The sequence below is a fragment of the Tuber melanosporum genome, assembly GCF_000151645.1.
Source record: "Tuber melanosporum whole genome shotgun sequence assembly, scaffold_12, strain Mel28".
Classification (NCBI taxonomy): Eukaryota; Fungi; Ascomycota; class Pezizomycetes; order Pezizales; family Tuberaceae; genus Tuber; species Tuber melanosporum.
Window position 1 is genome coordinate 886,758 of NW_003298777.1, and position 68,271 is coordinate 955,028.

Below are 68,271 nucleotides of genomic sequence, written 5' to 3' on the forward strand. Positions count from 1 at the left end.
GAAGAAGAAAAAAAAAAGCAAACCTTCTCAAATTTTTTTTTCCTCCTTTCCTTTTCTTTCACTAAACTTCAGCCGCACCCGATGTCTCCATAGATCACGACATACCTCCGAGCTGTCTACGAGTAGAGTAAAAACGATACAATACACCCCATGTTTCCACGTTCTTTTTTTCCCTTCTTTTCCCGGTAACAACGGGTTGGTCAGGACTGCCCTACCAACTTTGCCATATAATACCATACCATACCGTGCCGGTATGATCCGGCACGGTGGAAGGAAGGAAGATACCAATTAGAACAATTGGGATTCTGTTCTTCTTCTATCTATGAATAGTTACCGTACCGTAAATGCTACCGATGCTGATGCTACCGATGGTGACGATGATGGGGTGATTAAGCATTTAACCAAGCTGGCTAATCTCGGTGGTTTGGTATTGGGAAAGCATTTTTACTCGAGTACGGTAAGGTACGGTACCATAGGGAAGGGTTCCTCTCTATTCACGAAAGGACCCCTCAAAATGATCAGTTAGAGAGGGGTTTAATCGCACCGTGCAAAGTGATGCAGTAAATTTAGTCTAATTGTGCTGTTGCTCCGTACTTGTAAGGGCAACGAGACGATTCATCATGGTACTGTACTAGTACAGTACTGTAACGCTGCTACTGTACGAATACCGTAGTCCAGATGTTTATATCTTGATCGGAGATGCACGATATGAGTAAACCATGCTATAGACTTCTCCTGTTTTTCAATCGACCTTTGTGAAATGCGGCTGCTGCCCTACTGCATACCGCCAAAAATCTAGCTCTTAATGCGATAGATAGCCTTTGTGTTCGCAGACGTCGTTCAATTTTTACCGCTCGATACCTGAACGAGTGCATATTTTCGCCGCATCGTGACAACCCCCTGCTGAGCATACGAGTAATCACCAGCACCATGCACCCCACAAGGGATCCAATTCCCGTCCGCCAACCAGGAGACAACTATCCCCATATTGCCAGCCAACATGATACCGTACTGCGCGATGCATATCCCAAACTCGCACACCTTTTATTCCTTACATATTGATAACGGCATCCTTTTTTAGCCAGGTTCACCTACCGTACCCTACCGGTACCCTGGCCACGCCGATGCTTGAATGTGTTGTCACGGAAGCTAACAGAGATCAGGGTCCAGGGGGGGGGGCGACAACAGCTACGAGTATAATTGTGGACAATCATTTTCCCTCAGGAAATCACCTTTCGATATGGTACGCAAGCTCAGGTCTAACCTTGTAATTTGGAGTTGCTATCATGCAGAACTAAATACCGGTACTGCCATCAATGAAAATGAATGTAATCTAGACCCCCTGAATTGCCCATTCCGTCTCCACTACCGACAGTCAGGAAAGCCATTTTAAGCCAATGACAACGCACACATTTTCCTCGCATGAACCTTTATCCGAGATGTACCTGTAAGAGGGAAAGCCAAATTAAAACAACCATCTACGGTAGCGGTAGGGTTAGCATATTTCTGAGTTGACATGTGGGGCAGTCACTCTCACTCTGACTAGGCAATTAGTAATCTAGCCAACCAGACAAAGATTGCCCCCCACCCCAAACCTTTGCTCAAGTCAGCAAATCCAGCACCGATAGCGGTGCTTGTATCGCTCGGCGACGCAGTTCCAGTCGCACCCACTGTGGTCCCGACCCCAGTAGTGGCAGTGGGAGAACCTTTCGTGCCAGAAAACCGTTTGGTTCCAGAGCTGGTGGTCATGTTGGTACCCGTGGTAGTCGAGAAGGTACCTGATGGGGCGGTAATCAGGCTAGTAGCAGCCGGGGTATGAATTTCCTTTGGGGTCCTTTCTGAGGCGTTCGGAACACTTGTTATAACCTCATTCCCTGAGCTGCTAGCTATATAATTGTCAGAAAAAAAGTGAATGAAAATCTTCAGTACATCATCAGAGGAGCGGCTCTTACTTGGAGTTGCCGTGGCGGTGGTTTGGGACCCGCTTTCTATGGTATTGGGGGTGGAGGAAGCATTTGTAGATTCAGATCTAGATCTGGTGACTGATTGTTGGATACCCTCGGAATCAAGGCAGCCATATCCAAATGAAGGGTCCCAGCGACAGTACGGATAGGCAGCCTTTAATAACCTTAGTCACTATAAATCATAGATTGTTATCCGACTTACGCTACAGCACAAGAATGAGTCGGCTTCTCCAATAGCGCATGCGGTGCTGCCAAAATCGTGACACCTGAAAGGGCCGAGGCATTGCTCCCTAATGTACTGGTTAGCACTGGGAAAGGTCAAGTTTTTCGTAAACATACCCATCTTTGCAACATCCACGACCCCAAACTGCGCATTTCCAACCCTAGTGTCATCAGCATAAATAATTTGATATGTCCCAACGCCGAAACAGAGCATACTTACAATAGGACAACAACCCCCATTACCGCCACCATACTCACAACATTGGAATCCAGCCGAACACCAGGTGCGACCACAACAGCTAGCATCTTCCGGGATACAGAAGGGAGCAGAATTCTCAGGTTCGCAACATTTATCTATTTTAGTCATAAAATGTGGTTAGTGTTTCACACCCAAGGAGTAACTTGGTTTTCCTGGCCAGTATTGTGTGGGGGATATTTGAGTAACACAAACGGACACAGGATGTCTTGGCAATATATAGTAGTCCGTCCTAGACTAGAATGGCACTGAAAAGAAAAGTATTTTTGGGGGATGAGTATGGAATAAGCACTTACGGCCGGGTGCACAGCTTCCGCAATCCACAGAGGCTCTAGCTTCAAGTGCACCTCCAGGAGGTATTGCCTTTTGAACGGAATAGCTCTGGCAAACACCCACCATGGCACTGTTAGGCCATTGGGTCGCAAAAGCCACAATCTTGTCAAAGCAAATGTATAGGGCTAAAAGGCCGACTAGGTTGAAACGCATTATGAAGGGCGATGAATAGAGGGGCTAGGAAAAAGTAATTGTGATTGAGGGAATGTGGGTCGGGTAAAAAGAATGTAGAGCTTTGAGCAGGCAAAGACAAATCGAAGGGAATGGAGAGATGAAGGAGAAGGAAAGGAGGACAAGGAAGAGATGAAGGGAAAGGGTGGTGGATGAGAGTAACAAACAAGGGGTGGGAGAGGTGGAAGGTTCTCGTTTGTGAAGGAAATGACGCGTATACGGGTTCTAAAACCATCTCCAGCTCCAACTACGTGGAATGGTTGCCAATGACCCAAGGCAATATCAGAAGGTATATCTAATGTTCAAACAGCATGTTATACTCCCGAATATTACGATATCTCCTCTTAAAGACGCCATACTGATAACAGGGGTTGTTGAGCTCTCTTTAACCCCACAGTGAAGCCCAAGATCTTCTGAGTTGCTAGTTCGCAAACTACGGTACTGAGGCATTTAAACACCTCAAAGCACTATGCGGATATTGTGGGAATCGGAAAAAGGAGTAGTCGGAAAGCTCTTTGACGATATATGAATTACAATGCCATATGAGCTACAAATAAAAAGTCAGGAAACCTCCGCTGGGCTACATATGATATCATAAGTTATCCGTTTGTGGGGCTGGAGGCCTCACCCTTCCATAGCTCGAGGCTTATCTGGGTATGACATTTGTTACGACTTCCGTAGAAACCTCTTGCCGTTCCCAAGGTTTATATGTCATACATTATATCGTGAGTCCTAGACGTTGGGGTTTATCTAGTGACGGAGGTGAGACGAGGGTTAAAATTCCAAAGAGATTGTCGGATCCATGCACCTGCAACAGGAACTAGAGAAGGAACATCTTCCGCCAACACAGTATAAGGTGGGTGTGAACTCCGTGTCGAATGCGAGATATCCCCAATGCTAGTGTTTCTTGGTCTTGTAGGAAAATCTGGTCAGATATTTACCGCGGGGAGTAAAGCACTATCTATGATTCCAAAGTTTCATATACCCCGACTGGTTTTTTTCACACAGATCTTTTCACACAAATTATCTTGTCCCAGTCTCAGCAGTATTGGCTTGGGGTTCTGAAGTCGGCAATACAGGCAGATACAGCAACCCAATCCCAAACGAAAAGGTGCTTTTATCAATGAACTGAAGGCTTCCCGGGGTGGGCTCACGATTACTTAAGAAACTTTGCAAGACTTATGATACCCTCTAGGAATTATTTATCTACCAAACCTTACCATGAATGAGCATCACGCGCAGGCTTCGGACCTATGATATCGGAGATATGATATTCCAGATAGTCCGACATCACCGTGGAGCGCCAAGGCGTGTTTCAAGTACGGGGAAAACCCGAGATTGTCCTTTTGAGAGGGGTGTGTCTTCTCTTTGGTCCTCTCGAGCTCACCGCCACGAGTTTTTTTTTTTTTGTTTGAAGGGTGTTGGATGGTCCACCCACCTGGTATCATACCTCCTGACACAGCGCTCTAAGCGGCGTACTGTACAGTACTATGGCAATCGTGTGATAGTTAAGCAAGTAGCTTCACCTGCCATGCATATAAGTTCACCTTCGTTGGATGAACTATTTACTATATTTATCACCTGTTCCTTTGTCCCTTTGGTTAGCACCTTATGCTGGCAGTCTTCATGACATTCCAGATTTATCCAAATGAATGAGTGGCTGGTCAAGTAGTGAATCCTTCCTTAAATTCCCGTTGCCCTCACTAAACCGCTCCCGCCCTCACAGAGCAGTAGACAAAAACCCAAATAAGTTTGCTGATATCACGTTCTCGAACATACCCATTTCACAAAAGTTATGCATTAACTAACGAATAATAATCGACCACTTGCACTTGCACTTGCACTTGCAGCGGGATTCCATGGCATTTATTATATCAGCCTCAGAATGGCTCATGAAAAGAAAAAAAAGAGCTTATTGCTGAATTGGAGGGGTGGTTTTCCGGTTCACGCCACTCATGGATGAAATTATGGACTACGGTGCCTAAGTTAAACTCAAGCCAGCACGCAAACCCAGTCAGTCGGTCGGGTCTTCTGGACCGCTCCTATTCGACCACGGCAGCCCAGGGGCTCAAAAACAAAAAACAGAAAACAGTGTGAACAATCAGTTAGTTTGGTCAATTGCACTTTGATGGCTGATTTCTAACAATAGTAACAATGCCTCACTCAGGCGGGGTCTTGGCACCCGAGAAACGGTTATCCGAGCTATTCCACTTATCGTATCGTAATTTTTGAGTTGCAGTATGATAATAGTACTGTTCTGTGTGACATCTGTCCGAATAAAGTTTTCAGCCCTAGGGGAGGCTGCTGTCTACGATATGATCAACAGCCCAGACCACCTTAGTTCAAGCTTCCGCAAAAAAAAAGAAAAAAAAACACAAGTTTTCTAAAATTAGTTTCCCCACGATAGGCACTTGGAATATACCGATCGTACTGCCCATGAAATGGGGTGGCTCTAGCTCCTATGGGTGCAGGATCCCACATCACGGCAGCAGTGCCCCGGAAATGTGATCGTTTTTTTCCCTACATTTGAAAAAGATCTTGGATCGATGTTTCACAACTTTTTGCGCGGGATATCATACGCTTGGGAAAATTCTAAGAATGGCATCCCCCCCCCCTTCGGATCGAAGGGTGAATTGTATGCAGCGCTCTTTGTGGGGATTCGGCGGGGAATCCTTGGGGCGATCAAGCTATGGGGCACACAACACTTAGCAACAGAGGAATTGGCCGTGCTGGGAGGTGTGTTGGTGAAGGTATCAGAGTCATCGAGGCGAAACCTTGGGAAGAAACGCCACAGCACCAGATGGCGTTCGCATTAGCACCTGCAGGTTTGCTTGAAGTTGTGATATAGTTCCACGAGGCCATCATAACCAGGGAAGAGTTAACTGGGATGAGGAACTGGGGGGCTAAGGGGCGAAGGGAAAGCTTCTAAGGAAAAGAAAAGAAAAAAAAAAAAAGGCATACGGTAGTGGATTATTGAGAAGACCGCCAGGCATCATAGGGGGTGCCTGAGACCGCCCTCTCTCCCTCCAAATGCGGCGGGTATGGTATGGTATCAAGGCACTTTGGGTCAATGATTCTTAGCCATCCCAAAAGTTTCTTATCATCCTTCGAACCGCACAGTCTCCCAGGGACGAGCTACGGTAGATCATCTGCATATCACCACCGAGTTAGTTTCCGGCCCTGAACTACCTCTACTTCTCCGCCTATGGCGCGAAATGATTACCGTAATTTGGGTTGGCGTGGCGGGGCGATCTCAAAACTCAATCTTAGGCAAGTGGGATTTAATAGCTTAGCACACGATTCCGAATCACAAGTTAGTAGCGGGGGTGCGCAAAACACTCCTCAAGAGCGCAGTACTGCACCATTTGTTTGAGCTTTGCCATTCCCAATGACTTGCTGATCTTACTCTGTGATCCGGGCAGATATTTCTCGGGGTGGAGATTGAGAGGCGATATAAAACGACCGCGTTATATCCCACTCGACACATTGGATGATAACCCTACTACTCGTACTGTAACTCGTACGAGTGCTCCACAATCCACTATGTCCGACGGGCCTCTGATCTCCGTGTTCTGAGACAAAAACACCCGAAGAAGTATTAGTTGCTTTCCTTACGCGGTGGAGTCTGAGTGTGCTGGGTGCGTTGGATCTTGTTAGTTGATTGGTATTCGCTATTCTGATAATCTGTCGGACTTGGCTCAACCTATCGTGGCTTAATGTGGGGGTTGACGGAGATCAGAGGTCTGGCGGAGATAGTGGATAGAACGAGTACGATTTTAATGCGGTATTGTTTAGCATATTTTTAAGTCATGGAATTTTCATCATACACACACACACGAAGATGGTGATTTTCTCACTCAAGAAGTTTGCCTACTCGAGTATGATACAAGTACAGAGATGTTCTTAGAAGGGCGGGTCGGTTTCCTCTTTTGATTTAGTGTGGTAAATCAAGAAGATTTTTCTTCTATCATCACGTTTCTATCAGCAATATCAGCGGGATGGAAGGAATCAAGTCTTTGTGAGAGGAGAGGAGTTGTCAAGAACCTACCCACGCCTTATCTAACGGCAGAAGAAAGAGGATACGGAAACGGAAGCAGTATACTACTGCTCCACAATTATCCCGCGCTCGTCCACACTGCGAATCCAAAGATCACTCGAAGCGCACTTGTACTATACACCGTACCAGCCGGATAAGCTCCCACGATCTCAAGAAAGTTGCATGCGAATAGTTTGCTACTTTTGTACAATGCGATAGCTGGCCCGACGTCATTCCACCAATAACATCCAGCTCTTGGAAATACGGTGATCCTGCAAGAAGTTTTCTCCTGAATTCTTGACCAATTCGGAGGTATCTTTTGATTCCGTTTTTCTCCTCTTTCTTGCTTTCCATTTCCATCCATCCTTCCCCCATTCCGCCCAGCTCGCTAGACATGCCTTGCTCGGGGCAGAAGCAGGAAAGAGAGAAGAAGAAAAAAGAAAAGCGCAATGTTCGGTCGTAGGAATTGGGCAGCGATATCATTATCCGGACATGCATGCATACATACATACATATACACTTTCGCCTTCTTCGAGAACAGTATGATACGGTATCTCAAGGGAAAGTCCCCTTGAATGGAGAGCGATAAATCCCGGAATAAAAATGTTAGAAGCCTCACTGGATATGAGGGATGGGTGGAAGAGAAGTTGTTGAATGATCGTTATTAAGAGAAAGGATTGAAAGAGAAGCATAAGCAACAGGAACCGGAAGCAGCAAATACGGGTGGGCAACATTGGAGAAGAAATAAGGACATTTTGTGTTGGACGCGCAATCACTTTTTCGAACAAAAAAAATCCAGATACCTGAGTGATGTGCCATGAAGCTGGACTCAGAAACATCATAAATTTTCGCTCGCATGGAACAAACTCCCCCGCATGACCGGTTCGGAAGGGGGCCAAAATGTTTAGGCTATATCGCTACTTGGACGTTAAGGAACTGATGTTCTCCTCCCCTTCCTTTCTTTAAAGATGACCCCGTACATACTTCTGCAGGGGAACTGTTTTACCCGGAAACTATGATACCAAGGTTGCCACCCCCGAAGGCAATGATGTGCGGAAATTTTTCTTCCCCTTTCTTGTCGCCCATGGATGTAGGGATACCCCCTATTGCTCAATCCATCAAACTTGTGAGAGCGGTGAAATGGTTGATTATATATTATCGTGTTAGTTGGGGGTCGATGATGGAGTATGGTGGGGAGGGGAACCTTTTCCGTTTATTTTTCTCGGACTGTACTGTACAGTACGTAGGAGGAGCGAAATGTTTAGCGACCCTCAACGGGGGAGGAAGAACCCGGAACTTGGACTCTGCGGGGGAGCCCGCGTTCTAATACCGTGCGGTATCCACACACAATCTTTTCTTCTCCATCAATTTATTTAGTGGGTTATGGAAGGGTTGGCGACTACGAATAGTTCTTGGGCGAATAAGGTGGCGGGTTCTTAGCTAAATACATCCAACCGGTCGAAAGTGTGCTATTCCGATGAGCGAGGTCAAGCTATATTATATGATGATGGCGATGGCAATGATCTCATGTGAATCGTATACTCGTATATACCGGTGTACGGGAAGGGGTTTGTTTGCATGAGACTTGAAAAGTTGTCGAGCATGAGGGGTGGTGGTAGCGTTAAATATGGGCGGGGGGAAGGATAGATGAGGAGGTTGATTCAGCCGTCGCAGAATATCATATGGTCCTGTAAAGGTTTCGATAACATCCATGGAATGTTTCCGCTACGAGTGTCCACCGCGCGCGGCTACGGATGAGCCCATCCGACTTGGCAGGAGGAGGAGTTCTTCGGTGGAATGATGATGATGTGAAGACTGTTTCGGCGTGAAGCGATGCTGGCATGATGGGCAATAGCGGCAGGCACTGTACGAGTACGAGTACCGGTACTCGTACATATTGCACAAGCATGCAAGTGCGGGTAGTGAAGACTCCATCCTGAAGAGCCCAATGGGAAGAGGGGTGATGAGTGGGTTAGAAGGATGGGGAGGACAGACAGGTTCTTCTTAGGATTCCTGGGTGCCTCAAGTGGAGTGGGCACTGGCAACCCACTCGGGCGCACCCTGCTCGGGCAGGCAGTCGACTCTGGCCAATAGGATACAGTACCGGTAAGCGCAGTGAAGGAAAAGAAACTGGACTGGTATTCAATCGTGGTGCTGTACGGTACTGCACCATACCAGTACCGTGCTCCAGTACTCGGGTACCATCTACACTAGCAAGGCCCAGTTGCCTTTTAACCTGGAGGGCTTTGAGGATGATCGCTGAAGAATGAGTGCTTTGGCTATTGTCAGTGTACGAGTACTCGGGTACCTTGTATGGGGTAAGCGAGATTGTCATAGTCTACCCCATACCGTCATGGCATGAAGACCCTGAGCGAGCACGCTAAACAATCCAACACTGCCCCGTTCCAGAATTCGGGGGTTGCTACTATCATAACCAGGCCCAAACATTAACATGCTGTGTCCTCCAAGAATTTGGGCCATTTCGAATTTATCCACCCAGGAGTCGCTTGTGTGTGACTTTTTGACACAGCGCTGGAGCAAGTTACTGGTACGAGTAGAGTGTCGGGAATCGAAAGCATGGGATAAGGCATTCAATGCGAATAGCTGTCTGTCACACCTCCGCTTTCTGGGATGGATAGATAGATGAAGCTCATTTGTATTCGCTCAGTAAACAAAGCGGTCGCGTCGCACGCGCCCGTAATAGCGATTTTAGGATCGTAGCGTACCTTACCGTGGAAACTGGAATGATTGGACCTCATGCCGGGATGCTAGGAGCAGTATCTCTCCCATTTTACTTGTCTCAGTGAAGAGCCGAAAGCCGGATCCCTTTGCACTGTTTGGCCCCCTCAATCTAGGGAGGGGAATCCTAGACGTCTTGTCGCGAGGTCCAATTACCGGTGTTCCAGTTTCCGCGATATTGTCACTGTTTCAACTCATCAATCGATCAACACAAACAATTCCATTAAACCCACACACACACACTCACTCATACAAGTATGCACACATACCGGTACTGTACGAGTACGAGTACCGGTACACATAAAGACAAGGGCCAATTCCCATCCATGTTTTACCATACAGCCAACCAGGCACGGCGGCATTGTGCCTGGAACTCTGTTTGCCTGATCTTCCAATTGCTTGCAGCCAAGGTACTCTGGGGAGCCAAGCAATGTTTCCTCAGCGTCACAGAGATCCCAACCACCCCTCTATTCGCTCTGATTACCTTCCCCCCCCCCAACCTTTCATTATTTCCTTCCCTCTTTTGCTTTTCACAACCCCTCTCCCATTTGCGGCTCTCCGTGTCGCCACGTACAAGAAAAAAAATATTCGCCTTCTCCCATCAAAAATTGCCTTTCATCTCGGTTTACAACCTCACCACCAACATTGGGTGACGGAACATTGCCGGGCTTCTCTCATCAGCCTTACACGTTCTTTTTTCTATATATATATATATATATGTTCACACACACGCATATATATATATATGTGCTTGAGTGAACGGCATGAGAGAGATGTTCGGCTCCACGAGATGCGCCATAAATCGCGGTGGCTTCTGTTCCATCCCTTTCGCTAATCTCCTCGTTTCCCTCATTGCGATATCGGGTTTTAGTCTTGCCGACCAGATTGTCTCGGCGCAGGACAACGATAACCTCCTCAGCAGATCCGGTCTTGTTCTTGGAACCACAGATGAGGTGCGGCCTATCTCCGTGCCTATTACTCAATGGCTCGGGAGCTCGGGGGAGAATTCGCTCAAGGTTTTTTAGCCCCTTCTCTACCCTTGCGTCCCAAGGCTCTTCTTATGTGCTCATCATACATAATATTATAACTTTCCTCTTTCTACTTTTGCTTTTCCTGTCCTTCTCACGTGATTTGACTTTCCATACTACCGGGCTATGCCTTCATGTCACACCTGTTTCGAGCCTTTTTAGCTTATACCCGCCCGTGTATGATATATAGGATACAGTAAGGACCGCGACCCTCGCTGGAAATCTCAACCTCTACGATTCGAGCTCCAACACAGAGCTGACTGTTGCCGACTTTGCATATATCGACTGTGACAAGGAGAACGCTACCCAAGCTTATCAAAACCTTGTGTCAAACCGAGGCGTGCAGGGTGGAAGCATACCATATGCAGCAATATTCTTCACTACGAAACACGATTACTGCAAGTGGCAGGGTACCGAGAACTTCACATCTCCCTATATATTAACCACCCTGGAACGTCGAAGAGCAGCTGCTTTCCAGAACCTGCTATTGACGACCAAGACGCCTGTGACCGTCAGTGTCTCCTACAACGAATCCGACGACGGAGCGATGCCGGACTCTGGAACCAATGAGCATAGGAACGATCCCCAGAATCCCCTCGGGCCAGCACCTTCCACGGGTGTTGCTTTGATAATCCTATACAGCATCACTGGTGTCATCACAGCCCTTTTCCTTTTGATAATTGTTACCGGAGCCATTCGAGCCCATCGTCACCCGGATAGATATGGACCCAGGTCGACGGCTCGCTTTGGTAGACCAAGGCAATCTAGGGCAAAGGGACTTGCCAGGGCTGTTCTGGATACACTTCCAATCGTGAGATTTGGTGGGGCCAAGGAAGGGGGCGTCAAATCGGATGTTGAATTACAAGAACCGGCAGCACACGCATCGGATGTGGATGGATTGGAGAGGTCGACAACCCAAGTTCTACCGTCCCAGGCTATCCCGGCCGCAGGAACTCTTGCGGCGGTACCACGGTCCGATGCACCGGCATCCGCAGCAACAGCAACAACAGGCGAAGAGGAAGCGACTGGGGAAGTAGGAGTGGGGATAGGGGCAGGAGAATCCCAAGCAGAGCTTGATGTTGACCAAGTGCGCTGTCCAGTTTGCCAGGAGGATTTTGAACAAGGTCAAGACTTGCGTGTGCTGCCTTGCCGCCATAGTTTCCACCCGGACTGTATCGACCCATGGCTCCTAAACGTAGCAGGCTCGTGTCCATTGTGGTGAGTATTTATTCACTAATTCTCCCAAAGAATCTTCCCTCCCCCCAGCTAACCCATCCCGCGCACAACAGCCGCATAGATCTCCGCCCGGATGACCAACGCCAGAGCTTCGAAACTCCCCCACCAGAACCAGACTCCCCACCCCATAACCGGCATTCCCAAGGCTCCAGATCCACCCGCCACATTGACAACGCACGACAAGGACAAACAGGAGAAGAACGCGTGGAAGCCCTCCGCCAGCTCCGTGAGGAGAGCGGGGCCAACGGAGGTAGGCACCGAGGTCTTACCCCGGAGCTTGGTCTAAGCCGGCTAAGACACTTCCTGGGAAGACGCATGGTGTCAAATCGTGGATCTACTATGGAGGGAGATGCTCTTGCTAGGGGTGGTGATTCGCCGCCTGGAGTCCCGGCTTCGGCTACGATTCCGCCCGAAGGCGGCGCAGCAGCCGCGGGTGATACGAGTAATCCGAGTGATGTGGGCGTGAGTGAGAGGAGGAATTAGTGATCTTGTCTTGCACAAGTGCATTGCATCGCGTCACATTCGGATTGGCCCTGTACCAGCCATGCGATGGCTATTTTTAACCTGCACTTGATGATATATCTACACAACAAACGTCCTCCGTTGCTTCCTTTCTCTTCGTTTCTTCCAAGGCTCTCTCCCTGCTTTCTCTCTAAATAACACCTTTTCTCATTTGTCACTGTCGGCGCAAAAATTCGGATTGGTATGGTATTTGCTTTCATTTTTCTTCTTTCTTCGCTCACATATCCATTCATTATTGTACAGCCCCCATCCCGATACATCCCCACCCCTCCCAGCACTGTAATTTCCTCCTCCCTCCTTTCTTTGTATTATAACACCCGCATCTTCCTTTTTTGGTTTTGCCTTCTTGTCTGGTTTGGTTCGGTCTGGTATGGTCTGCATGGGTCCACGGGTTTTGTCAGGTTTAGGGTTATAACATTAGTGAGGTTTTTTTTTTTGTTACCCGGGATTTTTTAGTTCACCTCATTTTATTTTTAACGATAAACTATCTTACAATACAATGGGCTATTTATTTCATTTTTATCTCATCTCCGATATCGCGATACGGACCTTCCTGATGGGCAGAGAGTAGGGCACCATGTCATGCGCTGGCAACCCGAGATTCTGAAGATTTGGGGGGGGGATGGATTGGAGGTGTTTCAAGCTAGCCAGTGAAGGGTCACGGTAGTTGGAGGCACTGTCGGAAGTGTAGGTATGTACAAGTACGGTACAGTACGTGTCATTATGTTGTCAGTTTTTTTAGTTCCAGTCCCACTGGCATGGAGCACGAGTACTGTATGCAACGGTTGGATTTCTCAGGCGGGGGTCGGACTTGAAATTATCATATCATACCTACTATAAATTACCGGGATGGAGGTACTATATACAAGTGCCTGGCATGAACGGACCGAACACCAGAGGGTCCTTGGAGCGAAAATTCCATCGCCAAGGACACTAATTCCCCCCTGTAAATAGCGAAAGTAGCTAGTATAAAAATAAGCAAAATGGATATTCTTTACGTGATATATATATCATGGATTAAAGATATTAAAAATAATGATAAATACAAAAGATTAAAAATTATTTAAAGTTTACCAGCGAGTATGGCCTCCTGAAGTAGCGATAATAGCTTGTATTCTTTCCGGCATTGAATCAACATGGTTAAAAGATGTACCTCTGAGATTGAATTCCACTTTTCCTGTATTGCTTCTCCCATTTGCTCTAACCCTTGTGGCTGTGGATGCTGCTTGTTTAATTTATCCTTCAGGATAAATCAAATATTCTTGATTGGGTTAAGGTCCAGGGAAGAGGGAGGCCAGTCAAGCTTTGGAATGCCATACCGTTCCTGAACCTGCTGGGTATGATATACTCAGTGAGCTGAAGCTGTTAGGAGTACCACAATCCGATATCCAGGAACCACCTTAAGTAGAGTAACCCCACTTAAAATCAGAATCTCTGGTCTCCAACATCCTCCTCTGGCCCCTTTATGGGACCCACACATTGTTATACATATCAATCTTAGTTGCATCCTGTGACTATAATGCTACAGAATTGAAGATGTCAGAATAATACTGAATACATCACTGCTCTCTGTCCGACCAAATCCTGTTCGCAAGATATATGAGGTGAGACATTTGGCTTGGTCTGGGATGTAGAATGGAGTAAATCCGTCAACTACTTGGAGAGTTACTAGGCCTCAAAGATAATATATCTTTTGTATAGCCATAAGTAACAGGATGTTTTCACACAGAGACATGATATTGAATGTTAAAGAATCTCTACGAAGAGCCAATATATTCTTATCTACTCTACGATAAGTAGCAGTATCTAGAACTGTGAGGAACACTATCAAAGAAGCCAATGGACTTCATAGAGTATCACAACTAGATCCAGGAATGTGTTATAGCTGCAGGAATTATCCCCAATACCAAATAACGATGAAAGTCCTGTTACCTAGAGCAACCAGGAGTTGCCAACTAAGGGATTATCTACCAATCTGGTAGAATAGCTTTTTGTGAATTAGTAGGAAGTTATTCAGAGAATATCAATCCATTCAATTAGGAGTTATAGAAGATTAAAGTCAATAACCTAGAAAGATTGCACTTACCACTACTCCTGCTAGCACAACTCATAAATGAAACTAATCATTTTATCAATAGGGGAGACAATTGGAAACAACTCAGTTCAATTTGAAAACTAGGCTATTAGTCTAATAACTCTAAAAGTCAGATAATTACTATAGGAAATAGTACAGTTCCCAATTGGCAAAATAGTAATTATCAAGGGAAATGCAATGGTTTTCAGGGTCTCCTAGTGTTCGCACTTTAGGAGAATACCCGATATTGCAAGTTACAGTTAAAGAGGTACATAAATTTGTATGAGATAGAGATAGATGTAGTCTGCAAACACTCAGACAGGGAATATAAATATTGAAGTGCCTCTTGAGCTTTTAGACATCATCAAGCAAGGGAGCAAACACCTTAACAATATATTATTGTCCTTACAATTCTATTCTACTTTACCTTATTTTACTCTTAGTAGTCATACACAAAATGAATAACCCCTTGAGCCTTACTAGACAAATCTCTATCTACAGAAACAAATCTTGATTGGTTTAGATTCTGAGTCTATACAGATCGTCTCCACCTAACAGAAGCACCATCCTCCAATAAGCCAGAGAGGTTGAATAGCATACTGATTTTCTTACTCACAAAATGGCAGTAGTACTGTGATAAGAACATTGTCAACATAGCATTTAGACATTATAGTAACCAGTTCTTATTCCAAAGAACTGCATCACATTTTTTTCCTCCCAGGATACCATCCCAGAACATGATGCTATTTTGTTTTTGAAACTTGAGGAGGTGACAATTGTCATTATACTTCTTTCCAGGATACCAGGTTAGCCAAATACGACTTGTATGACCTGACAGCTAAACATAATACTTATCAGTCCAGATGACCCAGCACCAGTCCTTCTTAGTCCACACCTGATAGGCTATCGCGAAGAATAACCAGAGTCTTCACTTCTACTCATCTAAGAAGGAGTTTTTGTGTGCTACTTTCTGGCAGTATCCCTCCATCTGGAAAGCTTTTTGGAGAGCTCTTTTACTGGCTTGAACTCTACGAGCCACTGCGACATTAACAAGTCACATTCTTCAATAAGTAGCTGTTAGGCTGAGAAAACCTAATAGACTTCAGAGTTGTCAGAGCTAACCAGGATTCATTTCTGTAGACGGAGATCATCTAGGAAGACTCAAATTCACTTGTTTTATTTACGACTGCTAAGAGCAAAGTAAAATCGGTAAAGTGAAACAGAATCGTCAGAACAATATTATATTGCTAAGGTCTCTTCTCTGTTGCCTGATAATATCTAAAGCTTGAGAGGTACTTCGATATTTATATTTTACATCTGTGTGTTCGCAGACTACATCTATTTATTATACAACTTATGTACCTCTCTGATTATAACTTGTAATGTTGGATATTCTTAAAAGGTGCAAATACCTGAAGAGCCTGGAAATCACCACACTCTCTTCAGTAATTACAATATAACTAGCTAGGAACTATACTGTTCCCAATAGTAGTTATCCAATCATTAGAGTCTTTAAACTTATGGCCTAGTTCTCAAGTCAAACTGAGTTGGCCCCAATTGTCTCCATCATTGATGAAATTATTAGTTTCATTTGTGGGTTGCATCCATGAAGGTTGTTGTAATCACAACCTTTCCAGATTGCCTAACTTCAAACCTTCATAACTCCTTACTCAACCAATTGATATCTTCTGAAAGACTTCCTACTAACTCAGAGGAAGCTATTCTACTGAGTTGATAAATAATCCCTCTGTTGGCAACCCTTGGTTGCTCTGGGCAACAGAGTTTCAATCACTGTTGTAGTATTGGAGGTAATTCCCGCAGCTACAACATATTCTGAAACCTTATTGTAACACTCTGTAAAGTCTATTGGCTTCTATGGTAGTATCTCTTAGAGTTCTAAACTCTACTGGTTATTGTAGGGTAGATATGAATGTATTGGTCTCTTGTCAAGATCTTTTATCATTTGATACTGTCTTTTTGTGCGAAATCGTCTCATTACCTACAGTTTATGACAAAGATATTTCATCTTTGAATCCTAGTAACTCTCTGAGTAGTTGACGGATTTACTCCGTTCCACATCTCAGACTTAGCCAAATGTTCCCTCTTAGATATCCTATGAACAAGATCTAGTCGGATGGATAGCGGCGATGTATAAGGTGTTATTCTAATACTTTCAATTCTGTAGCATTATAGTCACACGATATAATTAAGATTGATATGTATAATAATGTGCGGGCCCCATTAGGGGGCCGGAGGAGAGTGTTAGAGACTATGGATTCTGATCCCGAGAAAGATTACCCTACTTAGTATGGTTTCTAGGTATCAGATCCCGGTATTCCTAACAGCAGCACTCGTAGTAGCAGTTGCTACTGGTCAGTGACAGGTGAGAGTGTCAAGGGAATATTGAGGTCCCTTGAGCTTCTTTGAGATGGAGGGGACTTGACAAATGTCATATACTGTGCTAACACTAAGGTTCTGGTCTTTGGCATTCTGTTAGTATATCCAACCTGTTGAAAATTGCAATACTTTGACTGCTCATTGCTGCTTATAGGATGCTATTAGGAATACTAGGATCTGATATCTAGGAACTACTCTGAGTAGGATAACCCCACTTGGAATTGGAATCTCTGGTCTCCAACACCCCTCTCTGGCCTCCTTACGGGGCTTACACGTTATCATATATATTGATCTTAGTTGCGTCTGGTGACTATAATACCACCGAATTGAAAGTGTAAGAGTAATACTGTATAAGTGACTGTCATCTATCTGACCGGATCTTGTTCGCAGGATATATAATAGGTGATCCTTGGCTAGGTCTGGAAAGTAGAACGGAATATATCTGTCAACTACTCAGAGAGTTACTAGGCTTTAAAGATGTGACATCTTTGGCATAGGCTGTAGGTAATAGGATGTTATTGCATGAAGATATGGTATTGAATGGTAAAGGATTTCAATGAGAAGCCAATACATTTGCACCCACCCTACAATAATCAGAAGTGTCTAGAACTCTGAGAAACACTATCACAGGAGTCAATGGGCTTTACAGAGTATTATAACTGGGTCCAGAAATGCACTGTAATTGTGGGGATAATTCCCAATACTAGAATAGCAATTGAAACTCTGTTATCCAGAGCAAGCAAGAGTTGCCAACTGAGGAATTATCTGTCAATCCGGTAGAATAGCTTCCTGTAAGTTAGTAGAAAGTTCTCTAGATGATATCTGTCTATTGGATATAGAGTTATGGAGATTTGAAGTCAGGCGACCTAGGAAGGTTGCAATTACGACTACTTTCACAGATACAACCTGCAGATGAAACTGATCATTTCATCAATGATGGAGACAATTGGTACCAACACAGTTTAACTTGAGAACTAGACCATAAGTCTAAAGATTCTGATGATCGGATAATTACTATTGGGAACAGCATGGTTCCTAGTTAGCTATATCGTAGTTACCAAAGAGGGTATGGTAATTTTCAGAGTCTCCAGGTGTTCGCACCTTTGAAGAATACCTGACATTGTGAGTTATAATTAAAGAAATATATAATTGTATAATAGATAGATGTAGTCTACGAACACTCAGACACAAAATATAAATATTGAAGTGCCTCCTAAACTTCTAGACATGATATACTAATTTAGTTGGTGTGATATATGCATTGATTTCTAAGTTCAGGTGTTCAACTCCCACTAAGGTCAAACATATTTTAGTAATTTATATACTTAATACTTTAACACAAGGAGTACCTCTAAGCTGATGAAAGATCATCAAGCAATGGAGAAGAAACCTTAACAATATAATGTTGTCTTTATGATTCTATTTTACTTTACCTACTTTACCTACTTTACTTCGCTCTTAGTAGTTATAAATGAAACGAGTGTAATCCAAGCCTTCCTAGACAATTTCTGTCTACAGAAATGAATCTTGGTTGGCCTAGACAACTCTGAAGTCTATCAGGTTGTCTCCACCTAGCAGATACCCATTCATGCTTTGAGGCTTCTATTGTTCTGAATATTAATGTAATTAATAGCTTATAATTCTCTTGGATTGGAATTGATTACTTACTTGCAATATTGTCTTCAGTTTAGTAGTTTGTATGTGTATGTTCATGATATTTCACAGTTTTGATACTTTATTCTTATATGTGGTGGACTATATTCCCTTTTTCATTACCTTTACCCCTTTTTACTTATTTTTATACTAACTACTTTCGCTATTTACAGGGGGGATTTCATGTCCTTGGCAATGGACTTTCCCGCTCCAAGGACCCCCTGGTATTCGGTCCGTTCATGCCAGGGACCCGCAGCAGGGCAGGTGAATAAGCAAGAGGTGATTTCCCATGACGGGGATCATCGGTGACTACGAGTGATACTCCAAGATGGTAGGTAAGGCAACGTGTGCCTGACCGGGCTTGAATTCAAGATTTTGGGTTGGCACTCTAAACTATCATATCCGGCTAAGTTGGCGGCTGAAACGGAGGAAAAACGTGAGCTGCGGTGCATGCAGTGAGTGAGAAACTTGAGTACCGCCGTATGAATATGATATACAGCATGATGATTGGACGCATGCTCTGGTAGTTTGAGAATTCCCTACGAGTACTTGGAAAAAAAAAAAAAAAAGTGGCGAAACATGGCAAATGGCGAAGACATTGAGATACAAGTCTAAAGTTAATTTACTTGAAGGTGGCGTGCCATTGGTTGGTAATTGATCAAATTATTTATTACGGTACTCGACAGCAAATCCGCGAAACACGCTCGTATGATACTGGCCAAACTACCATACTGTATTCGAGTACATACCCCCCCCCCCACCTTTCCTGTGAAACATACAATCGCAGAACGTTCACTTATACAAACCCGATAACTTCAACCCAGCTATATATAAAAATAAAAAAAACGCCCACGGAATTTCTTCTCCACGAATCAAGAGGCTTAGCGGCGACCACCACGGGGTTGCGTTCCAGCTCAACATAAATCTCCCCCATTCATATGCAACTAAGCCTATCAATTGTACAAGTACTCGTAAGGGAAGGATTTTCCGCTTGCCGGAAAGGGGTACTGTAGGAGTACTGTGGTGGTGGTTTGACCAATCGCTGATTAGCCCCCCCCCCCTACCCGAGTTAAGGTCGCTCTCTTGCACCCCCACCTGCTGGCGTGGTAACTGGAGGTTCAAGCACTGTGAGAAGGGCGGGGAAGGTCGCTGGCGCCTATTGCGTCTATTTAGCCGATGGCGAGTTCTTCATGTTAACCCCCATTCACAAATTGCGCACCTCCACCCCCATAACCCACCAATCCATGTTGATCCTGCCCTCCGGTCATTGATCCCCACACAACCGGATCCAACCCATCATACGTGTACCCACCTGCCCCCACTTCTCTAAACAAGGCACAACTAGGTACTGTGCTCGTATGGCACATCCCCTACCGCTCCCGATCGCGCGGTCCCTCCACCGAGGACCACAATCTGCACCCCAACTGCACATCTCGTCCCGGGGGGCCTTAAGGGACCTCCGGTCGTTTGATTTGGCATGCCAGATAAGGACTTTTGTGAGTGGGTTAGGTATGCATCCGCTTTGAGGGAAGGGGAGGGGGGCGATTAGTGGCTTCTATGTTTGTACAGTTGGCGCCATGGGGTAGGCCTAAGTTGTTTAGGTGAGGACACCTAAGGTCACAATTCCGATACAAAGTGTCCGGCTTCAATTCGGCGGAGCGAGTATATAATATGCTTTTTCGCCCGGTTATCCCGGACACCGTATGGAAGTGGGGGGTTATCTGGCTTCTGATATTATACTCCTTCGCTGTCTTATTTGCCACTCTTCCCTATCATTGCTACCCCCGGCGGTCCGTAAGTTTATTCTCGAACTTCAAGGTTTTCTATCACGACAACCTCTCACTAGAATTATGAGCTCGTTTCTAAATGATCCCCTGAAGGGTCTCCGAGAGATCTTCTTCTCAACTCTGAGAGTCGTCACCTGCGGTCCAATATTGATAAGAGACCTAGTAAGCCCCCCCCCTCTCCCCCCACTTTCTCTCCCCAGCCCCACTAAAAATTCAGGTCAAAGCAGCAGACCCTGTCCTAGGGCCCGCCAGCAAGGGCTCCCGCGCCCTCATCCCGCTGTCCCTAACAATCTCCGCCCTCTGCGTACTAGCCGCGGAAAACAAGATGGACGAGCTGGCGAAGCAAATATGTTCCGTGGCGCTCGGCTCAGCTGGCGCCGCGATCGGTAGCGCGATCGGTATACTCGGTGGCCCCGTCGGCATGGTCGTTGGTGCGGCGCTGGGGGGGATAGCGGGCGGGCTACTGGGAGACTTTGGGTACGCTAAGTTTAAGCAGTGGCTATTTACCGAGGGGGAGGATGGAGTTAGGCCCATTGATAGGATTGCAGACAAGTTGAGGGCCGCGACGGATACGCTCAGGGTTGTGGCGGAGATTTCGTCTATAATTATGCATGGGCAGACAGAGGTGTTTAAGGCGCTTTTGGAGAAGTGGCGGAGGATGGGGGGGCTGGAGGGCGGTCGGGGGTGAGCGCTCCTTCTCACATATACTTGTTCTCTAGGGTCAGGCGGTTTGGATGAGTTGTGTTGACGCTGTGCAGGTTCGGGGGTATTCAATGAAGCTGTCGGAGGAAGCAAGTTATATTAAGAAATTGGAAGGAAGAGATGAGGTGGGACGAACCAGAGATTTGATGGCACAACACTTATTTTCTCTTTGACCCGGCTTCTGTGATAAACCTGGGCGTACACTTTGTCTTATCTCCCTACTTCATGTTTTTTTCTGTCAATAGCACTTCGGGACACAGTATCTTGACTTAGAAGTCCCAATATATGATTGCAAAATAAAGGAGTGATGTCGGTGAGAAGATGGACATGAGCGATAAGCCATGATAAGTACCGGTAATCCACTAAAGACCACAGCCATGCCTCCAACAGCACATCTCGTCCCGGGAGTCCCTATAAGACCTCCTGTTGTTCGATAGACATGCTTTACTTGCCAGTCCAGGAAGTGTTGATTGTGCCTGAGCCCCCGAGTGCAAACCGCAACCCTGCCCAAAGTTGGACAACACCCAGTATGATACGAGGAACACAACCACAGTACGGCCTGTTATAGTGTCACTTGGTCCTGGCGCTGCGAGCACAGTACTGACACGCACAGAATGTGGGCGCCACAAGCAAACCCCGACCAACCAGACTGCAAAGACTTGCCAATTCTCGCAGCGCCGTAAACGGACTGCATCCCAAAGGGATCTCTTACCGGTATGAGCTTACCGTATATTTTTCCGTAATTAGAAAAGAAAAAAACAATGAAGCACAAACTGCACCTTTTGGTGGGTAGTTGGGAGTTGCTTGGGTATAGGGACAACTTAAACTTTCTGACTCGGCCAATGAAGACTTTCATGACTAGGTTACCATAGGCATGTATCCGCTTTTTGAAAGGAGAGGGGACGATCGGCGGCCCCCGCAGTGTTTGTGTAGTTGGTGCTATGGTGGTAGGCCTAAATCTCTTAGGTGAGGGGAGTCGTATATAATATGCTCTGTCGTCCAGAGCTGCACTGGACACTAGACGAAAGTGGGCAGCTACCTGGTTTCTGGTACAATACTCCATTGCCGTACTATCTTATTTGCCGTTTCCCCCATCAATACTACCCCAACAGAGTCCCTAAGTTAGCTCCCGAACCCCAAAGTTTCCTACCACAACCATATCTCGCAACACCATGGCCTCACTCGCCGTAAGAACCGCCAGCAGAAGCCCCAATGCCCTCCTCCCACGAAACCCGGCGGTGTCCATCCTCCGCGTACTAGCCGCAGAGAACAAGATCGATGAGCTAGCAAACCAAATTTGCTGCATGGCGCTCGGAACAACCGGCGCTGCTATCGGTGGCGCGATCGGTGGACTTGGTGGCCCCATCGGCATGGTAGTTGGTGCGGCGTTAGGAGGGATAGTGGGTGGGATTCTTGGAGACCTTGGGTACGCTGAGTTTAAGCAGTGGCTATTCACCGAGGGGGAGGATAGATTCAGGCCCATTGATAGGGTTGCGGGTAAGTTAAGGGCCGCGACGGATATTCTCAGGGCTGCGGCGGAAGTTGAAGCCGTGATTGCGTCTGGGCGGAGGGAGGTGTTTAGTGCGAATAGGCGGGGGTAAGTATTCCTCTTTATATATAATATTATCATACTTATTTTCTGGGGCTGGGCAGTTTGGATGTGCTGTGCTGACGCTGTACGGGTTTAGGGGTATTTAGCGAGGTTGTTAGGGGAATTAATAAGTTATTAAGGAATTGGAGAGAGGAGGTGATGAGGGAATAAATCAGAGGCTTGGTGGTGTAATTTTTCCTTTTTCTTCTTTTTGATCTGGCCTTTGTGATGAAGTGGGACATGCACGTTGTCCTATCTCCACCCTCCATGTATTCTTTTTTCTTTGTCAATGGCAATTCAGAGTGCCGTTGCTAGGCCCAGAAGTCCCAATAGAAAGATTGCAAAAAAGGAGGCGTGATGTTGGTGAAAAAATGGGCAAGAGTGATAAACCATGATAATCACTGGAGACGGACCATAACCCAAAGGAATCTCACCGGTATAAGCTTACCGTATTTTGCGGTATCATGGTTAGAGGCAGCTGAAAAGAAAAAGAAAAAGCACAAATTCCGCCTTTTAATAGCAATTGGGGGTAGCGTTCGCTTGGGTTTAAGGGCAGTCCACACTTTCTGGCTCGGCCAATAAGGGCTTTCGTAAATAGGTTACCGTAGGCATGCATCCGCTTTCGGAAAGGAGAGGGTAATAGGCGACCCCGCAGTACTTGTGCATTGGCGCTATGGTGGCAGGCCTAGGTTTTTTAGGTGAGAGGGGGGTGTATATAATATGCTGTCGCTCGGGGGTTGAACTGGGCACTGAATGGAAGCAGGAGATTATCTGGTTTCCGATATGATACTACACCTTACTATCTGATTTGCCACCCCCCCCCATCGTTGCTACCCCCGACAGAGTCCCTAAGTTAGCTCTCAAACTCCGGGGTTTCCCACCACAATCATATACCGCCAGCGCCATGATCTCATTCATAAAAGGCCTGAAAAACTGCCTCTCAAAGAGCCTCCAAGAATTCCGAGCCCTCTTCCAGACAGCCCCAGTGAAACCCCCCCAGACACAAAAGCTGTTACCCACAGCTTGATTCCGATAAGAAGTGTAGCAAGTCCCCCCCGCTAACAATTTAGGTCGAAACATCGAACCCCACCCTAAGAGCCGCCAGCAGGGGCCCCCATGCCCTCCTCCCACGAAATCCTGCGATGTCCGCCCTCCACGTACTAACAGCAGAGAACAAGCTTGACGAGTTGGCAAACCAAATCTGCTGCATGGCGCTCGGAACAACCGGTCCCGTAATTGGTAGCACGATTGGTAGACTCGGCGGTCTAGTCGGCATGATGGTGCGGCGCTGGGGGGGATGGTGGGTGGGATGCTTGGAGACCTTGGGTACGCTGAGTTTAAGCAGTGGGGGAGGATGGAGTCAGGCCCATTGATAGGATTGCGGGTAGGTTAAGGACCGGGACGGATACTCTCAGGGCTAGGGCTGTAGCAGAGGTTGAGGCCGTGATTGCGTCTGGGCAGAGGGAGGTGTTCAGTGCGCCTTTGAGGAATGGGCGGAGGTTGGGGAGCGCTCGGGGGTAAGTGTTCCTTTTTATAAATATGATACTCGCCTTCTCGGGTTGGGTGGTTCGGACGTGCCGTGCCGGCGCTGTGCAGGTCCAGGGGTATTCAGTGAGACTGCCGGGGGAACCCATATTAAGCTTAAGGGATTTGAGGGAGGTGATGGGGAACAAACCTGAGGTTGGGTGTAATATTTTCTCTCCTTCTTTTTGATCTGGCCTTTGTAATGGAGTAGGATGTGTCCTATCTTCCCCCTCCATGTATCATATTCTTTTCTCTTTTTCAATGGCAATTTGGGACGCCGTTGCTAGGCTTAGAAGTCACAATATATGATTGGGTGCGATGTTGGCGAGAAAATGGACAAGAGCAATGCTCGGGTAAGCCTCAGTAATTACCCGGCCATCCAATACCCCACTATCATACCAAGAGATGTCCACCCCACCATCCATCCACCCATCACAACTTCACCAATTCACCTACCAAAAAAGACACCACCGCCATAGCACCAACACCCCAACATCAATATCAACAAAAAAATAACAATGTCTTTAAAACCCCTCGCCTCAGAAATCACCACTCTAAAATCCTTAATCAACCAAACCCGCCCCCTCCTCCCCACCCCTGTTCCTCCCTCCACCACTGCCACCGCCTCCACTACCCCAACAATCGCACCATACCCCCTCCTAAAAGATCTCTCAACCCTCCTCCGTGCGCACAGCACAAACCTCTCCATCGCTCTCCGTCCTCCAAACTTTCTATATCCCGCAGCCTCAAAAAGCGTACAGGAAATCACCAATATAATCCCCCAATACCTCCCAGCAATCCAAGCCCTACCCAAAATCCCATCATTACGCCGTTGGGTAATCCAAAGGGTCGAAGATCTCTTTACCTCCATAACCCACTCCTTCAACGAAGACGAAGCAAGCAGGAACCGACTCTCCAGCACGGGCGCAATCTGGTCATCCTGCGATGCACTGATCGCGCTAGAAGTGCTGGGAACGCACGGCGTTGTTGCAGAATTGGTGCGGAGCTATGAAGCGCTTATTTCGGATGCTGCGGGGGAGCTACGGGTTTGGGTTATGGAGGTTTGTGAGGGTGAGGATGAGGGTTTTGTTGATGATACGGCGAGGGAGGAGCCCTGGGAAACGCTGGTTGTGGTGGGGGAGAGGAGGGTGGGTGGGGTTATGGTAAAGGGTTTGGTTGAGGTTGCTTTAAAGAAGGTTAGGCTTTTGGAGATCTTGCTGGGGGCTGTGAGGAAGAGGAGGTTGGCGGGTGATGGGTTGGCTGCCGAGGGAGCGCTCGAGGAGGTTGTTGAGAGGGTCAAGGGGATTAGCGAGGCTGTGGATGATGTTGGCATGGGGTTTTATGAGGATGAGGTTGGGGAGGCGGTGAGTTTTTTTTCCCCTTTCTCATACCGGGGTGGGAGAGACAGGCTAATTTGGGAAACCGCGTATAGGTCGGGGCACAAAAAAGGTTCCAGGAGGAGGCGGTAAAGTTGATTGACCTGGTGGCTCGTAAAGATGGAAGTGTGGAGGATAAGTACACAAAGTGGTTTCATAGTTGTCGTGAGGCGCTATTGAAAGAGGGTTGAGTGTAATGAACAGCATTGCAGCCCGGACGGGGAGTCATGGGCAAAGATTCGTAATGGGCAGGATATTGGAAAATGACTACCGATATGATAATAGTAACGCTCGCAATATATCTAGAGAGCATGATTTACCCACCGTATAACACAATATAAAAATAAAAGCCATACAACACCATATACTCCTTATGATTCCCTCTTCCAAGTACAAAAAAAAAAACTGCAATCGTAATACCACAACTTTTATCTATATATTTTGCTTCTCCCAAATAACAACTCCTATAAAACCTCAACAATAGCATCATCATCCTCATCCTCATCCCCTTCCACCTCCTTAACCTTCTCCTCCGGTCCCTCATCCCTCATAAGTACCTGCACAATCCTATCGCACACTTCTTCAACGCTCTCGTCCTCAACAAGTCTATGCACCTCTCTAACAATGCAATAGACATTCACCCCGCGCAGATACTCCCTTGCTTCACGAGTGGTGGTGAGCAGGAGTATAGTCTCTAGATGCGTGACGATGATATCCTTATCTGACTCGCGCTCCTTGTCGGGGGGAAGGAGTTGGACTTCAGATGGCATTTCGAGCATTTCCTGTCACTCGTCAGCAGGCGCCAGGAAATGGGACGGCAATAGGCAGGAGGTGTAGGTACATCTTCAGGATACTCCTCCGGCCCCATGATCGGTAGCAAGATGTATGGCAGTATGTTAATCCCGTCCTCTGCAAGGAAATTTTTGTGCGACGGTATGTTGAAACATGAATTCCTACAGCATCGTCATCGTCACCGTTAGCCCCTCTCCACCCCACGCATACAAGGTCCGCCAGGAAAGATAGAAAAAAAAAGAAGAAAACCCACTTGATAGCGCTAGCAACCCCCTTCCTCCTTACCAAACTCCCACACTCGGTGAAGACAATAACCTTCGAAATGGGAACAACCCCGTCATACTCCCTCCTCCTGACAAAGTACTCCCGCCCCTTCCCCAAGCGACTAACGTCTGCGAAGAAGTAGCTCAAAAAGTCAAAGCACGCCTGCTCATTCAGCTTCTTATCCGCACCCCGGACGAACAGATCCAAGAGTTGATCCATAGCGTTATCGCTCGCGCTGACCTCCTTCGCCAGGAGCGGGCGCGTAAGCGTTATGAGGGACTGGATGGAATCGGACTTGGCCAGGTTAGCCAGGAGCATGGAGGCCAGGTCCGCGTTCGGGTTGGAAAGATTGGTGATCTGCGAAAGCAGGGTTTCTAGGAAGGGCGTGTCTGTCGCTAGGGATGTCAGGATTGGGGGGTCCGAGGAGAGGTTTATGAGGATTTTGAGGGCATTTTTGGCGCGGGGCTTGTGTTGCTGTTAGTACTGGGTGGGGAGGGGGGAAAGGGGATATACGGCGATGTCATTCACGAGAACTTTCAGGTTCTTGATGGGCTTTAAGCCCTCTGGTTTGAATATTGAGTTTTGCGGACCTTGGCTGTAGCCGACTAGGTGCTCCAATGCTATCTGTCGAATCTCCGGCCGTGGAGATCCCAGGAAGCCCACCAGTTCTTCCTACGATTCCGTTAGCTGAGGGTGTGACTGTCGTCGGCGAAATGGAAATGAAATACTTACAAGTTCTGTAGGCATCGCGTAGCTACTTTTTTCGCTAATTGTTTAGCTTTGGGTATTCGATGCGCCGAAGGTAGCAAGTAGTTGTTGAATGGGAATTTCTATAGCGCAAAAAATTTTTGTGGACGCCGAGCCCCGGTGGTGGGGTTCCAGTATTATATCGTGGATTCGTCGTTGACTGTGGGTTGCTTGCTTGGTTGGTACTGTACCATACATAAGGCAAGTCAGGGCATCGCTTGCCGGAATTCGACCCGTGGCATCTGCGAACCTCGCTCTCCACATTTACTCACTCGATTTGAAACAATCCGAACCACAACTCAACTCAGCTCAACTCACGCAAAACAGAGAATATCCTCCTTTTGCTGAGGGAAAAAATAAATGATAGTAAAAGGAACAAATTATACACTTCTAGGGCCTCGCGTTTTCGCAACAAACCTCCCCCCGCCTTTCTAATGATATCATAGGTCTCTCTTTTTTTTATGCGCGACTAACGTTACTACGTACGATAACTTCCCACGCTCCCCCTAAATCCCAAGGGTGAATTCAACGCCAACATCGATATCGCGAGCCATCTTAACAACCTTTGAGAACTGAACTGCCTTCTCAGCAGCGTCTTGCAGATCCTCAAAAGAGAAGATCTTGAGACCTGACCCGTCGATCTAGAGAATCATCCCGGTCAGTAATTTCCGGGGGCCGGGAGGGTCAGAGGAGGGGACTCACCAGCCTCTGCGCTTCTTGCATGTTGGTTCCCTGAAGTCTAGCGACGATAGGGATTCTGAGGTTCATGTTCTCGACAGTAGCAATCAATCCCTTGGCAATAGCGTCGCAGCGGACGATACCACCAAAGATGTTGACAAAGATGGCAGTGACCTTAGGGTCATTAGTGATAAGCTGGAAAGCCCGCTCAATGGCCTGTGCAGTAGCTCCGCCACCACAGTCCAAGAAGTTGGCCGGCTGACCGCCGTTAAGCTTGATAATGTCCATGGTAGCCATAGCTAAACCAGCACCATTAACCAAACATCCTATATCACCGTCGAGCTTAATGAAGTTCAAGCCATGCCTACCATCCCGCCCATCAGTTCCCATACTATTCGTAAATCTCTAGAACGACAGCATACTCAGCAGCTTTGACCTCATCTGGGTCCTCCTGGGTCTTATCCCTCCACGAGAAAATTTCCTCCTGCCGGAAGTCCGCATTGTCGTCGAACCCCATTTTAGCATCCATAGCCAATACCTTATGATCATTTGTCTCACTGAGCGGATTGATCTCAATCTGCGTAGCATCCTTCTCCACAAACACCTTGTACAGATTCTTGATAGTCTGTACAGCCTCGGGAATGCACTGCTCCGAGAAACCCAGGCTGGTAGCAACCTTGGTAGCAACCTCGTCCGTGACGCCCTTGTGGATGTCGATGGGGGTGGTAACGATAGCGTCCGGGTCCTCCTTAGCTACACCTTCGATATCCATACCGCCCTGGGAAGACGAGACGATGATGGGACCCTGCGTGGCCCGGTCCATCAGGATCGCCAGGTAGAATTCTCGGCGCGCAAACTTACGCTCGCAGATGTAGACTCCTGTGCAGAGCTTCCCCCCTGGGCCGGTCTGCTTGGTGATAAGTTTCTGGCCGATCATTTGGCTGGCGAAAAATTTGGCTTCGGCGGGTCTGGATCGTACATCATCGTTAGCCATCATTGAGCCCTCATACTCTAAATATCAAGGGAAACTACGTACGAGAAAATCACGCGCACACCGCCCTTGAGTCCGTTATCGAACGTGCCTTTCCCACGACCACCGGCGAGGACCTGTGCTTTAATAACCATGTCCTCTCCACCTGTAAAAATCCCAATCACAGCATTAGCATTTCCTATCCCCCTTCGTCCAATCGCTCCAGTTTGACCCCGAAACGTACCAATGTCCTTCGCCACAGCCTCCGCCTCCTCCGCAGTCTTCGCGAACGCTCCTCCAGGAACTCCGACGCCATACTAAACCGCCCCCAACCCATCCACCCATCAATCAACAAACAAACCCACTTAACACCCCCCTCTGGGGGAGCGGTGCGGGAGAAAGAAAGAAATAATCCCATACCGACTTCAGCAAATTCGCGGCAAGGTATTCATGAATTGACAATTGTCGTTTCTGCGAAATTCCATTCTTCACCTGCGAGCTCTGCCGTATTTTCCACAATCGTCAGCTTCACCCGAAACGACCCGACCAGCCAACCGACCGGCCCAGCAACCCCCCCCTCCACACACACACAACCAAAAAAAAAACAAAGCAAAACAAACCTGAATACTCTTCAAAGCCGCCAAAAAAGGCCTACCCCCCGCAAGCCTGAGCATTTTGAGAATATCGGATGTGTATAAAACCTCTAGAAAGAAGGGAAGAGCAAAGGAGGAAAGAGAGAGAAGGAAAAACTGATAATGAAAAATAGTCGGTTGTTGGAGTCCTTCCCCTTCTCTCCGAAATTCTTAGCTTAAAGTTAAGCTAATCTGCCTTCCTTCCGTTAAGTTATACCCCACTTATCCCACCCTAAAACTAGGGGCTGCGAGTTGAGGGGGATGGGTTGTTACCCGGCTAAACTCAATCCTACGACCAATCATCCAAACAAAATACCTCTCTACAATACCGGTATCATACTCCACACTTCAAACCATCATACGGCATCTCCTCCTCCTCCACCTCAACCTTCGGCATACCCGCCGTCCACACCCACCCACCCGATGAGCACCCCTACATCCACTTTCACACCCACATCCACCTCAGAAACCCACCAAGCCCGCATCTCCCTCCACCTCTCGCACACCCGCTCGTTGGTCTCGTCCTGGCTCCCACCACCACCAACAGACCTCGCGGCAGCGCAAAAGCCCGAAGAGGAAATATTCCGTGAGGATGAGGAATTTTTCGCCCCCATACCGCCGAGGTATACCCCCCCTTCCGGAATTCGCGGAGCGAATACTAATGAAGAGGGATGGATGGACACGGCAGGCTCGGTCTCGGCGCACCAATACCGAGAGAATTCCTCAATGGGGAGAGTAGGGTCCGGACGAATGATTTGCTGAAGAAGAAGATTATGGGACGGGGTGGAGGTGGGAGGGGGGGGTCGAAGCCGATGCCTGAAGGGAGCAAGAGGAAGGAGGGTGGGGTCGTGTGGAGTGATGAGGAGGAGGAAGGGAGGTCTGCGCTTGGGAGGAAGAAGAGGGTGAAGGTTTTGCAAGAGAAGGAGAAGGAGTATTTCAATAACTCTGGCGTTACGATTGCTAGTTCTGCTACTCTTACTGCTGATACCCCTCCTCCTCTTGCTCCTCCAAAAGAGACATTCAATAAGAGATCGCCCACACCCCCAACCCGATTTGGTACATTTCTAGACGCGTACCAAGCGCAGAAGGCGAAAAAGAAGAAAAAGAAAAGGAAATCCGCCAGTACCGGGCAATCATAAGTCACGGGGACGATAGAGCGATATTATAACGCTACAACAGTACATTAGCTATAAAAAGGGGGAGGGGGCATAATTGAGATTGATATATTCTCCATTTAACTCATCAATACCTCTGGATATATCATGTCAGATCCCCCCAGGAACCCGAACGCAGGATCAGCTTATTGTAGCGGAAGTTTTTTTCTGTCGTTTGCTTTCTGTATTACCTGTTGTACAGTACATACATGTAAGTGTTTTTGCTACCGTATGAGATTGAAGCTCCCAAAACGCCAACATAAAAAATAAATGAATATCTCCTAACTCGGGAAAATCAAAAGAAAGAAGGAAAGTTAAAAAAATATATAAAAAAAATAGCATTGCCACCCCTTCCCACCCATCCCTAACGCTCCATCCCTCAACTGGAAAAAGAAAAAAAAAGAAAATCAAGGAAGAAAGCTTCAAAGATACCACCGCATGTGCAAACCCCAATCACTCGTTCTTCTCAGCCCTCCCGTGCACGTACGAGGCCAACTTCCACTCGAGAAGAAAGGCATTGCTCCACCCAGTCAGCCAGCAAATATGCTCACTATCACCTTCCCACCAGGGGTATCTTCCAGGACATCATTACAACAATAATACAGTTTTGAACCCGTTTCAAACCTTTGAGTGCGAAAACAACATGAAAAGTGTTGGAATTTTTGAATTTTTCTCCCCCACCGGCTTCGGTTGACCGGCTCGTGTTATTGAAGCCGCTTCCGTTTTCGGTCATCCGGTTCGCAATCCGACATCCCATCCCTATTGGTTTCCGCCGACAAGTTTGAATCCAGCGGGTTTAATAGGGCATGCACACTGCTAGAAGCGAGACTAGAGCGTCGGGTCGGCGGAGCAGTATGCCCTGCTTCCCGTTGTGGTGGAAATTTCGGCCCACCTCCCCCGAAGCTCCAGCCTGAATCTGAGATACCATTATTGGAGGTCGTTTCACTGAGAGGCGGGGTGGTTTGGGAAGTAAACACCGGGTTGTTCGGGGGCCTATGTTGCTGTATTTCGTAGTTTGCCAGAATTTCTCTAGTGTTATCATGCTGGAGATTGGAGCTGCGATTCGGTGACGGAGGCCATTGGTTGGAGCCAGACATGCCGCTAAATGGCGAGTTTGCCTGCCATCCGTGCAGCCGGATATCCGCAGATGTATGCCGACGAGAAAGGTGACTGGGGGGCGAGTGGAAAGACCCCAACGGATGCTGTGCAGGTGGTTGTTGGGACGGCTGCTGGGGACGCAGAGCATTCGGCGAAGAACCTCCAGCTAGCCCCACGGATCCAAAACGCCGAGGGGCATTCGATATCGGTGGTGCGGGTGCCCTAAAATAACCAGTTGGACGTAAAGGTCCGGTGATAGAAGAGCGTCGAGATTCATCCTCCATAGGGCGCTGCCGGGGCGATAATGGGGCCGAATTATCGATAGTCAAAGATGATAGGAAAGGCTGGCGCTCACGGAGCAACATCTCTTGTGGCTCTTCTAATAGTTGGGTGTGGCGCTCTATTTCTTTCTGCATCGAATTGACTTCACGGCCCGTTAGTCTCGTCTATCCCGGGGGGGGACACCATTGATTTCTTACTTTCGCGAATTATCGGGGCATCGGGAGGGAACAAATTCGTCATAAATTGCGAAAGATCAATTGTCCACTATATACGTATGAGCGACCACCACATCTAACGAAATAATCAAAGGCAGAAAACGCAAAAACAGAAGGAAAAATAAGGGAAAGTAAACAAGGATCCGATGACAAACAAAAGGGATAGAAATAAAGCGCAAGGGTTCGGGGCTCACCTGATGACATCTGGTCAATCCTTCAATAGCAGTTTGAAGGCGAATGCCTAACATAGCATTGTGATCCTCGGAGCGGGCAAGTCGGGAATTGATTTCATACAAAGACTGCTCAATGGATATAAATCGGCCATCAATTGAGTCTCCGGGCCGCTCATCCGGAGTCCCTGGAGCAGATGCAACAGTACTTTTGGGCCCAGAGAATGAATCCCGGTGAATAAGTGCGTGTCGTGACGCACGCCTTTTTATATCCCTGAGGCCAACAAGGTCCCCTCTTTTGAAGCTACCATTCCCATGCTTGAACTCCCACAAAGTAGCATCTGGCGAGCCAGTGTGAAATACATCATTGACTATATTATGTCCGTCAGCGCAGTATTACCACCTCCCAGGTAAGAAATCTTGACCTTTGTGAAATCCGTACATGTTTAGCTGCCTAACAAATGATGATATATTTGTATGTTTAAAGTATTGACTAAATTCACGCAAATGATCAGTTCCCTTCCGGGATAATGATATCATGATGTTAATACCTCAAGACTTTCGAAAATTCCCCAGTGGGCGATACCACAAAGCTCTCGTTAGATGGTGACCAAGATATTAAATGTTGGATATTTGCATCCTCGAGCATGCTAGAACACGTTAGCCAGAAACATTCCCCCTCCCCATTCATCTTGCGGACAAAGAGTAGGGTTCCGTACTTGTAGAGCTTGTGAATGAATGCCGTCTGCACCTTAGGCTGTTGAACCCCTCCGGCAGCACCCCCGAGCCCCAACCCTGACCCAGAATTTGGAGCATTCCCCATGGGCGTGTCCATAGAAGCAGACATCGACATTCCCTCAACTGAATCCATCTCAGGGCTACTGGTATTGTCAGTCTTTGGCTCGGACAAAGACTGAGCTGGCTGGCCCGGTTCACCGGAAAACGGATTCCTTGGCTCAGTGTGTTGCTGTTGTTGATCCATTGGTTTCTCGGGCAGGTTCCAGATCTGGTGGTGTTGCTGGACCGACCCCTAGCAGCAAAGGTTCCTGGTCACCAGGAAGCGCGCTCAAAAGGACCAGTAAAGGCCTTATTATAGGCTTCACAGAGAGCAATGCAATGTGGGCAAGATAAAAAAGTAAAACGGGGCCAATCGGCTATCCTAGAATTTCATGCAGCAGTGACCGAGGCTTTTCGATCCCGTCGAAGACGCGGGTACCAACAGATCGGCGAAAGAGAAAGGGTGAAAGCGGCGAAATGCTTTTTTTCCTGGGCCCGTCAGTGACAGAAGACACCTTCGATTATGGTTCTCCTCTGGAAGTCTGTTAGATCCGTCTCCCAATCCTCTCTTCCCCAAATCTCTTCTTCAATAACTCTTCCGTTGCTTCGTTGGCGGGGCAACAATAACGTGCGCAGCTACCGTGACGTGTGATGAGAATGGGTGAAGCAAAATTTCCCCCAAAAGGGTAATACGAGAAGAAGAGAAAAAAGATAAAAGACAGCCTTCTGGAACAAAAAGAGGACCTGTGTTCGCCCCCTCCCCCCGAAGTGTGCAGGGGCACTAAAAATAGTGAATCTGAGAATCAGCGACGAAAGCCACCGGAGTAAGAAAGGCAAAACAGAAACACTTGGGTCGTGGGAGTGGGAGTGGTCGCGGCTCTAGATCAATTGTGGGTTACAACCGAAGCGAAGGACGACTAGCCTCTAAAGAGTGAGTGACAGTTGACGGATTGACTACGACGGTATTAGATTGGGAGCGAATACCGGTAGGGCAGAGCGATAATTTTCTGGGTAGAGAAAGGAAAGAAAAGAAGAGGGAAAAAAAAAGAGGGACGATTGATAGACAGGTGATGGAGGGATATGAATTTTTTTTTTCTTTAATCTTTCCTTTTTTCTTTTTCCCTAAAGTAACGAAAGTCAAGTAGGGGGAGGGGACGTTCGTTGCTTATGGCAGAGAAAGACGCAGGGCGTGCACCGTTCCAAGAAAACTAATAAGCAAATACCGAGCACAGTTCAGTGAGAAAGGTATGTGGAGCCAGAAGAAAAATATACACAAGCAGAAGCAGCGGCGGCAGTACGGCGACAGGCAACGACCCACAACCGCAACTAACCAGGGACCAAAAATGCGGCGTCGGTGGCAGGAGGCAGTTAATCCAGGCAAAGTGAAAAGATTAGGATCAAACGGGTGAGACGAAAGGTGCGGAGAATAGAAAGAAAAGAAGAGAAAAAGAAAAATTGAATGGGAGGGCACAGTAAATGAGAAGTACTCGAGTAGAGGGAGATTTCTTCTTCCCGTGCCACAACCCAGAAGCGGTAGATATCGTAGATATGTATGATGTAGGCAGGGTAGGTGGAGAGAATGGCAGTAATGGTAAACCCGGGGAAATATAAAGGGAAGATGTGGAAATAGAAAAGGAAAGGAAGGAAAGGAAGAGAAGTGGAAGCGGGAGAAGATGTGAAAAGATTTTTAGAGAGGCTCACTTTTTTTTTTTCTTCTCCGGGGACAATCACCATCAACAATTGGCGGGCCGATTTCACATTTGCATCGACGGGGGAAGGAGCTCGGAAAAAGGGGAGATCTAGAGTCGAGAAGTACAGTACTTCATCGTCTAATTTCAAAAGAATAGGGCACGCATAGTTGGCGGCCTGGAAGACTCTTTCTTATGCGGGTGTGGGTGTGGGTTGGATGGGGTGGGCTTGAGTGTGTGTGTGTGAGAGAGTGCAGGTGGAAGGTATGGGGATGGATGATTGGGATGAGGATTTGGGATGGGAGCCGATGGGGATGTGGATTGATGCTCATGCTCTGTGGCTCGTACTGTAAAGGGGAAGTTTTCATGTTGATCTGGCACAGTTCAGCGCAATGGAACTCGCCTCCGTCTACCTTCGTTCCTCTCACTCACTTACTCACTTACTCACCCGCCCCCTCTGCCTCTCACTTGGCTCCTCCCTTTCTCCACGGGCACTTGTATTCTTCATACGGCAATCATACCTTATCCCTCTGCCCTATCCCCATCCTGACTCCTCCTGCTGCTTGCTCTGTGTAGCAGGTAACCTATGTACTCGTACAACACCGACACCCTCCTCTAACTGCACAATATTCCTCATCTATGATACGCCTCAATCCTTGCTCCCTGTCCTCCTTAATCACCCGGACTCGTGAATTTCCTTCCCTTCATATCCATCTCCTTCACGTACGTATGGACACACAAGATACAGCCATTCATGATACCTTATGCAGCCCCAACCCTCTGAGCCTACGACTCCCCCATACCTCTCTGACTCTCGTGAGACGAGAGAGTGCGGGTGCCACACGGAATTGGACGACCCTAACTTTCACTGCGCGTGCATGCCCCAAGAAGGGAGGTCGTTAAGTGGCGAAGGTATGAAATATGTGTCTCTGCCACCGACTTTTTGACCGCCAGCCCCCGAGGACGAAAAAGCAAGACGACTTAGGACGAACGTTGAAGTGGGTTCAAAAATTGCAGCGTTAAAGGATAAAAATAAAAGCGAAAATCAATATGTGCCTGCTTGTCAAGGTCCGTCTACTCGAGTACGCGCGCTCGTCCGAACCTTCCCGGTACTAACGAAACGGTTGTGATTTTCCGGGGGGGCACGGGGGGGAAGGGGGTTGAGAAAAAGAAATTATAGGAAGGGTTTTTTAGACCCGGGATCTCCAGAAACCCATCAGAGTTTGTGCACACAGATGATGGATGGATCCCGGCGTGTAATGAGATAATTGTAGCCCGCTCGGTTCCTGCGAAAGACTCATGATGGGCCCCTTTGAGAAAAGATATATAAAAAATAGTGATATTGGGTGTGACAAAAGTCTCCCTGCCATCTTCTAAGCGCCGTAATCCATTCAAAAGTCCTCTCCCGTGACATGATCCCTCTTCACCAATGCAAGACAAAAGGTCGGGGACGAATCTCCCCGCTGGAGCGTCGAGTGTACTCGAGTAAGGTAAGGTTCATGATCTGCGTGGTCCCTTTTGGTCGCATTGCTGCCTACTCGAGTATGCATGGTCCCCTCCTCTTCTCGAGCACTTTGCAGGTTCCAGAAGTGCAGAGCCCGAGCAGACTTCTAGGGCAATATCACGGGGAGATCGGGTGGTTAGAAACGTATCGAATAGTTCAATCAAATTTATTGTTCGAAAAGAGCATGCAGTAGCTCACCAACATTGAGCCCTAGGTGAGGTCTCGATCTGATCATCCTACTTCTTCGACTAATTTAGAGTACCGGTACCGTACTCGCACATAAATAATGGGTAATTTAAGATGTCGCAAACGGGGAAGGAGCCGTGCCCAAATCGACATCCGAGAGTGAGATTTCGAGCAGCCGGCAGCAGCAACAAGCGCGCAGCAGGCCAAAGGCAGAGTCACCGTGCGGTGGGCAAGAGGAGCAGGAGAGGAGGAGGATGGGGTACATAGTCTAAAAGTGGAAACGAAAGAAGGATAAGGGGACACTGGCAGTGACATAGGACAAGTCGGTCAATCATTATCGGCGCAAACTGTGCACTGTACCGTGTACGAGTGCACTACTGGTACAGTTGTAACCTTACCGGTACTGTATGATACTTGTCCACCATATATATAGATCAAAGAAGCTATCCGGATTATTAGCTGTGACCCATGAAGCATGATAGACTGGAGAATGCCGCGACCCCCGCATCTGCTGCCCCTCTCGCCGGGATGTACGAGTACTGTACAATTACCCATCCGGAGGACTGAACGTATGTATGTCTACCGAATCTATCACGCCGTAGGAAGACATCTTTAATAAAGGCACTCGCGTATGCCGGTAGACTAGCTACGGTGCCCGTCGTTGAACCTGTCACAGCCGCGCGCGGTCTGGCTACGGGATGAGTACTCGAGTACTCGAGTACCGGTAGACTACCACCACCCCGCCAACTGTTAGTTGCCATCTGCCCCCCCTATCACCACAACCACCACCACCACCAAGCCCCCCTCATGGCAGAAAACGCAATTTCGAAAATTTTGTCGCATATGATAAGTTATGATAGTATGTTTATTTTTTCTCTCTCCTTTTCCTCAGTCTGTCCCTTCTTCATTCCTTCTTCTTCCTCCCTTTGCCCCTTCGCTTGTCAAGTGAGGCTTGAAAAAAACAAATATATGAGGATGAAAAAAAGAAAGAAAGGAAAAAAAAATATCTTCCACGCATTGGCTCCTTCGCCTCTAAAAATTCACCTCTGAATTAGACCATCACCGGTAGCATTTGGGCATGCAAGTGACTTGTGGAATGATTGGCCTTCGAGCTGCATCTCCGATGTTCCAAGCACGAATGCAAGAAATGGGAAAAGAAAAAAAAAGAAGAAAACCTGGACTATCGATAGTCGAGGATCCCGGACAGATTTTCGCCTTCCGTCGGCCGCTAAACATGATGACCTCCGTCGCTGGGGACGCTTCAGTTGGCACCCGGTTGCAGAGCGCAAACACATTTGCAACCGTAGTCTAACTCTATGACAATCTTGGGGAATTTCCCTCAAGGGTCAAAATATCGTGGTACGAGGCACAAGTACTGTACCCAGTACTGTACCATGCTAGTATCATATCATACTTGCACTTCCAGATACAAGCATCGATCCGGTCACTTGGACTAAATCTCTCTCTTTTAATCTATAGTATCATCCCCCCCAGTACGGCGGGTTGACACCTTCGATACGGTACTGGTATTCGGTTCACGATACCCTGCCTCACGGCCCTTCTCCTTTGCGGATACATGCACTGTCTGGAGTTTGCGGAAGACTGCACCAGCGCAAAAGTAACTTTATGCTGGGACCAGTATAACCACTATCAAGCCAAGGAGAGGGGAAAAAATACGGCCCGTGATTCTCGCTTGCTCCCCTCTCCGCTGCCTTACACTATCTATCATACTGGCACTCTACCGATCATATTTGTCCTGTTTGTGCCAGGATAATCCGCTTCGCTACCGTACCGGTAACATACCCCGACATAATAACCCTGCACGACAGCTACTCGAGTACGGTACTGTACTCGTTCAGAAGGAGAGGGTGGGGGTGGGGGAGGGAAGTGAGCGGGTTAGTGAGTGAGATAAAGAGATCGACAATCTCAACGACCAATTGGTGAATACAGTGCCGATGGCACCCTCATAATCTTCTCCTTCTTCTTCCACCTCCTCCTACCGTTATTCCCAGATCCCATGCGTTTGTTGTGAAAATTGGTAGTGTATCCTAACAAAATCAGAGTAAGAAAGTAAAAAGAATAAATTAAAAGGCCTCTGTCTCCAATCGCTCCGACCTGCTATATCTGGCGTTCGCATTCAGTGTCCTCAAGTTGGAGCAAAACATTTTGAAATGTTACCAAGGCCGGTAGGCCAAGGCGTTTCCGACAGCAAAAGCAAAAAACGGCCCGCTTCCTGCGTCTGGGAAAGGAACAGGTAGCACGGTCCCGAACAAGATATCATACTCGAGTGCTCATCCCCCAGCCCCTCTCTTCCCGGCGCTGTTTTTCCTTGTTGTGGAGAATCACTGTTATTCCTGCCCTACATCTCACTTTACCTGTATTCTGCTTAACTGTGCCTCCCCCGCACCCCCCTCCTTTTCCCGGCTACCCACTCATTCTTTTTGGGATCTTGATAACATACCTATCATATTGTACCGGTACTTGTACCATAGTGGACCGAATGGCCTTACCAAATTTGATGTCTGCCACTAGATTTCTTGGTGTATTATCCGACATCCCCTCTGTACTCCCCCATGTTAACTTGTATGATATGAAAAGAAAAAAAGAAAAAAGAAAAAAAGGGGTCTCGGTCCATTTTCCCAATTTATCAATTCCTCAGATTCCCCAGGTAGATGTTCGTTCTGGCTTAGTGATATTTTACAATGACTGTCCGAAACTGGTTCCTTGGATGCCTCTTTGGGGGGCGTTTAGGATCCTTTTTTTTGATCCTCCTGAACAAATAACAAACAACCGTATTTTATCGTAACTGTAAGCACAATAATAATTCACGGTGATTCCTAACTCTTGCAACTAGGTGATCGCTAGATCGATTTCTTTATCTCGCAAAGAAAAAGAAAAAAAAAACGGTTGTAGACTATCTTGGATTACAATACCATACCATCTCGTCAAATTGAGTATTTTTGTGCAGGCCATCCTAATAAATTATTTATTCATTTTACTCTCGTACTGTGCTTTCGCATGAAATCGATGAGGTTTTCTTCTGCAGTTATGATAATTCCCATTATACTGGTACTCGTACAAGTAAAGCAACCTTTTGGTCTTGTTGAGACTTGATGCGATCCTTATCGAGGCGGTGAACTAGGCCATCAGAGTCGCTTCTTATGGTGAGGGAACTCTGTAGCCGGAACAGGCGGACATCCGTTCTAACCTAGTAATAGTATGTTAATATGCCAAGAGCAGTATTTTCTACAGGTTGATACCTTGGAAAACACCTATTAATAGTGTTTCGCGGGGACATTAATTGTAATTAACATGGCGACTGTGGATCTGACTGGTGCGTGCCAGCTGTCCCAAATATCTTCCATATCAGGGACCGGTGAGGTAGCGAGCATGACCACCTCTGCATAAAAAATACGGTATTGGAGGTAAAAGCTCTCTTAAAATAGTTATTTTATTAACCATAAACACTAGTCTTGAATTCAGGACTTAAGGTGCAGCATGGAGAGTACGACTAGGATAGGGAGGCAGTGTACTTGTAAAGTATGCTACTTGAGCAAGAAATTAAGAATGGATCAGTCAAACATACGTCGTACCTAGCATTGAGTGGGAATCGTGAATAAGGACGCCCGGGTGGAGGGCGGGGGTGGATTCCGGAATAGGGACGGGAGAGGGGGGGGTGGAGAGGGCGCGGGGGTGGGAATAAGACGGGACCAGGTTGTATTGTCTCTGGCAGGACTCGTTCGAGAGCCAAACCTGATTCCAGGATTCTCTTTATGGCCTCAAACTACCGCTTTGAGGAACTCTGGAGCATCATCCCATATCAGTCGAGTGATAGGATATGAATGCCAAGAGTAGACCATCACAGGTTGGTAATTCCTTGGCAAATATCTATTAACGGTTTTTCCGGGGGAGGTTAGCAGTGATTAACATATTCTGGTGTACCTCTAAACACTAGTATCCTAGGATACCTGTAGACTATTCCTACATTCTCTATTAACGTGTAGAGGATCATCTACTCTATCATCTGCTCGAGTAATGGAGCCGTAATTCTCATCAGAGTGGATGAAAATCCTTTGGCAGTTGAAGTTGGACAATTTTTTCTTGGGAAAACACCCTGGCTATAAGACGGGTTATCACCCCGTGGAAATGACCTCTTGAGCCCCCATTCATACATTCTCTCTTTTTCGCGGGTTATCGTGAATCACGTGACAGTTACTGCTGAAGTGGGAGTAAAGCTGATGACTAATAATATTCCTTCACTTCAGGTATATAGTGATGTCCTTGAAGTTGCATACGTGGAGGACTCAGGAAACCATTTCCCGAACCCAATCCTTCCGAGCCCAACCCCGAGAAAAATCATGTCGGACTTTGCGACTTTCCTCAGTCAGGCTCCGCCAGTGAGCAGGTATGTTAATTCCCTTCATGTTCAAGAGATCCCCCCACACTTTGGAAAGCCCCTTGATTGGGAAAAAAGAGGTTGGGTTGTGATTCCAATGTGTTCTCCGCTCCCACGCTGTGGCGGTGGTGGTGATGTGGGATATATCAAACTTATATCAAACTGATGGATCGATGGAATTTTCAGGGTCTTCGCTGGACTTACGTTTTTATTATCGCTCTCTGCTCATGTCTTGAGGCTCCGAGCCGTGCACCCGTACTACCTAACATGGTATGCGCCTATGGTGTTTAATACTACACGGCCTGAAATATGGAGGATCGTGACCTCGTTTATGATAACGAGACCTGGCATGGTATGGACTATGCCTCTCCCCTGTTGCGCAGCGAGGTATATGCTGATTGTTTTTCATGCAGTCGATTATCCTGACACCTTTCTTCCGTGAGTAGCCAATCCTGATATTACAGTCGTTTTTTAGCCATAACTAACTGCTGTCTTTTTTTTTTCCTATGATGAAGTGTATAAATACTGTAGCGAGTAAGTGGCCACCACCTTGTGAGAACCTGGCAGTGGGTCGCTGATATGTGGATTTAGCTGTGAGACAACAAAGTTCCTCAGATCCGGAGACTTATTAGTATTTGTGCTCTTCTGTGGATTTGTGATTCTAGTGAGTGACCATATCAAGCCCTACCAGCAAATATTACATGCCACCCCCCACCCCACGCACCCTAACATGACGCGCAATCGTACAACAAACACTGACCCAACCTACCAAACCCATAGCTCCTAAACACCTTCATCCTACAAGGCATGCTCCTCTGCCCTGCCATGACTGCCGCCCTGGCATACTACTGGACCGCTCTCGAGAACAAAAACAACTCGGTCAACTTCTTCATCGTCCGCTTTCCGGTAAAGTACCTCCCTTGGGTCATGATTTTTGTCACTCTAGTGGCAGAAGATGTCGGCTCAGCCCTCGTCGAAGGAACCGGCATCATAGCAGCTCACCTCTACCTCTTCCTCACAAACATCTGGCCCCGTGTCGCCGGCGGTCGACACGTAATTTACACTCCGCAGTGGGTTCACGGATTATTTGAGGAGCGCGGTGATCCGGCTACTAGGGGTATTCGCGCTGGCGTCCCGCCTTCCGTGGCTGCGGCAGGGCCTGCTGGAGGTGCGAGCGCTACTGGGAGGAGCATGTTCGCGCCGCCGGGGACTTGGACCCATAGGGGGCAGGGGCATCGGTTGGGGAGCTAGGCGGTTTCCTGAATTGGGGTTGGCGTGGTGCGATGGGATAAATTAAGTAGATAATATTAGGATAGGTGTTATGGGGATCGTTAGAAAATGTAGCTGACTTTCCCTCTTGATTTTGTTTCACATTTTTCTATATACCTCGCTGTATGTTGGTATGTCGGCATGCCGAGGTGGAAATGGGTCCTTTGTATTGCATTTTTAGGCACGAAAAAATATAAATATATAGCTATTGAATTAAATTGAATTGTGCATCATCTCTTCCACTTTCGTTACCGCATGGTATTAAACCCCAACTAGACACGAGTACCGTATTTGTCTATCTACGGTATTCCTCAGCAAGACGGGTCATGTGAAAGCATCAGGATACTGTAGTTTACCCATCCCCTCCGAGACGGTTACGAAACGCCCACCGCTACCGTACCATTATAACACAAAAAGCAGAGGAATTACATGAGATTCTGTCATCATACTTTTCTCAGTTCAGCAGGAGTACTGTACAGAACATGTTCAAGCCATCCCACCCAGATTTTTGCGCGAGTGATTTTCTGTGAGTCATATCATTCCCAGCACCTTACGGGATGTATCCGCGATGGGACACTTTATTAGGGGGAAAAAAAGGTTGTGTATCATAGATGAATGGATTATGGCTTCTAGATAGATAGATACTCATCCGTACGCCCATGGCTGATAAACAATGAGCGGATGAATGAATGAATAGATGGATAAACGAAATACTTCAGGATATTTTCTAAGTTATAACGCGCGGACGAATCATTGGTAGCTCTGTGTAGGTTGTTGGCTACCCGTTACCAAAATTCCGATCTCTCTTCAATTCCTCCATCATAAGCCTCTCGGTTTCCAAATCGTCCGTTCCGGCATAGTCTTCTTCGGATTCTCTCTTCCTCTTGAGTCCCTCCCCCCCACCTCCAGCACCGTCACAAATCCTCTGCCTTGCAAGCACCGCCTCCCTATCCCTCCTCATGCTTTCCCTCCTCGCTCCAATCTCCCTCTTCAACCTCTCATCAACCCTAACCTCAGCCTCCCACTCCCTCCTCCCAACGCTTTCCCACCACTCTTTCACAGCCCTATAGCCCTCCACGCCACTCGCGTCCAGCAGGAACCACTCCACGGGGGTCGTTGGGAAGGCGTTGATGTTCCCGTGTCCCGTGCCGCGGCCGACCTTCATCATCTTGACCGGCGGGCCGATGCGCTCGTCCCAGTGCTCATCGTCGAGGATCTCTTTCCAGCTCTGGTCGGCCAGGGTGTCATTCCAGTGTTTGTCTATTGTGAGGTTGCGCAAGGCAAGTATAGTTCCTGGGGCGGGTTGGAATTTGGATTGGTCGCGCCAGACGCTTAGAATTGTTTTGCGGCGGCGGTGGGGGAGATGTGGAGAAGTAGTAGTGGAGGTGGAAGGGGGGAGGAGTTTACTGGTGGGGTCCCAGAGGTACCAGTCTTGTTTTGTTCCGTCTCGGGATTTGTTGTCGTAGGGATGACGGCGGCAGAGGAGGACTGCGAGGAACGCTGTGGGTGTGTTAGATATGTGTGTGTAGGAGAGGAGTAAGTAAGGAGAGGAAGGGGGGGGTGGATGTACATACAAGCTCTTGTACCATGAGTTGCAGCCTCTAGTTCGCCAAATGTCATTCGTCGGTCTATCCATGAGATTGAATTATTCTGGGGAGTGCCCGGAATTGTAGGAACATGCTCGGTTGCAGAGCTAGAGGTGATATCCGGGTCTCTATTATTGGAGATCTTTTTCTGAGATAGAAATCGCGAGGGCGACAAATTTTTTGAGACTATCTCACCAATCGTCAATTTCCAATTCACTCGATTCAAAAATTCAGAATAGTTCATACCAGCCCGCTGGGACAGCGGCTTCATGGCCATTGCTGGAGGTAGCACAATCGGAGCCTTAACCTCACTATCCACCATTTCCTTCTTCACCTCCTCATCATCTGTGTTCTTCCTCTCTCTCTTCTTCTTCCCCGAAGAAAATACCTCCAGCCCACGTATCAGGAGACAACTACTCCTACCGTAGGTCACCAAGTCAGCACCCACCCATCCACTCACCCACGAAGGCAAAACATACGGCAACTCCGTCTCCTCACCCTCGAAGGTCGGCCTAACAACATTAAATCCGTTCCCAATCGGACTCCTACACCTCCGCTTATTCGGTGGCGAGGACCAAATCTCGTCCCCGCCGTCCTGATTCTCGGCCTCAGATTGTCGCGCCTGCTTGATGACCTCATAGTTTGTTAATCGCACGATGTGACCCTTGCAGAGCTTGTTGTTGGTGACGAGGTCGTGGAGGTTTTTGTCCTGGAGGAGGGCTGGGGGTAACCGAAAGATTAGCTTCTACCGAGTAGAGGGGAGGAGAGAGAGCGGGAAGGTGATACCATGCGTCCAATGGGCTGTGTCTGATAATCGCAACTTTGCTGCGGATTCAACCTTAGCCTCCACAGGCTCATCCCGGGCCTGGGTAGGAGTGGTGGTGAAGTCTTTCGATCGGTGGTTGGTGCCGTTGTAGACTATACTTGCGTTTGTGACATGCAGCACCGGCTGCGGAAATTCTGAAGACGGGTTTTTGGAATCGAGAATGTTTTTGAGGATGAGCTTGACAGCGGGAGGTTGCATTGCTGCGGCTGTGGCTGCGGGTAGTGGTGGTAGGAGTGGTGATCTACTCGAGGAGTGGAATGTGTGGGGGGAATTGGTTGGGATGTGGCAATCAAAACGCGTGAAGTGTGGTGGAATGCATTTACACGAGCAGCACAGCGCCGTAATTTACACGTGTGGCGGGGGAGGTTGTGCGGTATCATAGTAGATGTTATTGTAAACCTATCTTACAGTACTGCACAGCGCAATCGGGCTTGCCTTATCGATAAACCCCTCGACCGGATCATTAGAACATTTACACTATGCTACAAATTTGATACCCGTGTGGGGGAGGGGAAGAAGAGGAATATTAGGAACATCAATTGAGCACACCGATGTCTAAACATCAATCTCCATATCATGCTCGATCTGCGCCCTATTCTTCCTATTATTCTGTGCTTGAAACCATTTCTTCTCCCAGCCATTCCCCCGGTCGACACCATCCCACCTATGTCCCGGTAAGATCCCATACCTATTCGGCGGCGCGGCACCCTGATACAGTGGCCTCCCCGTCTTGCTAACTCCCTTCTTCTTATTGCTTAGAAATGCCATCGCAGGATCATTCCAGCGGTCCCGCTCCTTCAATTCCTCGTTGAGCTCTGTATCGTCGGCGTAACGCGCCATAGGCGCATACTTCGCGTCTTCGAGTTCCTTCTTCCTCTCAGCCTTCTGCACGAGCTGCACATCACCCTTCAAGTGCTCCTCCAACTTCCGCTGCTTGGCCTCTTCCTCTTCCAGTTTCTTCCTGGCCTCGGCGCGGGCCATAGCGACGTTGATTATTCGTCCTGAGGCATCGCGGTAGATGGTCTCTTGCCCCCTCCCGCTGGTCTCTGGGTCCTCCGCTGCGAAGCGTGCGGCTTCTGCTTTTCGCTGGCGCTCCATTTGGGCGGCTACCTGAGCGGCGGTTTGCAGGCCGGCGTGGGCGCCGCTGGACATTTTTTGTATTGTTGTGGGCCTTCCACCATCTTCTTCAACGATTGCCGGTTGGTCTTCCGGGTTCTCTGGGTTCTTTGCGGAAATTATCGCGTCGGCAGTGGCGGCGTCATCGTCGTCGCCGCCCACTATTGTCCAGTTGGATTTTGTCGTCCGGCGGAAGGCTTTTGTCATTTCGCCAACTGTAGATCAGATTAGAAAATTGGGGGATACCGACTGACCGACTGACGGAGAGTAATTACCACCCGTCAGGGTTTATATATACATAAGAATAGTCATATCAAGATCATATGTTTATTTGGGCAGTGTGCAGGATAGGGAATCATACTGGTAACTGGATCATCCTCATCCCCATCTTCCTTGTTATTATTCCAACCCAGTACATCGTCGTCCGCGATAATCACGCCGGTATCTTTGCGCTTCCGTTTCTTCGCCTTCTTCTTCGTGGAGTCGTCCTTCGTTAGGTACTTCTGTAGGTATTCCGCTCGGGACATTGCTTGTTTTGTCGAGTCTTGGTTTGTCAAGGTCGGAAGCTTGTAGATTTTCCCGAGAAAAACGAGTGTATTAGTCAGCAACAACCGTCTTGGTAACCGGCTACCTCATGTGACGGCAGGGTATGATACCTGTACTCGTAGCTGTGTCAGAAGCATAAACTATCATTTTGAATCATAGGCAGGGTTGTCACGCAGAACCATTCTAGCCCCGTCACTCGGTGCTGCGGATCTCAGTAGATCTATTAAGGGAGGAGTCACCGATTTGCCTCAGGGCCTTAAGTTAGGAGAAGAATCTACTCGTACAAACAGACAAGGCCTGAAACTTTCTCCATACGCACCCCGGTATCACGCGTTTCTGCATTCTCCTCTCTCTCTCTCTTCTTTTCTACTCCGGGTTCTACCGTGCTCGGTTTCAGTCAGGCCTTGCTCAACCCACTGCATACCACACAGTGAGCTAGCTATCGGTATCTAACGGGACGTACTATATAGTATGCCGCACTCAGATGAGGCCACAGCCTTCTTTGTAGCTGTCTATGAGGCCGTCCAGGTACTGATCTCCTTCCCCCCGCCTTTCAATCTATGATACAGTGTAATGCTCTAAAGGTCTAAACTGCACCTCTCGTTCGCAAAAAATACAGGAAATACCCTATGGAAAGGTCACTTCGTACGGCCACATCGCCCACTTAATAGGAAAGCGTAAGTTAGAGTAAAAAAGGAACCCCCCCCAAAAGAAAGCCAAGCAAGCCCCCCCCCCCGACCCCAGCATGGCTAACATCCGTCATACCTTCCAGCACAATGTCCAAGGTTAGTAGTACATACAATTATCATACGGTACCCTCCGAAACTCCCCAAACAGAACAAAGAAAAAACCTAGGGAATAGACGAACGAACAAGCCTCCCCAAACCCGGTGAAAGTATCATTCGTTCATTCATTCATGCTACAGACAAGTCGGTCAAGCCTTAAAACACCTCCCAGCGGATCCAGCGAACACGTTTCACCATGGAAACGTCCCATGGCAGAGGGTTATTGCAGCTAGTGGGGTAATTCCTAGACGGTACTTTCCCCCCCTCTATTCCCCCACAATTCTCACCTCACCTTACCGCTATCTTGCCTGACCTTACCTCACCCTGCCCCGCCTCGTCTGTCTCTCTGTTCGTTGCCCCATTATTGCCCCCAACGAAATGCTAGTACATACTGTACATATAGTACGGTAGTTCGCCCTGCCCTTTCCTGTATACTATCTGTATGTTTCTCTGTCTGCATACATATATACATCCTACAGCCAGACGGACTGTAGGAGTACGATGCAATCGACCCAAGCCCCATTTCACTCATCTCTAGCGGTTACCCACGGCCCGCCCCGGTTCTACCACACCCTTCTCGACTTTTCCCTCATTTCCCAAGGGAAACTTGACACAAACCCCAAACCCTTCCTTCCTTCTATGATATGATACATGATACGGTACTGACTGATAATAACCGCCCCCAGAGATAACCCTTCCGGCGCAGCACGTCACGCCCAAGCCCTCCGCGGCGAGGGAGTGGTCGTGACGACAACAGGGGGAGGGCTTCACGTGGACTTGAGTGGTGAGCATGGCTGGTTTCCAAATGTGCTCCCATCTAAGGGTGGTGGTGGGGATTGGGTAAACGAGGAAACAATGTTTCCAGTCCTATTTTAGTCTTCTGGGGTTTGTTTGTTGGTTGGCTGTATCGATACTACAAGTATGATACCGGGAGGGGGGGGGGGTTTAAGATATGGTATTGATTGTACTCGTACTCAGCTATCATACCGGTGTTCGTATAGTTGGTCCATCTGTGTTAGCTTAGCTACTGTACGCTTTCTGGGTTGGATCTGGGTAAAATTTTGAGGTGAGGCGGAGTTTTGGATTTGTGAGCGAGTCGTGCTGTGCTGGGGTGTCAGCGATGATGAAGAGAGAAGGTACCGGTAACGGAAAGTATGAAAACGGAAGTGAGTGAGCGATGAGTGTTCAGTGCCTGCTGAATTGATACATATTTGTTTCTCTCGTTTAGTCTAATTTGAGCGCGTGTGCCCGGAACCGCGGCCCCGATCAGCCACCTTTGGGGCTCAGCTACAACGAGAAGGGGTTGAAAAGGCTGGAGGATAAATTTACGTCACTAGGGAAGTGAATGAGGGAGAGAGAAAGAAAGGGTTCAAAAATATTCGCTCTTTCTTGCCGGAGACCACCGTATGATATAATATTCTTGTTGCAGTGGGGCAATACAATGTAATTCAGCTTCCACCAACATCCCCCCTATGTTTCTATCGGTATTGTAAGTGAGCTAAAGGATATTACCCCATCTGCCGTATCTCTAATTCTACTTGTAATCGCCATCCGAAATCCCTCTACCCTTTGCCGATAATAAATGTCCTTCTCTCCAAAATACCCCTCCCTCCTAGCCGGTCCCGCTACTCCTAATGTTGATCTAACCGGGGGAAACCGCGATCTGGTCCGGAAGAAGATAAGGTATGATTATGTGAAAGGGAAACATAGAGAGTAGCCTTTTTCCGATCGGGGGTAAGGAGTGGGGAGGACACTTCACAATAAACCCACCGGTGCTCTTCCCCCTACTTGTTTAGGCTTCTCCGGGTGTGTTCTTGGTTTATTGTATAAATGTAAAAAAAGGATGGATGTGTTGTATATGTAAGTTATGTAGGTCCAAATGCTCGGCTTGTCGGTTGCTAAACAGCGGTTGTTGTGCACGGGCGCTCCAGCTATTTCGTTGAGCCCAGCAAACCTCGTTTGTGCCTGTTATGTCTGTGCTAGTGTATCGGTACGTAAAAGCGTACTCACGTCGCAGGATTGAAGTCGCTCCCATTTTTGGTGGTAACGCGGCTTTGATCCGGCGACATGAGTACTCGAGTACGTTGTAGCCCACTTAGAGGTGGGTTGCGGTTAGCTCAGTTTTGGTGGCTGCCATAAGGCCGCTAGTACACCACATGTCGCACTTCGACTACTCATTAGACCCATGAACAGGCGTCACCAGGATGATGAGAACCCGACTCAGAGCACGAAAGCTGTAAAGCGCCCCCCCCCCCAAATCACAATCTAAGTTGGTGGGTGGGATGGGTGATGGGTTAGGAATGAATGGAAACAGAATGGCCCTGGGCCCGTTCCTTCTTGCCCCTTCCCTATTCCTCCGGATTCTCGCATGCAGCTGCTGCCGTCATCGTCTTTGAAAGCTGCTCGCACGTGTAGCTGAAGCTCTATAAAGCTCCTACCCACCCTCCAACCTTCCCCTCTCCCTCCTTTCACTCGCCTTTCTGCCATCCTATATTCTATCTTCACCAATCTGTTGTCCGTTTTTCATAGTCTGACTCATATTCACCCTAACATCACCGTAGCTCTCACCCGAAACACCAACTTTCGTTCATTGCCTCTTTCACCCTTCACCGGTCTTCACAACACTCTTTCCTGTCTTAGCCACATGCAAGCTTCCATCCAACGACCACAGCACATCTCTCCAAGATCCTAAACCTCGAACGAAATCATGGCCAGCGACCTTCCTGTCAGCGATCTTACTGCTGATCTCAGAGGCCCGGCTGTCGAACGGCAACGCGGCAAGGAGGTAAAACTATCACATTCCTCTCGTCGATCAATTCCCATGGCTGACTTTGGTTTCCGTAGCGACGTATCAAGTACCGAAATGTTAATATGGCTCTCCTTGGGCAGCCAAAAACTCTCTTTTGGCCAGATGGGACCAAACCTGCTCCCGTCTGGAACGATCGAAACAAGTAAATTTATATGCCCAAGCACAAACTGATAATTAGTACTGACGACCCATAAAGGTTCCGGATGCCTCAACAGGATTCTCGCAGTTGCCATTGCCATGGGTGCCGTAGCTGGCGTGCCAGAGAACAAAATAAGAAGAAGGCTGTTGAAAAACTCCACTGGGACGATGAAATCTGCACTGCTCGACAATACCCTCTCTCGCCATCGGCTGAAGAGAGGGAATATCTCTGGGACGATTCGTCTTCGGATAGTGGCTCCATCGAAGGTGTCGCTTATTCGTTCGACCGGCCAGGGCCCAGCACCGGAACGGATACCCTCAGTTACGCCGTAACTGAGGCCGTCAAAAAGTTCGAGAACAAGGAGTTGGCTACTTTGATAAAGAATGAGTATGAGGTCATCGACGCGAGCGATTCAGATGAGGACTTCGAGTTGGTCTAGATTGAAATGAGAGGTCCTACATCGCTGTCCCGGACGTGCAACTGGATGGAACGCATAACCGTGACAACGACTATCGGCGGTGATGATTTTGATTTCTGTAGAATTGGAGTTTTTGCCGAGTATCAGTTTTTCCTGGCTAGGTGCCTTCTTAATCCTTCTTTTATTTCTGCCCGTGGTTTGACTGCCCCTGCGAGCCTCGTACTTGTGATGAATGGAGCATGTTTATCTTCCTTCATGGCTGCTTTTTTTTTCGGTTCTGGAGTCTTTTTGGGGGGATAAGTTCCAGGGAGCGCTAGCACCTGTTGGAGATTGAGCTTCGGGTTCTCTTTCCCTTCCTTTCCTTTTCTCGATGGGATTTGATATTTTCGATGGTGTTTGTATGGTGGTTTCTGGTGCCAGTCCAGAGGAAGCTTTTTGCCATGGAGCGGGGGGCCTAATATGGATTTTTATTATTTGTGTGCTGGGCAGTTTTGTGGGAGCAGTCCTAAAACCTAGCTTGGCTTAAGCCACCATTGGAATTACTCTCCTTAGATACTATTCCTACCGCAGTAACATGGGATGGAATTAGATATAGACATTATTGACGCCTTTATGGCATTATTTCTCGAAAATTTTGATCATTTTTGAATATCTTGTAGTATCTAGCTTTTCTCTTTGGACATGGATCTCAGCCTCATCCATGAAAACGAGTTTCAACACAACTGAGGGCACGACGGTAATCTACAGTACTTGTGCTCGATGGTTTGCTAGTGAGCACGAAAGCACGGACCGACGGCCTTATCTTTCCATAGCTTCCAACTCTTGCTCTCTAATCCCGTCTCCCGGTGAAAAACCATTGTTTTACTGGGGCTCTATCTAATCGGGCCTCACCAAGCTCACTGTTCTCGTATCCTCGCATAATCAGAAGAACCACTCTCGTGGCCACATCTCCTGAAAACCCACGCAAAAAAAAACCCCTCTGAGCTGCAAATACCATCTCCCACCACCAACAACTACACAATCAAGAAAATGCGCACCCTGATCCACCTCCTATCTCTAACCTTTTCCCTAACCCTCTTGCTCTCCCACTTGACTCCCAGCACAGCATACCGAGACTCCGCCCCTAGCAAGAGCGAACAAGACGACAACTACTCACTTACCCAGGAGCTCTACCAATGGCCTATATCTGCCGAATCCCCGACACCGTTGTGCGAGCTGTGGTATCATGAGCGCTGGGAGGACGCCTCGTGCCCCTCTGTCGGTCACAAGAACTGTGCTATGACCGGCGAGTGCGGTGATGACGAGATTGTTCGTGTCGGGATTATGGACGAGGGGGGCGTGTTTAGGGGGGTTGTTACTACTGGTGTATGTGTTCTACTCTCACATAGATCACGAATGGGGAAAGGGACTAATGGGGTATGGATGGATGGATCGGGAAGAACAGAAAGCACTCAAAAATCGTGACAAAACCCTAATAAACATCCGCCGGGACCGCAACAACCCGACAAAGGTTTGGAGGGTGGAGTTTCAAATGGTTTATGATGTATCCCCCCCGCAATCTTCCCTTCTTTCGTCGTATGGTGACTAATTGAGGTGAAAATAGCTCGAAGAACGCGACGTAAGAGCAACAAACCCAACCCCGGGCCCACAACCATTCCTGAATAAACCCATTGTGTTGAACGCCGAGGGGAAGTTGCCAGAGCCGAATGTTGAGAAGACCTTCTTGCAGAAGTACCCTATCCCCCTCCGTACCTCCAAATTGCGCACTGTGAAAGAATGCTAATGGATGACCGGACAAACATTAGGTACTGGTGGGTCCTACTAGCAGGAGCCTTACTCGTCCTATCCGGGGGTGGCGGTGCGGAATAATCGTTCCCCTCTTCGCGCCAAAAACAAGGGGCAATATACCGGATGGATAGAAGGATGGTTGCACACTATACCACACAGCAATTGACGCTTTACCATTGTATTGTACTCACTTGTACGATAAACACAAACGACACGATATAATAAAAAAACAAGTTTATACCCGGGTATCGGCGCCTTGCCTATCCCGTCTTGTCATGTTTACTCCTCCCCCTTCGGGTTTACCTTATCACGAACCACCAACTCTGCCTACCGGAATCACGTCATGTGATTCCCATAGCCTAAAGACTCTAGGTTTCCCCTCGGAGATAACGTTCTCCACATAAACGGCAGCGCGGGTGTGCATCATTACACTGGTGCTGTAGTAACACGCGCAGCAGAGCATTTACTGGTACCGTACTTGGAAACGGGTAAACACGAACACAAACAAGTCAAGCACGTCATGATCCCGTCTCTACAAGTAGATATAGATGTAATCACTGATTATCACTCGATCCGTTCACAAGCTCATTCTGTTGTAAATCGGGGTGAATAGGGACAGACAGTAAAAAAGCGTACGGGCACAAGCGGTAGAGATCACTCGCTCAACCCTCCATAAGGGATAGAACAGGTCCCTTAAGTATCATTCACGAAAACCCCCTGGCAGTCGTCACACTACCAGTATGGTACGACACAGACAAACACCTTTTTGACGCAACTTGCGGCATACTAGATGATTATATCCAATGCTTTTAAACGAATGGTGTGGTACGCGGCGGAAGGAAGGAAGCGACACAACTGGAACGGATGTGCAGGGTGGAAGAGGAGGGAGGGAGGGGAAAAAAAAAGACAAGAAATTGTTGCGTACTCGGGGAGTCGAACCCCGTTCTCCCGCTTGGGAAGCGAAAATCATAACCGTTAGACCAAGTACGCATGTTATTATGAGTCGGAGTATGTTTGAATTCAATAACCCCTTTGTCAGTGCTTTATAGCACAATCTACAAGTAGCCCCACTACCGGTATACGGCTTGGACTTGGGGATGGCTTCCTCACGCGATCTTGCTATGACTTGGCGTTTGCATCCTGTAGTTTTGGCACTTCGTATGATGGTAAATTTCTCGGAGGGCGGTAAACGCACTTCCATCACACAGCAGCTGTCAACTACCGGTAGTATTGCTCTGTCGAATCGTATCGTGCTGGGTTGAATTAGTGTAGATCTTGCCTTTCTTTCTTTCTCTTCCTTCCTACTTTTTCGTCCGGATACGGTGCAGGCAATGCTAGACGTGTAGGCTGGGTTGTCACTCGTTTTTCTCGAGTACCGGTACTTGTATTTATCATGGGGGGGGGGTTTCGAATTATGCATGTATGCGTGCCGTGCCGTTCGTTTGATGGATGTTTGGTTCTTGGTTTGGTGGGGTATGGTAAGTGGAGTGGCCGGATTGGGTTTTGTTGAGCGGGCTGTTTGGGGAATGAGAGGGGGGATGTGATACCGGGGGGGGGGCGGAAGTGAGAATGGTGGGTTTTGTGATTGGTTTTTTTTGGTGAGGTCGTTGCTACCATTTGTTGTGGTGGCTGCATAGGATTAGGGGTGGGATGATGAGTTGGTGGTCAGGGAGGTTGTAGTGAGGTATCATGGGTATGATACCGGTAGGGGAAAAAGTTACATCTTGATTGTTTGCAGGAAGAGAAACTTCACAAAAAACTCTTCCTTTGGACAAAGCTACTGGGACTATCATACCGATAGTAATGATATTAGATTGGTGAACTTCTGACGGTAGAAACAAATCATCAAATCTCAATCCCAACGTAGACGTTCACCAGTCTACTACACTTGACAATTCTTACAGGACTTTCTTTCCAGACAAATTATGACAGCAGAGAACTGCATCGTTTGCAACCCCAAGATTTCCTCAACCCCTCGGACAGCGCCCAAAAGTCGATGAAACCCGCCAGGGAATAAATCAAAAATTAAGCAACCCAGAAGACCCGAAGACCTTTGGCAGAGGCTCGCGTCCTCGCTGTGCAATGAGGTCGGAGATCCCTGAGTCTCAACTATCCGTGAGCAATCAAGACTGTCGCCAGGTAAGTATGAGGAAATAAGAGGGGTGTGGGGGAGCGCGGGTTTAAATAGGGATTCCCGGGACTGAATGCCAAGAGAAATTTGGCCGATGGTAGGGTTTGGGGCTTAGGGTTCCAGAGTAGAGGGTTTAACGGTTCTTGGTGACACAAGAGATATTGTTGAAACACATTGTGTTTTAGACCCGAAATTTATTTGACTTTTTATGTTATAATTTGGTTTGCTCTACCAGTGGAAAGTGTAGAAGTCTCCGTGGAATGGTATGACCTAAGCTTGGTTGAATTGGAAGGGCCGATAATTAGCTACAGTACGGTACTTACTAGGTTACTCGTAAAGTGTTTTGTTCGCCGCAGTGTTTTTGCTCATTCGGGTGTTTTGCATGTAAAATTTCCTTCCTTCCTGGCTTAAGCTCTCCCCGCCTTTCTAGAGTTATTGGTGGACGTCGGATAGGTACTGCCGGGATAATACATTGTAAAGTTATAAAGCAGAGTTGCCGCGTTTCTGCCAGGCAAGCAAGAAATCGTAATGTTGGGGTTATGAGCACAGGATAGCGGCCTCGTCAGATATTCGGGCAGTACACGGGGGTTTTGGAAACAATCTGTTCCATTTGAACTGGTCTTGAGTCTGCAGCCTAATAACACATACCCCTGGGTCACATGGAGATCTTGCAGGGAGCTTTGTTTTATATTTTCCACCATCAGATATATGTTGATCCTGGTTTTACTCTTTTCGTTTTTCCTTTCCTCTACTCGAGTACCCATTCCGCCAAGCCTTCCAGTTTTGGGAGAAGAAGGAAGAAAGGGACGCAACAGATCTGGTTAGGTTTTTTTAGATCGTGGGTATTCGTTTTTCATGTTCCAGTAGATACAAGATTATTAACCTACATGCAGACTTCGTGGAAACTCAACCAAGCCTTTTCCTTTTTCATTTTACCCTTCTTCTTGTTAGCTACTTCAGTGGTATTAGCACTGGCCACCCCGTTTGTAGCGCCAAGAGCAGCTTCTTCAACCGGTACTAGACGCTTTCGTCTGACTACTGGAAGTTCGGCCTTTGTCCCTCCAGTCATTTTATTGCATTTTGAGCAGGGGGTTGTGAATAATGAGGTGTATGTTCCAATCATTTCCTAGTTAATAGGGTTAGTGGTGTTTATCATCATAAATAAATCTGGGCCTATTACCAGCAGCATTTGAAGATTTCCGGCGTTGGGCCGCATAGTGATACTGCGCAGAAGAGCGGTGTAAAGATGGGGGGCTGGTTGTTGCTCGGGTTTTTTAGAATTGACGATGGAAGTAACGATGAAGCGGCGAGTGCTTGTAGCTGGATCCGACTTGTCCATCGATATTGAAGAATTAGCGGATAAGTTCATGTCGATGGTGAAGAGGAGATCGGTTGGCGTTGGTAATTTAAGCTGTGCCCGCAGGGCGATGGGTAAACAAACTTGAGCAATCGGGGTACGGAAGCCAAAGATCTTACTTTGATAGTTCTCTTTCCAGACTCCTCTCCGTCGCTGACTTCAACCCCAATGCTCGGATGTCTCCCTTTGAAATCTCCGATCACTGTAGGGATCTCTGCGTCTGAGGTTTCTATTTCGTCTTCCTTCATTTCATCCTCCTCTTCCTCCTCGGGCTGATCGCTGGCATCTTTCATCTCTGTGTCCTCGGGTTTAGGGGCAACCTTCAACTCTTCCTCTTCCTCCTCCTCATCATCTGGCATGAAAGTGTCGTGGACTGAGAGTCTCTGTATCCCCTCAGGCTTCTTCGCTCGTGACGCGCCTGCGCCATCGAAAATTTCCTTGTTATCGACCCACGATGAGTTAAAATCCAACACCTCCTGTGAGCTGCTTTGCGCTCTATTTGCAAGATCGGCGTAGAATTCTGCGGCTGTGGGGAAAAGATGGTCAGCCTTATCCGTCCCGCGGGAGAAATTTCGACTTACGGGAAGGATATTTTGTGGATAGCGGCAACGTCAGACGTGGAATAACCGTGCGAAGACTGATCAACTATAATGAAGGTAAAGAGGGAAGAGACAGAAGTTTAGATTGGTATTCCCTCGGCGCTGGGAGCCAATACGGAAACAAACGAACCTTATTGTGAAGATCGTCAAGACGTTTGAGCGAGTCGACTAGCTTCTCCTCGTTCCATTCCTCGGAACCTGCTGGCTGCTGGCTTTGCAGCTGTTGAAGCTGCGGCGGCGGAGGCGCGTTCCCATTCGGTTTCGACATAGAGAGATCAGTTGAAAAAGGGGATTATTAGTTGGGGGACTCAGGTGGGAATTTTTGTGGAATACGGTAGCACTGAGCGAGAGTTGAGGGTGGGATGGACTAGACGCGGGTAGTTGCTGAGGAGAGCGACAAGCACCCGCCCCTCTATTCACTGAGGTCGCTCACAATGAAAAAAATATTATTGTGAACATCGGAGCCTATCCCAGTCCCTTCCGCCAAATCCGTGATTTAGGTATGATACATGACAAGCACATCCTTGGGAATACAGCTGTTGCAGATAAAAAAAACTCAAAGCAAAAGGCAAAGACAAAAAGGACACCAGTAAAAGCAAACCCAAAGCTGATGCTGCCCTACAGGCAACCCTCAAAGTGAACATACGTCCCAATAAGAGAATTTTCTTGAAATACTGTGTCATCCTCCACAAGGAGATCGTGATCTAACCTGAAAACCATCCATGGGCGAGGGAAATTTCATTCGATTTGGGGGAACAATCGAAACCAAAATCTTCGTGGCAGTTTAATTGTGCCAAATTGTGCAATCAACTCTAATTGCCAGACACAATTCTCATCTGATTGGTTTGTTTGTACATCAAAGTAGATTTTTTTGATCCTCATCTAATGAATTCTGTCGGGATAGAACTTTGGGAGAATCTTTAAAGTTTCACCATTCCTGATAAAATGGCCTACTTATATCTGTGATAAGGTGAGCACTCAGGGTCCACCAGGTCCCCATGTATCTTCTTATGAATCTATTCCCATTCTTCCGTGTAGAGGAGCCAAGACAAGCATGTCTTGCTAGCTCAAAAAGGGCCATGATTCCCATATGCTTGCAGTGACAGTTGCCTGTAATGGTCATTGCCCTTGTATTCCCTATCGTACAAAAGAAATAGCGACAGAGACGCTACGATATAAAGAGCCTAGATCAGGTCGATACCATCTCTCGGCCCCGTAGGCAACCTATTCTCCGGCCCATTCAGGCTTTGTCCTATTGACAAACGCAGTCATTCCGGTCTTTTGATCCTTAGTAGAGAACAATGCATGGAATACCCTCCTCTCGTACTTCACACCCTCACTCAACCCAACCTCGAAACTCTGATTGACAACCTCCTTGGCCGCTTTTACCGCCAGCGCTCCGTATCCCGCAATCGTCTCTGCGGTTTCCAATGCTCCCTCAACACATTTCTCAGGAGTCTCAAACACCCTCGCCACAAGGCCCCATCTCTCCGCTTCCTCAGCAGAGAACGTCTTTCCAGTGAGAATTAATTCCATAGCCCTCGCTTTCCCGATAGCTCTAACTAGCCGCTGGGATCCTCCTGCGCCCGGGATAACTCCCAATGTGATTTCCGGTTGGCCGAATGTAGCCGTTGGTCCACAATAGATGATGTCGGCCATCATGGCGAGTTCGCAACCGCCTCCAAGAGCGTGCCCATTGACAGCAGCGATGACGGGTTTCGATATTTGCGTGACGTCCGACCACAGCCTGATAAAGTCTTTACTGTACGCTTCCGAGAATGTCAAGTTCTGCATTTCCTTGATATCGGCGCCCGCAGCGAAAGCCCTTTCGCTGCCGGTAATGATAATTGCACCGATTGCCTTTGAGTCATCGAATGCGCGAAGAGCATCGTTAAGCTCGGACATAAGAGGAGTGTTCAAGGCATTGACTTTTGGGCGGTTGAGAGTAACTAGGAACTCAATCATAAGCAATCGGCCCAATTGACGTTCTAGGAGGCTGCTTAATACTTACCCTGCCCTACACCCGGCCTGGGGGAAGAAACCAGAATGTGTTCGTAAGATTTAGAGCTTAGGGAAGACATTGGATGGACAAGACGAGGGACTATAGGAGAAATAAGGCGGGCGGGGGTAGGTCGAATGAAACGAGCAAACATATTGTGGGGTGTATGATAGGCTTTTGAGGCACAGTACGAGTACGGTACGTATGATTGGAAGTGGTTCATGTAACATACTCCAGTAGTTCCGGCCCGCCACCCATAGCACCCTGCACCTGGGCAGATGCAACGGGGGACGCCTTAGCACAAAATCCCATTTTAAAAAAGCTGCAACAAAGTTCAGTTCCCGTTCATGTCATTTTTTTTCTTCTTCTTAATTATTACAGGTGGGGTGAAAAAAGTGAGTGGGCACACTCAGTTTCAACAACAACCATCCCCAAAACTCATCACCCCGTATACACAGCCTAAATGCCGAGAACAATCAACGGAAAGCGACATGAATGCACAAAATTAGAGTGTGTGGAGGTGATTGAACTCCATGCTGTTGGTTATACCCACTGCCAAATTGCCGACTGCACGGCTGTATCAAAGTCAAACATTGCAAAAATCATTCGGAAGTGGAAGACGACCAAATCAGACCTCGTGAGCTGCGAAGGCTTAATCGAACAGCAGAGCAAAACCTCAGGGCCACTTTAGCAGAGATTACCGCCGAGTTTGGGTTAAATTGTCATCCGTGCACGATTAAGAAATCGCTCCATAAACTTGACTTTCACTTGAGAATCCCATGTCACAAGTCTTTTCTTGATTCCAAAACTAAGAGGAAAAGGCTTCTGTGGTGTAGGCAAAGGCGATATTGGACAGTAGAGGACTGGAGACGGCAGTTTTATTCTGATGAGGTGAAGATTGAGATTGGAATTGGGGGTGGGATGAATCAGGTTTGGCAGAAACCTGGCACAGAGATGCAAGATTGCTATCTCCGTGCGAGTTTTAAAGGTGAGAGGGTTTTGGCAATGCTTTAGGCTGCAATAGGCTATGGGCAGTGGAGTAGCCTTCTACACATTTGTCAGAGGCCTCCTTCAGAGTATTGTCGACTGAATGATAGTAGGGATATGGACTCACAGCAATATTGCGAGGAGGTTCTTACTCCCAGCTTTCTTCCCTTGTGGAATGAGGTGGGTGGATCAGCTGGAGGCTTTTCTCTGGTTGAGGACGGTTCTCACATCCATATCTTGGCCTACAGTGGTCAATTCAAACTCAGTAATGACATAGTCTGTTCTGACTGGCCAGGATACAGCCTTGACCTTAACTCTATTGAAAACGTTTAGTGTACTCTGAAACGAAGACTTAAGATACGCTTTCAGACTCCTTGGCATCGGTCCAAAGAACTCAATGGGCTAATTCAGGCTACTCAAGAAGAATGGGAGGTAATTGAGTAGGCGAAGGTGGATAGATTGATAGACTCTATGCCTATTTGCATTCTTAAGGTTAGACAATGATATGAAGGCCATTCCGGATGGTAAATCTTTCTCCTAGTTTCCTTACTTTATTTGTTCTCTTTATTGGTCAAATGGATTATTTGTAATTGTAAAAGTTTGCATTTTCATAATACTAACAGTGTTTTTCACGTCGTGCCAAGGCTTGTGCCCACTTACTTTTTTCACCCCACTTATATAAAGAGAGAATGTTGCATGCTTTTTCTTACGGTACAAGTACAATACAAGTACAGTGACTTGTACATATAAAAATGCGGGTATCAAAAAAAGGCTATGAACTTAATTCTCTCCTCCACAGTGCCTATTACTAGTACCATAGTCCAAGCATGCGTGAGATGGAAGGGCAGTTCGGGGGGGGTAGACGCCACACACGAAGTGATATCTGATGCTTTGTGCGTGATATCCTGGAAATTATTCTCCAAAGAATCTCTGAAATGTGAGCAGGAGTATCCACAGTTCCTACCCATACATGATCCTATATTGATCAATCATGGTCTGTAGGTTCCTCCTTGTTCCGGCAAATATAGGTGCTACCTTGGGAAAGGTTACCACCTTTAAGGGAAAATTAAGGTTGAACCAGATGACCAGGGTCGATCGTTTGGAGGACCGACACAGGAAAACCCTAGCACAAATGAAGATGCAGAATGGGAGTATGATATATATCATACAGATTCTGGACGGAAGTCCTGATGTTGGTATTCAGCCCGGAGTGACAGTTACACACTAGCGAGCTATCCCACGCCACACTCGATGATAGTGAGTGTTTGCTTGATGTAAATTTACCTCAATTTTTACTGCACCTGGGAACTTTCGCCCACCTTTAGTTTAGTCCCAGTCACAGTGCCCTTGTCAGATATGCCTCTATTTTTATATTTTTATTTTGTTAAATCCACACTGTGCTTTTAGGTATCGGTCAAACATCTCCTTGGATACAACCAGTAGGGGTTTTCAAAGTTAAAATGATGGTTGAAGGTAAAATGATCAATACATAGTAGTGTATTAGTATATATTAGTATGCATTAGTATATATATCAATTGTGGCCAATTGTATCCAAGAATTGTAAGTAATAAATCTGAAGCTCTTGAAAATGTGGGGTAAGTTGAGCTAGGATTTCAGTTGTAGAATAAGAGAAAGTTTTTTCCTCACTTGTGTCATAATAGAAACAATAATTTCCTTCTTTACAATAATAGCTGAAGTGCAACAAATAGGTGGCGGAGGGGAAGGGCGCCATGATTCATATTCGATTTGGACAGAAAACGAGAATGAGCAGCTCATCCGGTAGCTAGAGGATCCAGACAATCTGCGAAAGATAAAAAAAAAAATCTGAAGTTTTGTAAAAAGCACTCATCACCAAGATTTCTCTACAAATTCCCATGAAACCTACCATCAAGGTTGGCTACAAGTATGATAACATTCTGAAATCATATAGGGCAGCTGCAAAGCTCAATAATTAATCAGAGTAGGGATTTACTGAAACAGATATGGATGAAGGAAGAAGGAGTTTAAGAGGTATGTATATTAAATATTATTTGTATATACATTGAGGTAAGAAAAAGTGAAAGACATGACAGAGAAAGAAAAAAGAAAAAAAAAAAAGTTAATTCAAATGAATGAAAAAAAAAAAAAGATGAGTGACAATAAAAGACAGTATGCTAATACTTATAGAAAAACTGCTATTATGGCGCTCTTACTTCTTTCTCTTAGAGAATATTTTAGGTGACTGATTGGATGTATGTCTACCAGCCATCTATGATTCGGACTCCGGTGAAAGGGAAGCAACAGAAGTCGAAACTCTTCTAGGTGCAATGGTGACTCCAACCAGCGCTTAGGAAATCAGGGAGAGTACAAATGATGAAGAAGCGAATAGAGTAAAAGAGGTAGGAATAAATTGGAAAGGGGAGAGAGAAGAGTGAGAGATAAGGTAGAAAGAAGGGGGTGCAGAGAATGATAGAGTAAAAGAGGAATGGCCAGGAGAGATTGGTTTGGAAGAAGAGGGGTGAAAAATTGGGGAAGTGGTACAAATGGGGTTAGAGGTTAGAAGAGGGAGGAGTGGGATGGCAGAGAGAGGGGCAGTTGAGAGAAGTGGTGAAGGAGAAAGTGAAGAAGTGAGTCAAAGAAGAGAAAAAGGAAGATAAGTTGTATCTATCTAATTGTTAATTGGTAAAGGGCAATAAAAGAAACTAATCAAGTTAGAAATCAATCGATACTTACCTCAGCAATTAGGGGTACTACGTGACGTTGTTTTCTCAAAATACTTGACGATGAATATGTAGAAGTCAACTTAAGTATGAGAAGGTGCAGAGAAGAATCTACAAATAAAAAGAAAGGAGGATCGACTGATCTTATTAACACTATTTGTATTTTAGCTTCATCAAAATCTGAGAGAGAGATAAGGAAGTTTGACTTTCTTATTGTAACGATCCCTCTCTGTATAGTTAGTTCTTGGCGATGGGGAATGATACTTATCGGTTCTGTCTCCTTCTCTCTTTGTCCTACGATAGCTCTAGGTCTCTGCCTACGTTACCAATAGTACAAGACCTTTGTCTTCTATCGGGAACGCCTATCGTAAGCTTTCTCTAACTCTTCTTCGTCAAGTGCCTTCCTTGGCGTAACGATAACATTGCAATAAGGATAATGATCATAAAGGTATTTTATATTTGTTAAAGTAATAAGTAGGAAAAGTACTTAGAACAAAGCGTGAAGAACCTATCTTCCTCAGCCGCATCGGCCTCCTTATATAGTGTTCTTCCTGCCTTTAGTCATGTGACCTAAAGTGGTCACATGTGCGAAACTAAATCACAACAAACTAGTCATGTGACCAAAGTGATCACATGCTCAAAACCTATGATCTTCTAGCAAGATTATGTGCGAAACTCATAAACCAATCATAACGCAATAACCAAGTCATATGACTCGACTGAGTCATATGCACAAAACCCATGACATCATAATGAGGTCATGTGCGAAACATAAATCATATGCGCAAGGCTTACCTATAAGGCACACTCGTAAGGCATACTCGTCAGGCGCATGTCCCATGACTCATACTTGAGCCATGTGCGAAAGCATCACAAATCCCACACATAACTAATCATATAACCCGAATAGGTCATATGCGTGAAACAATAACATACCTGTGACTCATAACCATGTGTCACGTGAAAAACCCTTTCCTCGCTAAGCCACGTTCGTGACACTTATAGAGTACTTATAGTAGTAAGGAAAGTTACAAAGACAGGAATTTGCTCTTATGTGTGAGAGATTAGCAATTGAAAAGAGAAAAAAATACAACTGAGCAGTAATGAACTGAAATGATGATACTGGAGTTACAAGCATCTATTAAGTGAAGATTGAGTAGAGGAGTTGAACAATGGGAGATGATCAAGAGAGTTAAGACTGATTTGACAAAAAAGACAATAAAGATATTATTGAACTTAATCAAATTTAAATTTTCAATTATTTTTTGTTTATTCTTCTCTGAGATTATTTGTTTTATTATTCTATTGTTTATTCTACTTGTTTATTTTACTTGTTTGTTTGAATTTTTTTTTTATTTTTAATTTTGATATTTTTAATTGTATTATCAATCAATAGTTATCAATTAATTAGTTAAAAAAAAAAATTCTGGCATTTGATATCTCTATTCTGTTCCAGCTCAATGCTCTGCCTCAATACTTATAATCTCATCCTCTTCCCCATCATTTCTTTCTTGCTGCCTATTGTAATTTTGTACCCATTCCTCATCACTTTCAAAGTTACATAAAAAATTGTAAGGTACAAAACAAGATAAAATCCAACTTAATACTTATACATGATCCTGTACCCTTTTAATATTAATATATATACCTCTTAGCAACCTCCAGTGATTTTTCAGATTCCTAAATGCATTTTCAATCTTGACTTGTATCATTACCAACTGTAAATTGAATTCCTTATACTCATTGGCTTTCTGCTTTGCAAGAGGCTCTTTATAGGACATCATACAATGCCTCATAAGACAGTAGGCTTTATCTGCTAAAATGTATTTATCGGGGTGAGAGAAAAAAACAATTCGAGCTTTTAAAAAATGAAGTTTTGTAAAAAAACATTGGCATCACTTACTAATACCGGAAACTTTCCTAATATAAAGGTAAATTTTCTTCTGCTATTGTAAATAGCTTGCACATTAAGTGTGTATTGTTTTTTTCGATTAAAGTAGATCTCACTATGATAGGATGAACTGTACTGTAGCACTAGGTCCATCCTATCAAGAAAGCCCACCCACATGGGAAAGCCACTTGCCTTTTCAATCTCCCGTCTCATCAGAGAGAAATCGACTCTCCTTGGCTTCGGCCATGAGACAAAATATGGTAGTAGGTGAATTAGAGCGGATATAATTTGATCGCAGTAAAGTCTTATAGTCTCTTCTTCAATCCCCAGTTGAGCTGCCACACAAACAACTGGTACCCCAGACCCTCCTAAGAAGTATAAGACTGTTGCTAACTACTTTTCTATAGGAGCTTGAGGATTTCTAGAGAGGTTTTGAAAAATGAGATCCTCTCGGAGAAGCACAACCAAAGTGTAGAAGGATTCTCTTTTCATTCGAAAGAAAACCTGAAATCTTGCATTGGATATTGTATTGAACTAATATTTCTTATTTATATTAACATCTCCTTCATTCTTTGTTTATTACTATTTAAAAAAAAAATCAACTAAGCAATAAAATATACTTACATAATGTGTGAACAGGTACTCAATATGGGAAATGGGCAGCTGTAGTGCTAAATACCATATTTGTGATATTATTACTCCCAAATTGCCTATGAGTTTCCCAATTTCTTCTTCCTCATACTCCATACTTTCCTTCCTTCCTAACTCTATTCACAAATCCATCCAACCAAACTACTCTCTTCCCTGCCCCTTTAGGGGCTTTCTTGAGCAATATGAATAAGGTCACCCTTGGCCACAATTGTTGTGTTTGTGGTAGGTGAACTCTAATGATAGAATTTACTGTAGTAAATCCATGTCATTAAAGACTGTATCAAATAGAACGCTTGCTGACCACATATTTTGCAGTTGCTGTACTAGTTGGACTTTTTCAGAGGATCGTGCCATATTTGTCAAGTTCTTAGTTGTTAAGCAATTGTTTTTGGTTGGATCAGTACATATTTTACTGTATCAATACCCAGGTTGTTACAGATCTCTTAACATCTATTTCCACTTCAGTAAAATGTCTTATCAGGTAAAGTATATTGACAGTAAATTAACTACATTTGTGCATGCCAAGCTTACATGAAACAGCCAAGTTTGCTACTTTTTTTCAACGTTTTTAACTTTGAAAACTCCTAGTAAAAGAGAGTAGGATCCCATGACACAAAAATCCCAAGTAATATATACCTCCAGCTACTATGGAAAGCCTACAAGAGAAAATATGGAGAGATTCGATTCGGCTTGCACTGGGGCTTCCAATTGGGTTTGAACGCTGGCATCTTCTCAGCTGCTCTTACTAAGTTTTCATGAGGATAAATATTGGTAGGAGCCGGCTTTGACAAGTGGGGTGGCCCTAAGGGTTTTTATCGGGCTTCATGGAGCGGCATTTCTCTGTATTGTGGAGATATGACAGTTGCTGCATTATTGGCGAAGAAGAAATAGGATTTTGACGAAACAGATAATATGGGTAGAACAATACTTGTATGAGCAGCTTTAGGAGACTGTGGGGACGTTTTACAGATACTGTACTATTACAGAGGAGAGGTGCCAGAGCCGATACAGTGGGCATTAGGTATGGTCACATACTGTACTTGTGCTGTATGTACGGGGGGCATGAGGGAGCAATAAAGCTGCTATCAGAGCCATATGAATTGAGATTAGAGGTAGAGGAAACTTGATACAAACAAACAGGAGAGAAATGACACAGACACTACAACTTGGGGCAATGTCTACTTACACACATATACCAGTAATGATAGAGTGGTTGTTCATACCCCGTAGCAGTTAACAAGCAAGAAGATATCAATTTCAAATCTGAAAACATCCTATGAACCATTGGAGGGCTCAGCGAGGTGGCATCCTCAGTGAGGCATGGCAAGTCTTGGCAGCAATGGGACTCCACATTTTATTTCACCGTTTATAAGTCAATATATTTTTCCTTTCTCTTTTCCTTCTCTCATAAACATAAAACATTTACAAAACAAATCAGAGTAATGGCCTCTAAAGAGTCTGCCAACTCTTAAGGCACCAATACAAAACTGAGTAACAGGACTAGCATCCCTCCCCCCCACAGTCGAGAGATTATTCAACCTCCTGTCCAATCCCAGGTCCTTCCTTCTCCGCTCCATAGTTGAGAGATTATTCATTCAATCTCCTGTTCAATCCTGTGCCTGTCCCCCTCTCTCCAGATATTCTCAAAATCTGTTCCTCTTGCTGCAGTGTGGCTTCTGTCTTTTGACGCTTGGGTAATCTTCCTTCTTATTCTAGTCTTTCTATATTCTTCCTTTTTCTTATACATTCTACTGTTAGGCGGAGACAACTTGATAGACTTCAAGATTGTCTAGGCCAATCGAGATTCGTTTTTGTAGACGGAGATTGTCTAGGAAGTCTCGGACTTGGCTTGTTTTGTTTATGACTACTAGGAGCGAATTAAAGTAGGTAAAGTAGGGTAGAATCGTAAAAACAATATTATATTGTTAAGGTCTCTTCTCTGTTGCTTGATGATGTCTAAAGCTTGGGAGGTACTTCGATATTTATATTCCGCGTCTGAGTGTTCGCGGACTACATCTATTTATCATACAACTATGTACTTCTTTAATCGTAATTCGTAACGTCGAGTTTTCTTCCAAGGTGCAAACACCTGTGGACCCTTAAAACCATCACACCCTCTTCAGTAATTACGATATTTCTTCTTAGGAAATGTACTGTCCCCAATAGTAATATCCCGATTAGTAGAGTTTTTAGACTAATAGCCTACTTCTTAAGTTAAACTGAGTTGGCTCCAATTGTCTTCGCCATTGATAAAATGATCAGTCTTATCTACGGCTATATCTGCAAAGGTGGTCGTCATTACAACCATCGTAGGTCATTTGATTCCAACCCTTTGTAACTCCATACCCAACCAATAGATTTTCTTTGGATGACTTCCTATTCACTCGCAGGAAGCCACTCCACTAGACTGGTAATTAATCCCTCGGTTGGCAACCTTTGGTTGCTCTCTGGGTAGTAGGTTTCAGTAACCATTATAGTATTTGAGAATCACCCCTTGACTACAACGTTTTCCGAAACCCAGTTGCAACACTCCGTCAAGTTCGTTGGCTTCTTTGGTAGTGCCTTTTGGAGTTCTAGACTCTTCTGGTGTATGCAATTGTATCAGTCTCTAGTAGAAATCCTTTACTATTTGATACCATCTCATTATGTGAAATCGTCCCATTACCTACGGCCCATGCCAAAGGTCTCATACCTTTGAAGCCTACTAACTCTCTGAGTAGTTGACGGAATTACTCCGATCCACTTCCCAGGCCTAGCCGAAGGTCCCCTCTCATACATCCTGCGAATAGGATCCAGTCGGATGGACGGCGGCGACGTATACGGTGTTATTCTAATACCTTCAGTTCTGTGGTAATGTAGTCACAGGACACAACTGAGATTGATATATGTGATGATGCGCGGGCCCCGTAAGGGAGCTGGAGGGGAGTGTTGGAGACCAGAGATTCCGATTCCAAGTGGGGTTACCCTACTTAGACTGGTTTCTAGGTATCGGGTTCTGGCATTCCTAACATCTACTAACTTTTACCTTCTCATCTCAACTAGATTGGTCACATTCTGGTACCTCTACTGTATATATTCACAAATCTTGATCAAAGAATCTTACAATGTCTTTCTTATCAATCCAAGCGCTTTCTGAAGTGGGTATCTGGGTTTGATTTGCAGTTTTCTTCTTTCAAATATCTGCTAACTGCTTTTGAAGCTTCTCGATACGATAATTCTTCTTATTAACTTTGGTAAGTAACTCATCTGCAGTAATTGGAAAATTACTTACAATCTTTTTTAGTTTCCATTCTTGCGGGTCATTTCTCAGTAGTATTGCAAGTACAATAGGTTTTAGCTATTTAATTTCTGTTCTATTTTGAGGTATTTATAGCTCATTGATATCCTAAGTTGAGAAGATACTTAGTGGTTCAATACTGACTACTGGGAAATGCAGTTCATGGTGTTGGAAATTGGTGGAATTTAGACTTTGAGAATTTGATCGGAGTCTGCCAGCCTGAATTTTGGCTA

At 46.5% G+C, this 68,271-nt stretch overlaps 14 protein-coding genes; 7 read left to right on the plus strand and 7 right to left on the minus strand.

Annotated features, from left to right (window-relative positions):
- Positions 1–10,494: 10,494 nt before the first annotated feature.
- GSTUM_00004461001 (uncharacterized protein) lies at positions 10,495–13,023 on the plus strand (the record flags this gene model as incomplete). XM_002835895.2 has 3 exons in its annotated part: positions 10,495–10,737; positions 10,940–11,967; positions 12,039–13,023. The coding sequence occupies 3 exons, from the start codon at positions 10,495–10,497 to the stop codon at positions 12,466–12,468; spliced, it is 1,701 nt and encodes a 566-aa protein (XP_002835941.1). The 3' UTR covers positions 12,469–13,023.
- Positions 13,024–20,352: 7,329 nt separating this feature from the next.
- On the plus strand, positions 20,353–21,316 carry GSTUM_00004462001 (uncharacterized protein). XM_002835896.2 has 3 exons: positions 20,353–20,580; positions 20,636–21,102; positions 21,177–21,316. The coding sequence occupies exons 1-3, from the start codon at positions 20,482–20,484 to the stop codon at positions 21,193–21,195; spliced, it is 585 nt and encodes a 194-aa protein (XP_002835942.1). The 5' UTR covers positions 20,353–20,481; the 3' UTR covers positions 21,196–21,316.
- Positions 21,317–26,193: 4,877 nt separating this feature from the next.
- Positions 26,194–27,567, minus strand: GSTUM_00004463001 (uncharacterized protein; the record flags this gene model as incomplete). XM_002835897.2 has 6 exons in its annotated part: positions 27,400–27,567; positions 27,181–27,339; positions 26,657–27,141; positions 26,453–26,564; positions 26,226–26,393; positions 26,194–26,199 (listed from the first exon to the last, which is right to left on the minus strand). The coding sequence occupies exons 1-6, from the start codon at positions 27,412–27,414 to the stop codon at positions 26,194–26,196; spliced, it is 945 nt and encodes a 314-aa protein (XP_002835943.1). The 5' UTR covers positions 27,415–27,567.
- Positions 27,568–27,707: 140 nt separating this feature from the next.
- Positions 27,708–29,858, minus strand: GSTUM_00004464001 (uncharacterized protein). XM_002835898.2 has 7 exons: positions 29,683–29,858; positions 29,483–29,563; positions 29,307–29,379; positions 29,129–29,228; positions 28,515–29,060; positions 28,117–28,456; positions 27,708–28,055 (listed from the first exon to the last, which is right to left on the minus strand). Exons 1-7 carry the CDS (start codon positions 29,734–29,736, stop codon positions 27,921–27,923), a joined length of 1,329 nt encoding a protein of 442 aa, XP_002835944.1. The 5' UTR covers positions 29,737–29,858; the 3' UTR covers positions 27,708–27,920.
- A 174-nt stretch (positions 29,859–30,032) lies between these two features.
- GSTUM_00004465001 (uncharacterized protein) lies at positions 30,033–30,918 on the plus strand. XM_002835899.2 has 2 exons: positions 30,033–30,317; positions 30,383–30,918. The coding sequence occupies exons 1-2, from the start codon at positions 30,118–30,120 to the stop codon at positions 30,831–30,833; spliced, it is 651 nt and encodes a 216-aa protein (XP_002835945.1). The 5' UTR covers positions 30,033–30,117; the 3' UTR covers positions 30,834–30,918.
- Positions 30,919–31,552: 634 nt separating this feature from the next.
- Positions 31,553–33,466, minus strand: GSTUM_00004466001 (uncharacterized protein; the record flags this gene model as incomplete). The annotated part of the gene is made up of 5 exons (XM_002835900.1): positions 31,553–32,392; positions 32,599–32,984; positions 33,039–33,106; positions 33,165–33,263; positions 33,333–33,466. 5 exons carry the CDS (start codon positions 33,464–33,466, stop codon positions 31,553–31,555), a joined length of 1,527 nt encoding a protein of 508 aa, XP_002835946.1.
- A 7,540-nt stretch (positions 33,467–41,006) lies between these two features.
- GSTUM_00004467001 (uncharacterized protein) lies at positions 41,007–42,651 on the plus strand (the record flags this gene model as incomplete). XM_002835901.2 has 6 exons in its annotated part: positions 41,007–41,173; positions 41,351–41,516; positions 41,578–41,602; positions 41,680–41,698; positions 41,756–41,828; positions 41,945–42,651. The coding sequence occupies 6 exons, from the start codon at positions 41,007–41,009 to the stop codon at positions 42,413–42,415; spliced, it is 921 nt and encodes a 306-aa protein (XP_002835947.1). The 3' UTR covers positions 42,416–42,651.
- A 382-nt stretch (positions 42,652–43,033) lies between these two features.
- Positions 43,034–44,069, minus strand: GSTUM_00004468001 (uncharacterized protein; the record flags this gene model as incomplete). XM_002835902.2 has 1 exon in its annotated part: positions 43,034–44,069. One exon carries the CDS (start codon positions 44,067–44,069, stop codon positions 43,212–43,214), a length of 858 nt encoding a protein of 285 aa, XP_002835948.1. The 3' UTR covers positions 43,034–43,211.
- Positions 44,070–45,217: 1,148 nt separating this feature from the next.
- Positions 45,218–46,488, minus strand: GSTUM_00004469001 (uncharacterized protein; the record flags this gene model as incomplete). XM_002835903.2 has 3 exons in its annotated part: positions 45,218–46,069; positions 46,124–46,176; positions 46,323–46,488. The coding sequence occupies 3 exons, from the start codon at positions 46,486–46,488 to the stop codon at positions 45,401–45,403; spliced, it is 888 nt and encodes a 295-aa protein (XP_002835949.1). The 3' UTR covers positions 45,218–45,400.
- A 286-nt stretch (positions 46,489–46,774) lies between these two features.
- GSTUM_00004470001 (uncharacterized protein) lies at positions 46,775–48,168 on the plus strand (the record flags this gene model as incomplete). XM_002835904.2 has 4 exons in its annotated part: positions 46,775–47,035; positions 47,127–47,194; positions 47,433–47,543; positions 47,979–48,168. The coding sequence occupies exons 1-4, from the start codon at positions 46,979–46,981 to the stop codon at positions 48,166–48,168; spliced, it is 426 nt and encodes a 141-aa protein (XP_002835950.1). The 5' UTR covers positions 46,775–46,978.
- A 1,490-nt stretch (positions 48,169–49,658) lies between these two features.
- On the plus strand, positions 49,659–51,290 carry GSTUM_00004472001 (uncharacterized protein). XM_002835905.2 has 3 exons: positions 49,659–50,077; positions 50,137–50,243; positions 50,298–51,290. Exons 1-3 carry the CDS (start codon positions 50,000–50,002, stop codon positions 50,677–50,679), a joined length of 567 nt encoding a protein of 188 aa, XP_002835951.1. The 5' UTR covers positions 49,659–49,999; the 3' UTR covers positions 50,680–51,290.
- Positions 51,291–51,392: 102 nt separating this feature from the next.
- Positions 51,393–52,694, plus strand: GSTUM_00004473001 (uncharacterized protein). XM_002835906.2 has 4 exons: positions 51,393–52,023; positions 52,103–52,201; positions 52,262–52,389; positions 52,464–52,694. The coding sequence occupies exons 1-4, from the start codon at positions 51,688–51,690 to the stop codon at positions 52,525–52,527; spliced, it is 627 nt and encodes a 208-aa protein (XP_002835952.1). The 5' UTR covers positions 51,393–51,687; the 3' UTR covers positions 52,528–52,694.
- Positions 52,695–55,460: 2,766 nt separating this feature from the next.
- Positions 55,461–56,848, minus strand: GSTUM_00004474001 (uncharacterized protein; the record flags this gene model as incomplete). XM_002835907.2 has 5 exons in its annotated part: positions 56,664–56,848; positions 56,516–56,579; positions 56,054–56,460; positions 55,758–55,988; positions 55,461–55,703 (listed from the first exon to the last, which is right to left on the minus strand). Exons 1-5 carry the CDS (start codon positions 56,799–56,801, stop codon positions 55,461–55,463), a joined length of 1,083 nt encoding a protein of 360 aa, XP_002835953.1. The 5' UTR covers positions 56,802–56,848.
- A 794-nt stretch (positions 56,849–57,642) lies between these two features.
- On the minus strand, positions 57,643–58,686 carry GSTUM_00004475001 (uncharacterized protein; the record flags this gene model as incomplete). XM_002835908.2 has 2 exons in its annotated part: positions 57,643–58,482; positions 58,545–58,686. 2 exons carry the CDS (start codon positions 58,684–58,686, stop codon positions 57,758–57,760), a joined length of 867 nt encoding a protein of 288 aa, XP_002835954.1. The 3' UTR covers positions 57,643–57,757.
- Positions 58,687–68,271: the final 9,585 nt, after the last annotated feature.

Bases quoted from the DNA above. Each gene is read 5' to 3' on its own strand.
- GSTUM_00004465001 (XM_002835899.2), top strand. From the start codon at position 30,118: ATGAGCACCCCTACATCCACTTTCACACCCACATCCACCTCAGAAACC. The intron at 30,318-30,382 runs GTATACCCCCCC...TGGACACGGCAG, and splicing joins TTCGCCCCCATACCGCCGAG to GCTCGGTCTCGGCGCACCAA.
- GSTUM_00004472001 (XM_002835905.2), top strand. From the start codon at position 50,000: ATGGCCAGCGACCTTCCTGTCAGCGATCTTACTGCTGATCTCAGAGGC. The intron at 50,078-50,136 runs GTAAAACTATCA...TGGTTTCCGTAG, and splicing joins AACGGCAACGCGGCAAGGAG to CGACGTATCAAGTACCGAAA. The intron at 50,244-50,297 runs GTAAATTTATAT...CGACCCATAAAG, and splicing joins GTCTGGAACGATCGAAACAA to GTTCCGGATGCCTCAACAGG.
- GSTUM_00004473001 (XM_002835906.2), top strand. From the start codon at position 51,688: ATGCGCACCCTGATCCACCTCCTATCTCTAACCTTTTCCCTAACCCTC. The intron at 52,024-52,102 runs GTATGTGTTCTA...CGGGAAGAACAG, and splicing joins GGGGGGTTGTTACTACTGGT to AAAGCACTCAAAAATCGTGA. The intron at 52,202-52,261 runs GTATCCCCCCCG...AGGTGAAAATAG, and splicing joins AGTTTCAAATGGTTTATGAT to CTCGAAGAACGCGACGTAAG.
- GSTUM_00004462001 (XM_002835896.2), top strand. From the start codon at position 20,482: ATGAGCTCGTTTCTAAATGATCCCCTGAAGGGTCTCCGAGAGATCTTC. The intron at 20,581-20,635 runs GTAAGCCCCCCC...CTAAAAATTCAG, and splicing joins CAATATTGATAAGAGACCTA to GTCAAAGCAGCAGACCCTGT.
- GSTUM_00004464001 (XM_002835898.2), bottom strand. From the start codon at position 29,736: ATGCTCAGGCTTGCGGGGGGTAGGCCTTTTTTGGCGGCTTTGAAGAGT. The intron at 29,061-29,128 runs GTACGTAGTTTC...TGTACGATCCAG, and splicing joins GGTGTGCGCGTGATTTTCTC to ACCCGCCGAAGCCAAATTTT. The intron at 28,056-28,116 runs GTGAGTCCCCTC...ATGATTCTCTAG, and splicing joins TGCAAGAAGCGCAGAGGCTG to ATCGACGGGTCAGGTCTCAA.